Source organism: Pyrus communis, chromosome 9 (genome assembly GCF_041283825.1).
Source record: "Pyrus communis isolate YQ-2024b chromosome 9, ASM4128382v1, whole genome shotgun sequence".
Lineage (NCBI taxonomy): Eukaryota > Viridiplantae > Streptophyta > Magnoliopsida > Rosales > Rosaceae > Pyrus > Pyrus communis.
The window spans coordinates 23,698,482-23,770,045 of NC_142573.1; the positions used below are offsets into that span (position 1 = coordinate 23,698,482).

Below are 71,564 nucleotides of genomic sequence, written 5' to 3' on the forward strand. Positions count from 1 at the left end.
CTACAAGAAACACAAAAAACACAATGCTCACATTCTTTAGAAATCAATCGATACTACTACTAGATAACCAGATTTAGCTCTTATAGGAAATACAAAAAACACAAAGATAAGTATTCTTCTAAAAGTAAGCGATACTACTACTAAATGGCCAGATCTAGCTCCTAGAGGAAATTAAAAAAACACAAAGCAAATATTCTTAAAAAAAATCAAGCGATACTACTATTAAATTGCAAGATCTAGCTCCTACTAGACAAGGATCATGTGGATTATGATTCAATCCCTATGTGTTTCCAAAAGTTGGAATGTTTTAATCTAATTGCAGCACTTTATCAGAGCACATATCAAAACGGTCTCTGGGGATCAATTATTTATTCTATCATTTACTTGCGCAACTAGACCTTTATGAGTATTGATAACTTTCTAATGAATATGACAACCTGTCCAAATGATTGATAACTTGGCTTAAGAAGACTTTAAGAGACCATGTACATACTTGCATTTGGGTTGTTTTAATGGTTTGATTTATGATGTGGTATAAACTAACACACAAATTAAACCTCTTCTTGATAGTTGTAGTATGTGAAAATAGGGATCATTCTAGGCCAAGGATTAGGAGGGATGCTAGTCTACACTTATTTAACTCAAAAACAGAAAACTAGACTCAAACAACTCAAAACAAACTAAATTGACTCAAATAACATAAAAGCAAGTTAAATTGACTTAAATAAGCACTAGAAAGAAGTTTGGATGAAAATTAAACTAAAAAGACTCAGAATACTAAATGAGGGTTGTTTTGACAAATTTTAACTAAAACTAAGTAGGTTGCAGAAACAAACTAAAGTGTATGAAATTGGGTGAATTAAGGAGGTGAAAGGCTAGCTAAAGGGTCCTTCTCCACACATGACACATATGCATACAAATTGATTTCCAATTACTATTCCTATAAACCATGAATGACAATGCCCCAAGTTAACCGTGAACTGCACAAATTAACCATCAAATTTTCCTAAATTCATTGAATTGGACTCAGCGACGCAATCAAATTATTCTTATTAAGTTCCCTATATGAACTGCATGATATAGATACATATCAAAGATAATTAAGTTCTATGAAAATCATAAGCATTAACAAGGCATTCGTAACTATGAACTGCATTATACTTCTGCCATGAATTTACTTAACACAATCATGACTAGTGATTTCCACTACTTTTAAATATAAGTTCATAACTATTAGGTGAAATTCCCTTATATTTTAGCATCAGATTCATGCATGCAAACTAAGTGTGCACCCTTAATCAACATACAAGAATAAGTTATCAATCAAGCAGATAAGTAAATCACACTCATGTTTTACGAAACAATAATTGGATGTAATCAATTTATATAAAACATATGTCCATGGCTTCGAATTCACCTCTAGCTAAAAAGAGATTAGTTCGACATGTCCATCATAATTGAAAACCAAATTAAAACAAACATTGGACTAAAACTAAGGATCGAATACACCTAGAAACGCTCTAACACTCCAATGGCCTTGGATGGCAGGCACGGCTTTAAGCTTCTTCTTCTCCTTCCTTCCTTCCTTGCAAAGCTGCGGCACTCTTTGTATTTTTCTCTCTTAAATTCTCTCTAAAAACTCTTTATCTTCTGCGGTAGATATGTTATGTATTTATAGGCTAAGGTTTCATGGCAGAAATCCTTGGAGAACAAGGATAGGGTAAGGCAGATTTGTATTGGAAAAAGGATTAGTTACATGGTAGAAACCAGGGAGAATAAGGAGAGGGTGCGGCATATTCTAGGGCTTCTAGAAAGGGAATATTGTGATAGGTTTCTAGAAGGACAAGAGATAGGATATGCGGCACCAATCTAGGGCAAGGGATAGGATTTCTAGAACCAGATATTTAGGAGATTTAATGTGGAATTGAGTCTTCTTTGTAGCTGGAATTAAGATAGGATAAGATAAGATAAGATAAGGTTTGGATAATGTTCCTTCCTTTTAGTTGATTCCTTATCTTCAATGTCCTGAATCAATTCTTCCAGATGTTAAGCACATTCCTAGACTCTTTTGATCTTCAAAAACATCCATCCACCTTGCTCCATGCATGTGTTATCCATTCCAAGTGTAAAACTACTCTAAAATGCTTCAAATTGCCTTTTCTTGCCAACTTTACCATTTGGACCAACAAACACACAAAATGGCTTAAAACACTCTAATAAATAGAAACTAACTGAGTAAATGCAAGGAAATAGGCTAACAAAGTCGCATAAATATGCTTCTATCAATTTACCTTCACCGTGCATATTTTAATCAAATTGCTTTATGAAATTCCTCCATTCAAAGGTTCAAAATGGTTCCCCGAAGTAGTTCCTCAAAGGCAGATATGGATAATGTGTTGCAACAGTTGCCATTATGCTATGATACTGATAATGATGATTATAAATTTGTGACATTTTCAAAATTATTAGATGTTTTACTTATGAAGTCCTGTGTTGACAACTTTCTATGTATAGTTTGAAATCAAATTCTTGGAAAATGATGGATGACTTACCTTGTAATGGTTTTTATCTGTATACAAGATGTCAATTTGCATTGTTTGAGTGTGTTGATGTTTTATGTGGTATTCTTTGTTGGCTGATGCACAAAAGATTAGGGTGATGGGGAATGAAAACTTTGATCGTTGTTACACTTTATTCGACCATTGAGACATATCAATCGTTTCTAGCTCTGGTAAAATGAATATCTAGATTTATCAACTCATGGGTTGGTGGTTTTGAGATGATCTTTGTGTTTTTGTGTTAATAATATCAACGTCGTTCATCATGTGTGGATTATGAAGGAATGTGGATTAGAACCTTCTTGGAATATGCTTTATTACATTAAGTTGTACGAGATCTTATGTGAGTTTAAACATTTCCAACCTTTTTTGCTATCATATGTTGGTAAAATTGTTTTTGAGGTGGATTGTTGTGCAACCAGGTCAACTTCATTTTAGTATGATTTGAAAAGGAAGATAGTCAAACATCTCAAGATTTTTGGGGTGCAACAGGGATAACTTCATTTTTGTTTGCTCATTAATGGAAATGGTGTTTATTTGATGTAACCCTAATTTAAATGATCGCTACACTTGAATTTTATTTCACACAAGCAAGAAACAACAAAAATTGGAGTGCATGCAAAACAAGAAAGACTAGAAAATGGATTCCACAAAATAATAATTGTTGATGATCAATGTTTGGGCAAAGATACCGAAAGGAGTAGAGCGGACAATGTTTTACATCTATGAACAAGAGGGGCTTGACATGTGATGAGGAGGGCAAATGATAAAAAATCTGTAATTGAAAAGACATGCATGAATGGGCACATGAGATGCCTAATTAATGGAACAAAATACCTAAAAAAATAAAAAAATTAGATTCTAAGACAAATTCTTAGATGCAAAAAATGTCATGCATGTTCAAACATTCAATGAAGATCTTGAGAAAGGGGTTAGGAGATCAAGAAGATGCACATCATTGTGTGGCAAACTTTACTAAAGATTAACATGTATGCAACTTAATTAATTTGTATGACAGAGGAATAACCATCGTGCTCTGTCTATGGTGCATTCAAAGTAGACTGACTAATGCTCTATATGCATATTTTGTTTGGAACTGTTTTGCTTCTATGCCATGGTTTATCATTTGTGAGTTGTTTCAAGATTGGCTCAAGGAGCACGAATGATGAGTTGGTGTGTTACAAAGTGTAGCATGAAGGCCTTAGTAGATGTACATGAAATGTTAGTGTTTTGTACTTCTAATTAAGTGTAGCTTGATAATTATAATTGTAATTTTGCAAGTGTACGCCTTCTATATTATTATGTAAATACCTTTTATGACTGTTTCCGTTATAAAATCATATTTATTATTTGGAAACCATTAGAGGATATTGTTTGGTTAATTTGCTCAGTGGAGGTAAATGTCCTTCACATTTACAATGTGGTCAACCTCACAAATCAGAAAATGTACAAACTTAATTTCACTAAATCATCCTTATCATGGCAACTATTAAACGTAGTTTACAATATTTTTCTAATCACATGCCTTTAACAAGAGAGTATTTGTTCATATTTAAACCGTTCATATTTGACACATTTATGTTCGGCTCTTTGTCATATTGCAATCCAGTAATCAAAGCAAAGTCTTAGTCGGTGAATTTTGCAACATTGTCATTGCTAATAGCGTAACTATGTCCAATGTTGTCACTTACACCCTTCTTTGCTACTCGGTGCTATGTCATACTATAGACAATTTGACCACTAAAATTTATATGACTCAGATCTGCTAAAATTTGACCACTAGTATTTAATCATCTATCCTTCGTTGCCATCAAACCTCTTATGTAAGTCCTTCAGGCATGTATCAACCTTTGAATTGTTGTTAATTCATACCTTATATGTCTTAGATTCAAGCTATATGAGCTCTTTTTTTAATGCCATATCTTAATATAATTGTAAAAATCCCTAAACTCAGATTTCTTCAAGTACGATGAACCCTTAATTTCACATTCAAGCAACATAGGTAGAAAGGTTAACAACTCACATACCCAGATTTTTCTGATTTTTAAACCCCAACTTGAGCATAAAGATAGTGTGAAGGGAGATGACTACCTTTGTTCACAAGGGAATAACTTCGATATTGCTTGGTAAACCCAAGGGTAGATGTCGCGTATGATTATAAACTCGAAGTTTAAGTATCGTATTCCTCAGAGCATTAAAAAAGAAAGTATAATTTATCGAAACTGAAACGAAGAACAATATCGAATGATATATAACTTAAAAAAAAATTCAATAATTAAAAACATTAAAGCATCAAGTTCCACCCACATACAACTATACAATTTCACTATTTGTGTAGTGATGGTTGGACATATGCTCAAAGGAGATCGCTAACTAATATATTTGGCAACTTGTGAAAGTAGGCCTATGTTCTTGAGGGCAAATAATTGCAAATGTGGATATGAAGACAAGCATTGTATTGCCAATTTCCTTGTAGAAGCCATTAAAGAAATTGATTATGAAAATGTAGTTCTAGTGATCACTGACAATGCCCCCGTTAGTAGAGCTGCTAGATTACTTATTAAGGCTCACTATGCTAACATCTTTTGGACACCATGTGTTGTTCAAACCATTAATCTTGCTTTGAGATGTTTGGTATGATGAATGCAATTGGATTTAAACCATTGTTAGTGATGCTTGGTCCATAAATTTTTTTAAACCATAGCATGAGATTGTCTATGTTTAATGAAGACTGCAAACTAAAGTTGCTCTCCATCTGAAACAAGGTTTGTTTACTCTACTTTTTTTTTTTTTTAAATTCAATTATGAGATGTACTAATTTTTTTTTTTAATTTTTACATTTTCGTCCATACTTGTGATGCTTAAATGATTTAAGAAAATAAACGGAGATTTACTATAAATGATGATTAGTCCAAATTGGTCATTGTACAAAGAAGAATATTTGGTTAAAGCAAACATGGTGAAGCAAAAGATATTGGATGAGTATTTTTTGGAGAAGATTAATTATATTCTTTTCTTTACAATTGCTGAAACAAATAAACCTTGTCTCTAATTGGTGAATGAATGATGGGATGCTATGATAGAAAAGGTGAAAGTTGTTATCTATAGGTATGAATGCAAGGCACAACATAAAAAAGCAACTTTTTTATTGGAGAGATGGACTAAAAATAGCACTACACTTCATTGTTTGACGCATTTTTTAAATTCAAGGTAATGATTGTTTGCTAATTTTCTTGAACATTTTTTTTTAATTTAACTTTAGCTCTATACTTATATTCTTAAAGTGCTATTTCTTTTGTTTTAGGTATTATAGTTCAAAATGGATTGGAACTATTGATGCCATGAATGATATGTTGCATTTGGAACCAGTGATGTGGTGGATTGTCCATGAAGCTTCTACACCTAGTCTGCAAACCATAACATTGAAGCTACTTGGACAACCTTGTGCCTCCTCGTGTTGTGTATTTGTAAATCCTCATTACCTGGTGAAATACAAATACAAACACAACCCTAGTGGACGTAACCAAATTGGTGAACCACTTAAATCTCCGCGTTCGTTTGTCTAATTGAAATAAATTTCAGTTAAGCAAACCATTTATTAATAAAACACTGAGTTTTAAATGAGAAACATAATGGAAAATGAGGATCAACAAAAGGACAAATGGTAATATATTGCTTATCATTTATATTAAAGATTATTGCTTTGTTGTTAATATTATGATTATATTACTCTTGTTACTAACCAATTTGATTTATGGTGAAGCTTGCAGGCTTGTTAGAGAAAATGTTATTATTCATATCTATGTGAGCATAACATATACATATATATGCATTGCAAAGCAAGAAAAATAGTGTTGTGTCAAGCACTCACTTGTGTAAAGTGTTTGAGTTGTGAAGATATTCATGGGCTGGGGAATGCCTTGAATCTAAAATAATGAACCTTGTCTATGTCAGGTGTCGGGGGAAGGGCTTGAGTATACAATTGGATGATTATAAAATAATGAAATCTTGTATATGTCAAGCATTGGGGAAGGGGTTGAATATACAATTGGGTGTTGGGAGAAGTTCCTATATAAATAAAGTGGAAATTGAGAATTTAATTCTAAAAATTGGACTTAAAGAATGAACGGGAGTTAACTCATATGCTATGGTATTCGGAGCCAAGTGATATAAGCATGGTATGGGACGTGCAGGCTTAGATGCCTTAGGTATGTGTTAGCGAGATTAGAAGGGAGTGAGTACATTCATGCATCTTAGCATACATTTTATTTCAGTTATTATTTTGTTGTTACCTTCATTTGTAAAGTAATTTGTGCACTAATGCTATTTCCGCTGCATATTAAATGAATTTTATATAGTAAACTCAAGCGTTTATTATGTAAAATTTTGTTGTATGATGTATTGTGTTCTAGTTTTTTTTTTTTCATTTCTTCACCATGTCTTGGTTATAGAATTTATTTCTATAGCTAAGATATGGCTCACACCCTAACTTATGAATAGTCCTTATTTGCTGGTTGGGGTGTGATAGAGATAGTAAAACTTGTCTACTTAGGTTAACACATCCTCAATAACCCATCTTGGAGTTTTAGTAGAACGATTAGCCAACTACAATTTTACATGTGTCGCCTTTAATTCACCAAGACCTAGCTGCAAATACACTGAGTAAGGCAGTAAATTCACATTAGCACCTAGTCAAGCAAAACATGATCAATAAAATTAATTCCAATGACAGAATAGATGGGAACCTACTTAATAGAATCTAACAGAGGAATATTTATCTTTATTTGCTTAAAAAGCTAAAGAATATTAGACTTATAAATGACTTTCTTTACAGAAGCTTTCAAAAAAGGTACAAGTGCATGATATTCATTGTCATTTTCAAATTCTTTGAGCTTGTCAAGTTTGTCATTACTCTTAATTTTCTCAACTGCCTTGTAAAGGCTATTTTACCACTCTTAAGAGTAACCACAAACTTAGCATGCTCAAATTCGGTCTTAGTTAAATTAACATTTTTAGGATTAGCTTGAGTGTTTGCTAGGAACCATCCTTTTTTATTAACCAACATAAAATTAATTATTTGGAAAGTGGACTCTTGATTTATTTATTTCCTCAACAAGTTGACCGAACAATGAATCTACTTTTTGACCTAATGCTTGAACATGATTTTCATATGATTGTTTATGTTGAAAGGAACTAGGAGCATAAAATTTGTGGTTAGGGCACTTAAGGTTATGAATCATTCCTCCGAAGTAAATTTAGATGATTTCTAGTTGTCAAATTGTATGTCTTCGAAAAAGGAGAATACTGATTCTGATAGCTTCCAGTGGCAACATATTGTTCTTCATGAACTCATTTCATTTTCTGCTACATTTGACAATTTTTAGTGGAGTGATCAATCTCACAATAAACATCACAAACTTGATCAGCATCAGATTGATAAACTTGTTGAAATGTATTATATTTTTCAATTTTTTAATGCAACTACCTCTTTGGCAAGATTATTGTATTTTACTATTAATTCATCTTCTTCCCTTCATTGATAAATTCCTTCACTACTAGAAGATATGGAAGGCTTAGAGCCAATCAACGCTCTCAAGTGGGTTAAGACCTTCCCATTGATGGGTTTTCTTAGCAATCTGATCTAAGAATTTTAAAGGATCATCAGGTTCCTTTGACATAAAATTCCCATCACATAGACTCAAGAAATTGACGATCTCGAGAGAGAAGACTGTCGTATATGAAACTAGCAAGGCGCCAATTTTCAAAATCATGATATGGGCACAAACTCAAGAGATTCTTACATATTTGCTACGTTTGGTACAATGATTCACTCTTTTTGATAATAGTAGAAATTTGTTGCTTTAGATGTAGTCTTATGATTCGGAAAAAAAGTTTTGAAAAAATTCATCAGTCATTTCAAACCACAAATAAATAGACCTAGCCTTTAATTCATACAATCAACTTTTTGCTTTGTCTTTCAAGGAGAAGGGAAAAAATTTAATCTCACTCCATTCAGTTGATCAGGTTTAATATTATAAAAAGTGCTAACGACATCTTCATATTCCCTAACATGCACATAAGGATCTTTATTCTCCAAACCATGAAAAATAAGGAAAAAGATGAATCATTCCATATTTAAATTCATAATTTGGCATATTAGCAAGAAAGACATGCAACACGAGTTGGATGCAAATAGTCTTTGAATGTTCTGGAGGGGGGATTGGGGAAGGGTTTCCCTCGCTTCCATGACTTTACGATCACCCATGTTGACAAACTCACATCATTATAAAAAAGATCTCCAAACAAAGTTTTAGCTTAAGGTTTGGATGCTTAACAAATCTGCCTCGATATATCACATGAAAATTGAAGAAACAAAGAGTACAATAAGCTAAAAACAATACAAAACAAACAAATAAAAAAGAAACAAAAAATACAAATAAATGGAAATAATGTACCAGCCTACCGAGTGGAGAAAAATCATGCGCTCTTTGCCAAGTTAATGTCTTAGCAACAATGCCAAAAATTGCTTGCTAAACCCAAGTGCAAGTGTTGCATAGCAGTATAAATTTGAAGTCTGAGTGTCGTATTCCTCAAAGAGCATTGAAAAAGAATGCCAAATTTATCAAAACTGAAGCAAAGTACAAGACCGAATGAGATATAACTTGTAGAAGAAAAATTCAACAATGAAAAACACTAAAGCATCATGGTTCCTCTCACATACAACTATGCAATTTTACTATTCCTATTCCTTTTTATAATTCAAATGAGATAAAAAGAATGAGTGCTCTCAATTGGAAGATATAGCAATTGAGTTTTATCCATATAAAACAACTTGAAAAGTGATTTTCATTAGATATATTCAAAACAAAATGTCCATTCAATTCCTTATAGAAATAATCTCAAATATAATTTGTACCTACAACATCAAATTATTAAGAAATTACTCTGTCGAAATCGTACCATTATGTTCACTAAAAACATGAATGTGAAACAAAAGTACAAGAAACACATGATTAAACTTTTGAATCATAACTAGCATTCACAAATTCAAATATAGAATAAATTAGATGTTGAATAAATTAGATGTTGTAGGTACAAATTATATTTGTTTCACATTCATGTTTTTACTCTGTCACAAAAATGAGGGCCATAGAGCCAAACATAATTTATTATTTCAAAACTACAACTTAAATTCAAATTCAACAACTAAGTTTTATGTTGTTAAATGTTTTTAAAAATGTTGTTTAAGTTCATTGTTAAATGTTTTATTTTTATGTTGTATAATTTTTATGTTGTTTAATGTTGTTTAATGTTGTTTAAAATTGTTCAATGTTGTTTCATATTATTTAATGTTATGTAATGTTTAATGGTTTAGGAAGTTATAGGGAAAAAAAAAGAATTTTTAAAACAGATTTTGAAAAAAAAAACTGTAAAAAAAAAAAAAAATTTAAAATAACGATTAGTTGACGTTAACAGCTAGCCATTGCAAATTTGAATTTCAGCCCGGCTCGGGGCCAGCTGGCTGGCTGGTTTAAGCTGGCCGGTTGGCCCTTTTACCATTTTTTGTCCAATGGGGCCCACAAGCTCTTTCGCTTGGCCTTCGGTTGGAGACAATTTTAGAGTTATTGTCGATCATCTGACCCTCTGGACCCTTAGGTTGGAGATGGCCTTAGTTCACCATGAAAAAAAACACACTGTAAAAAGTTTAAGGGTAAAATACAAAAAACTACCTCAATTATTGGTGTCACGACACTTTCATACCTTATCTTTTCAAATTGACAATGTCATACCTCATCTTTAGAATTTGGTCCAATGTTATACCTTCCGTTATTTGGCCATTTACTTTTCAATTAAATGCTGACGTGGCTTGATTCGGGGCCCACTTTGTATTAAAAAATCATTAAAATATTATTAAAAACTAAAAAAAATATATTAAATATTAAAATAATAATAAAAAGTCAAAAAAAAAAAAAAAAAAAAAAAAACCCTCATTTCATCCCTCCCCTCCCGCTCCCCCCTCCTCTCTCTTCTCCCTATCTTCATCTTCATCTTCCTCCCCCATCTGCAAAACCAAAAAAAAAAAAAAAAAAAAAAAAAATTTCCAGTTTGTCTTCTCCCCCACACCCACACTCAGTTTCCCCCTCCCCACCCCCTATTCTCCCTCCTGCAACCCAAAAAAATAAATAAATAAATAAAAAATAAGCCCCCAGATCCCGTCGGCGAGAAAATGGGTGTGTAGAGAAGGTGGAGGATGGGTGCACAGAGAAGGTGGATTTGGGGTTTAATGGGTTTTCAAAATTTTTTTTTTTTTCTTCCTCCTCTTTTTTTTTCCTCTTATTCTTCTTCTTCCTCCTTCGCCTTCTTCTTCTTCCTCCTTATCCTTCTCCTTCTCCTTCTTCTTCTTCCGTGGGGGGGTTGATGGGTTTTCAATTTTTTTTTTCTTCCTCATCTTCTTCTTCCTCTTTCTCCTTTTCTTCCTCTTCTTCTTCTTGAAGGAAGATTTGTGAAAAATAAGTTCATTTGAACAACATCAACAACATGCAATTAACAATTAAAAGGCGGAATCATGTTTATATGCACTCAAAAACAAAACTTAACCCATGAACTTCAAAGCCTAGTAGATAGGTGAACCAAGACTCAACTCAAAACAAAGTGAGTTGAGAAATCAATACCTTTGTAGATTCCTCTTTGCATAAGCAAAGGCTAATCACCCAAAGAGAGGGCCTTCATTCCTTGCATCTTAGATCCATGGATTTGGATGGATGAAAAAGGTTTCTCCAAGTTCCCAAAATTGAGAACCTCTAAGTCTCCACACCAAGGCATATTGTAGAAGAAATGAGTGACCTAGAGGAAGTAAGATTGCTAGCTTTTCCCCTCTAGATTGGCCGGCCTCTTTGAGAGCAAAGGGAGGTTTGTGTTCTCATCTTTACTCCTAAGAAAACCCTAAGGATGAAATGGCTATAAAGATGTCTTTATACCACCTCACAATGGAGTGGCAAACTTGCAATTAAGCCAAGTTCACTACCCTCCTCTAAATGGCCGGCCTAAGGGGATTTATTGGGCTATTTGGGCCTTTGTGAATCATTATTCATTAAGTTGTCATACAACTTAAGTCAATGGACTTGGCGTTCGAAGCCCATTGGGCCTTAAGGTCCAAAACTATCCCGAGGTCTTTAACGAACTTATTCGTTTGATCAATTAACATATTAATTAATCCTTGCCATAAATAATTAAACCATTTAATTATTCTTACTCATCTCCGTTGAATCTTCAATCTCTACCTTACACGGTGTACGATCCATTAGGTTCCTTTTAGCGAGGCAGTGGGCGATTCAAACTCTTTCAAATCGATTGTGAATTGAAACTTACTTTCAATTCTCCCGTTAGTGATAATACACTTTTAGGGCTTCCACAAACCATGGTTGACGCCTAGCAGCATGTCATGGTTACCCAAGCTAATCAGAAGAGGTGGAGAACCTATTCAGTTTTAGGATTACAAATGCAATACGGTCTTTCTCTAATACAATACTCTTGACCACATTGTTTGGTTTGATAGTTTATTCAGGTCTACTATCCAATGTGAGTCTTGTGCTTATATGATTACCTTGAATGTGATTTGGAACACATTCCTAAATCTCATTCATACTTTGGCCAAAGATTCTTAATCATATCATAGAGTATTCTCCCTCAAACAGTTTGAAGGTTAGAGATCCCTTGTTGCGCATTCACTTGCCTCCATGGCTAAGTGGCTTAACCCCAACGATGTCGTGGACACCCTCCTGATGGAGTGACTTTCACATAATCAAAGATTAAGGACCTAACCACAAGACAACTGTGATGCCTCAGGTCAAAAGACTAATTTGCATTATCCCAACCATGAGTTCTCATGTGACATGAATATGAGAACTCTTCGTTGATCGTGTTCAGTGAACTCATTCTCTATTGAGCACCTACATACTTGTCTTGATGTCACACACACCAATGACTCGAGACTAGTCACTCTCCCTGAGAGAAGACATAGCACGTACTGATCTTAACGGACTGTCAATGCCCAATTGACAATCCTATGATCAGGAACGTTTAGGATGTGTCAACGAAAGAATGGTCTCATGAATCTAACTTCTTTAGATCGCATTCTTCCAATCACATATTCCTTGGACTTATCGTTCAAGCATATAACATTTATATGAGACGGCTCAAACAATAATCTTTGCCCTTTACATTTAAACTACATTAGTTTAACTTTGTGAAATGTCCGTAAAGTATCATCATATGATTGGTTTTAGGGCACATTTCCAACACTTCTCCCTCTTTCTCCTTCTCCTTCTCTTTCTTCTTCTTCCGCGCCCACGCGCACCGGAGGGGGGCGGAATGTTTTTTTTTTCCTTCCTCCTTCTCCTTCTCCTTCTCCTTCTTCCGCAGGGGGGGTTGATGGGTTTTCAAAATTTTTTTTTTTTTTTTTTGGGGTTTGCAGGTGGGGGGAAGAAGATGAAGATGGGGAGAAGAGAAAGGAGAGGGGAGGGGGAGGGGAGTGATGAACTGAGGGTTTTTTTTACTTTTTATTATTATTTTAATATTTAAAAAATATTAAATAATTTTTTTTTAGTTTTTAATAATATTTTAATGATTTTTTAATAGAAAGTAGGTCCCGAATCAAGCCACATTAGCATTTAACTGAAAAGCAAACGGTCATGTAACGGAAGGTATAACATTGGACCAAATTCTAAAAATGAGGTATGACATTGTCAATTTTAAAAGATAAGGTATGAAAGTGTCGTGACACCAATAGTTGAGGTAGTTTTTTGTACTTTACCTAAAGTTTAAAGTAAAATTGATAGAAAATGGGCGAGAGAGCAGAAGCTTCATCAACCTTTTCATTTTATATCCTTTTTGCCGTTGTGGCCTGGTAAACGTCACATCTCCTTTTAATTTGAGAAATCACTCTTCTTTCATGGGCTAGGTCAATAGGTAATAAAGCTACTCTTGAACATAAAACCCAATTCTTTCTTGTCTTTGCCGAGACCTCACAAAACAATTTCTTCATCTTTTAATTTCTTTGCACCACACTTATGTTCATGGACATAAAGATCCATAACATCTACGTCAAAGCTAAATAAAGGGTAAATTACACAAAACTACCTCAACTATGGGTATAATCACAATCGCATACCTTATGTTTTTAAAATTACAATGTCATACCTCATTTTACGAATTTATTGCAATGTTAGACCCTTATCAGTTTTCTGTTAATTTCTCTATTAAATGTTAACATGGCTTAAAACGAAGCCTACTCCCTAACTCAATTGGATTAAACAATAATTAAATACTTAAAAACAAAAATAAAATTATTTAAATATATTTTTTAAATGTGGGACCCATGCACCCCAAAAAATCCATCACCCTTCTTCCCCATCCATCCGTGTTCCCCAACCTACCTTCCTTCACTCCAAAACTAGAGCCCCGCTGCCGCCCTCTCATTCTCTATCTCCATCTCCCTCCCATGGTGCTTTTCCCCTCCTTTTCCACCACATTCCACTCTAATCCTATGCACCCTCATAGCCCTCTTAAAGGGCAATATCGCCCACTTCAAAATCCTGGAAATCATAGTTCGATCTGCCATGAACGGTGGCCAAACAACAAAACTATGAGTGGTTCATGTTCGTGGCACTGAAAGCAGTGGAACGGTGGTGGTGGCAACGGTGCTTGTTGTCGGAGTTCACCATAAACTCACATAGGAAGCTCGCCTAGAAAACGGGTCGGGATGTCAATCTGGACTCACTTCCCGCACTAACAATTCATAAAAACCCAAAACAAAATTTACATTCTTTTTCCCATTAAATGGAAAGAGATAGAGAGAGAAAGTGAGTCAGTGAGTGGTGGATGTAGAGAAAAAGAGAATGTATGGGCAGGGTGACGTCATCCATGGTGGCCAAGTGCACCTCTCTCTTCCAAGTCTGCCATTTTTTGCTACTCTGTCATTTTTGGAATCTTAGGGTTTTTTTCTTTATATTTTATTTTATTTTATTTTTAGATTTAAGCTTTGTGTCATTAATTACTTGCTAGTGTTGGCAATTGGGTTTTTCTAAATTCAGAGTTTTTTGTTATGGATTTTGAGTCTTTGACGCATTTAGAAAGGACGATGAGGGTGTAACGATAGAGATTAGAACAGAATGTGGTGGAGGAGATGGAGGTAGAGGAGGAGAAGGCAGCGGTGGGTTTTTGGTTTTGGTTTGGGGGCACACGGGTAGATGGTGAAAAAGGGTGATGGGTTTGTAAGGCTGGGGGCCATATTTAAAAAAAAATATTTAAATGATTTTATTTTTATTTTTAATATTTAATTAATTTTTTAATTCAGTTGGGCTAAAGAGTAGGCCCTGCCTCGAGCCACGTGTGACAGCCCGTTCCGAAATAATTTACCGATGGTGTGGGTATGACATTTTTGCCCTTACTCGTTAGTGGTTGTGTGTATGTGAATGGGCTACGTTTTGGGTTGGCTTTAGGGATTGGTTTAAACATACACACACATGTCCACACATGCACACGTGCACCTTTCTTCTTCCTTTCCTGGTTCTGTCTCTTTCATCCTTTTCGACACTTCTTCTATTTTCACCATATTTGTGCGGACATCATCACACCTCACAATTTTGGCACGGATCGAGATTCCAAATACCCTCTTTGTGTTCCTTGTGACCTAACCAACACACACATACCCTTAGTTTGGCTTGGAACCCTCGAAAACCCTTTGAATCCGTGGACTCCGTCGATGGTACTGTTCACATGCTCGTGATCATGGACGTTTTATCGAGTTTTAAGATCACTGGGAGTCTTAAAACCTTATCACGAAGCTCGGAGAGCAAGTTTGAAGGATTTTGGACGTTGGGATAACAAGTTCTAAAGTTGGCCGAATTTTGTGAGATTTCTCCGGCGAGATTCCGGCATTTTTGGTGCTTCAAAGTGGTATAAACTTCTTTCACTTGTCCTAAGCTTCATTTTGACATAAATTTTGTGAAGTTTGGTTGAGAAATGAGTAAGAAAAGTAGGTTTGAAGATTTTCCAGAATCCGGCGACGCAGCGCTGTCGACGCCGGATTTCGATGACCTGAGGTAGGAGACGACGGAATATTCCGTCAAAGTTGACGGAATATTCCTAACGAAGACTAGCGGTGTCAGGTTAAAGTTAACGGAATATTCTGGTTTTGACGGAATATTTCCTAACGACGTTAGGGATTCCGTCCGTGTGCCAGGCACGTCCCTGCGCGTGTGGCCGTGCCTTGGCCGGCACGTGGGGGCGCGTGAGGCTTCAAAAAAAAATTTCTAAAAATATGGGGGTGTTCGTGGGATTAAGTAGAGCATGTTGGTATATTCAAACACCCTAATTGAGCAATGTATGAGAAGTTATTACCTAAGGTTGGTTATGTGCATTAAATTGACGGTTTTATAGTTGTTTCACATATAGGTGAGGATTATCCTGAGGACGAGCGCAGCCACGCGAAGCTCGGGGCCTACGAATCTTCTACATATCAGTGAGTGGGCTTTTGTTTTCAGTATATATATATATATTATGATTGGTATTTTTCCAGAAATTACGATTTAAAGGTTTTATAATCGAAATGGTTTATAATTGAAATGCCATGTTGAATATCGTTGATATTATTATTGTGATTGTGTTGGTTATGTTTTGGTACCGCGGATGCTCAGGTAAGTCAAGTGAGTATGTTTGTTAGTGATAGTTATGATGATGACGAGATTGAGTTATAGCTCATATTCCTGCACCTCGGTGTTTGTGCTCCGCCAGAGTAAAGCCTAGCCTTTATGTGATTGTTCACCTCCCGCACCGTATGCTCACCTTGGATCCAAGGCAGGTGCCAGCCTGTCGTACATACCACGATAGGTGGTTCCAACTCATAGGTAACTTGCGATACATCGCACAACCTTCACATGATCGGAGCACTGAGCGTATTTATATACACCAGCCTATCGTATAGACCACTATAGGTGGTTCCGACTCGTGTGCAGGATAGTGGTTGACGTATTGATATTATTAGCATATTATGATTTGTTTTATCTCAATTGCTTGATGCTTATACTGTTTGATTGGATATTTTGACATGGCATATTCTGGCATGGCATATTTGAACTTTATCGTTTTTTTAGCATGATTTGATATACAAGTACGTATAGTATTTTCTGGGAAAGTATATGAGTTTTACAGAGAGGGGTTATTACTTGATATTGAAATGGTTTGGAAAAACTTTGTTTTTGCCCACTCACGTTTTCTGTTTTGCGCCCCTCCAGGTTTTAGGTAGCGGTGACGTTGGTTGCGAACGAGGCATTGGGGCAGTTTTGATTGAGTACCCTCCATGTAGGATTTTCTAGTCATCGCTTGTGTAGTACTTGTTTATTTGGAACTACACCAAGGATACTTGAACTTTTACTTTGCGTTTTTTTCCTTTTATTTTCGTCACTATCACTCACTGATCTTTTTATTGTAAATTATCTTGTTCGGCTTTATATTCTCATATTTTTCACTCTAGTACTTCCGCATTGCGCACTTGGCTACGTCATCCTCACGTGACGGCCAGCACGCCCCAATATTTGGATCGGGGTGTGTCACCACATCAGCACTTAAAAGAGAAATTGACAAAAAAACTGACGCATGTCTGACATTTCAACAAATTCATAAGATGAAGTATGACATTGTAATTTTTAAAACATGAAATATGAGATTATGGTTCAATACATAGTTGAGGTAGTTTTTTATAATTTACTCCTACATAAATGAATCAAATAAGCCATGTTGACCAAAAATACATAGTAAAACACAATTCAATAAATTACTAAAGAAAAATACTTAACGAGTATAATAAAAGCGCACTAAACATGCGCTTTTGAGAAATTGTCAAATATAAAGTTTAGTATAGATTTTTGTGACAAGAAGATTGTTTAGGGGAAGAAGATAATCATGTGTGAGCCAATGGCCCAATGAATAGCGTTTTTTGGTGTCACAAACTTCATAAAAAAAGAAAAGAAAAGGACAAAAATGCATCTCAAACAAAAAACTTCAAAAGCAACCCAAAATAATGTATCAAATGTGGTAGGAGTATTTTCGTCATTTTAACAATATTTTTTAATAATTTTTTTTTTTTTGTGTATAGTTTTTTTTAAATAATTTGTACCTCACAATAGGCTTCAATCGGTTATTCATTAAATATTATTTTTCTCTATTTTTAAACACGTTCAAATCATCTTAAGAGACATGTGATGCCGGTTATAAAAAAAAAATTTTGCATGTGGATAATAATGTGATTAAATTAGTTGTCAAATAAATTTTTTTTTTTTAACAAATGATATTATCTATATACTAAGGGGGAGAGAGTGGACTTAGCCTCACAATGAACTAGCAATAATGTGATTCAATTAGTTGTTTATTAAATATTATTTTCTCTATTCTTAATATAAATTCAATAGATATCGATTTTATTATGTGGATTCAGCTGTTTTAATTAGGTTATGAGGAGGTTCTTTTAGCATGCTCTAAGATTATTCATTTACTTTAAATATTTGAATTTTTTTTTTTATCAATTTACGCATATAAATATATTTTAAACGTGTAAATCGTGCATAACACTCTATGATTCGAAAAATGTCATGCGCACATCAAGTGAAGGCTAGTGTTTAAGAAAGCAGACAATGAGCTTGGTACAATGAATTATGAGGGTGCGTATAGCGGACAATGAGACTAATTTTAATCAACACTCATTTGCGCGGGTCGCGTAAGAGTGTGCCCAACTGCCCATACCCAAGCAGCCCAGGACCTGATGGTTCCAACGGGCCCCCAGTGGGTTAACAACTTAACGCAGGTTCGATTCCTGACAGCAGAAAAAAGTTACATTTTTCGTTTAGTGCTTTCTGCCGCGTCGTCAACAGAAGGAAAAGAAATACAGTCAAAAGTGTGATCTGAAGACGAACAAGTCCGCGTCGGATTTAGGTGCCCTAGCTTTCTGAATTCTGAATTCTGAATTCGCTAGGGTTTTCTGATCTTTCATGCCGACCTGTGTTGAATGGTAGTTGGGTAGGGATGCTTGACGGGCTCAGAGTACCTGAATAACGCGCCAGAGGTGACTCAACTCTGCCTCCTCTTTTCGACATAATATTGATTTCTTAGTGTCATTTGCTGGGTTAGTGGATTAGATTGCCATCTTAATTTGTGTTATTTAGATTTTGCTTCGTTTGGAATTTACAACTCTAATTGGGGTTGGGTTTTCGGGATGTCTTCCGTCTCCCTTTTTTCGTGTTCAATTTCGTGAATTTAAAGTGAAATTTATGAACTTCCTTCAAAATTTCGGAAATTTCCATTTATTCATTCGTTTCTTTGTTTTGATAGGGTCATTTATACGGTGATAATTAGCCGATTTCCTGAAATTTTGGTGATTCGGGGTGGAAGTCCGGTTTCATTCCCCTTTCGAGGTCGCTTGTTTTAAAGTCCAATACTTTCGAATCCTTGTTTGTACTTAAATTTTTGAACAGCATGGTTCAGCTATTTGTTAGTGTTTACTTGAGGTTAGCAACTTTGAAGTTTGTAAGATGAAACATCGGCATTGTGTGAATTTCGGTGTTCTTGGAAATATTACTGCATTAGGTTGCCTAAATCATGTCATGTTGGGTTACCTTGTTTTGTGTCTTACTTAGATTCAGCCATGGTATTTGTTCCTTGTATAATGTATTTCTTGTTCTAGTTCACCGTCTGATTCATTAATTTTTTTTTTTCTTTTCAGCCTCTTGTGTCTTGTATGAAGGTTCTACATGCTGCTGATCACTGTGGGTAACTTGGAAATAACATTTGAACCTCGTCATATGCTTGTAGTTCAACAATGAAGCGCTACATCTACATCAATGACGATGAGTCATCCCAGTATCTTTACTGTGACAATCGCATATCAAATAGAAAGTATACTCTGTTGAACTTTCTCCCAAAGAATTTATGGGAACAATTCAGGTGATTCAGGAATTGATAATTTTGTTTTTATATTCATTCAATAAGCTTCTGATTGGGTATATGTTTAAACATTTTAATTGGAATATGATGTTCGGTGGACTTCAGTCACTTCATGTCCATTGCGTTGAGATTCAGACAGATAAAACCTCCATTCTATTAACATACATACTCTCTCTCAATTTGTTAGATTCTACTATATTTAAGTTTTTCTTGAATCCATCATAACATTCATGAAGATTATTGGGATAATGTGATGTTTCTTTTATTTAAAAAAAAAAAGTGATGTTTTCTATTTTGCCACTGTTAATTTGTACTTTTGTGGAGCATTAATTAGTCTCGTGTTATAGAGACTGCATAAATCTGTCTAATTTGCCGCCTTGATTTAAATTGTTGTGGTTCAACAAATAGCTTTTTTGCTTACAATTTCTTCAGCTAATTTGTTTTGTTTTATCTTATGTTTTGAACACTCCTTTTTTGTCCCCCAGCCATCCTTTTCTCTAACAAATTTTATCTCTATTTTCAGCCGCTTCATGAATCAGTATTTTCTGCTGATTGCTTGCCTTCAGCTGTGGTCACTTATTACTCCAGTGAATCCTGCTAGTACATGGGGTCCACTTGTCTTCATTTTTGCAGTCTCTGCAACAAAAGAGGCATGGGATGATTACAATCGATACCTCTCAGACAAGAAGGCAAATGGGAAAGAAGTTTGGGTTGTTAGGCAGGGCATCAAGAAACATGTATTAGACCTTCTTCTTGATTTTGTTTACCTTTTGAAGTTAAATAGAATAACAAAGTTAATTTACAAGTTGTTGTCAATCAATAAAATGGGTTAACTAGCTTGGCATCAACCAGCATTCTTTAATCTGCTTCATGCATTAGCTATTACCAAATGGTGGTTGGCTGGTTTATGAGATTTTTGAACGAACATTTTGTTATAGTTAACTTGATGGATGGTTCTGACATAAAGGATGATAGATAGAATCATGTCTGATTATATCTAAACAATTGTCTTCTTTCATGTGTGCATGGACCTCCTGTTTATATGATTGCCTTATTGTATGTATATCTTGTTTTTCTTTTTCTTTGGTTGAATACGTGCATCTACATGCACTAAAACTTGTGCACATGCTATATTGGTGAGACCATTTAAACTGGTTCATGAACTTAATTGATTGATGAATTGTTTTGTAGCGTGTATCTCTTTTGGGTGTTAAAAGTGGGAACAACCAACAATAACTCTTATGGACAATAAAGGGAAAAGGGGAAGTTATACTAATGCCACTATAACAACAGGCATTGTTGCAAATTGCCACCTGCCTCAACTTTTTCGTCCAAAAATTGCACAACCTATTTTGACATTGCACACTTCTTTAAAGGGTCACATGCAAAGCGAGTGAAACTTGTTGGAGATAAAAATGGAGGGAGTTAGTAGTAGGTGAGACATTGCAACAAATTGAGGTGGAAATGTTCTTCATTTTTTGTTTCGAGGTAGCAATTTGCAGCAGGGGTTCTACTCCATTTGGTATTGGTACAATTTTCCAAAACAAGAATAAATGAATGAAAATGAAAGTGCTGTTATCTATATTTTTTTTATATTACCTTCTGATGCCTGATTTTACAATTTTTTTTTTTTGTGGTTTTGGGTGGTGGTGGTGGTGGGTGGGGGGGGGGGGGGGGGCTGGCCAGTGTCTCTTTCAATGTCTTCTTGGATGGATATTTGTCATCTTCCTTTCCTCAGGCTTTACTGGACTAACATCTTTATATTTTTGTGCATTGGTTTCCCTATTCTTAGATAAAAGCACAAGATATTCATGTTGGTAACATAGTCTGGCTCCGAGAGAATGATGAGGTGCCATGTGATCTTGTTTTGATTGGTACCTCTGAAGCACAAGGCCTGTGTTATGTAGAGGTAATATTTCAATCTCTTCTTTGATTTTGATTCCGAATAGACGACTCTCTCTCTCTCTCTCTCTCTCTATATATTATGTATTTATGTATGTAATTGTAGCCTTACAGGATCCTTCTATACCCTAAATGATCAACTTTGTCAATAATTGGGATCAAAGTTGAAGAAAATTGAGTAGGAGGTTTTCTCATCTCAAGTTGCCCTTAGAAATGACAGGTTTTTCTGCGCAGAGAATCTCTTATATATAATTATTTGTGTGTGGGTACACAGAGAGATAGAGAGAGTAATGTTTTTCTGGGCAGATTTTTGTGCACATGTTTTCAGACTGAATCTGGAATCCTGGATCGCACAACTGGCAAAATGCAACTTGATTGGTCCACATTTAGAACATGTTCCTATATATATAGATGAAATTATGTTAAACGCTATAGTAAAAAGCCAAGATGACACAATATTTCATAAAGATACCAAACATTCAATGCATGAAAAACATGATTGGAAGAAATTTTAAAAGACCTGATGTTGCACTCTATTTGTTTAGACTTTTGCTGCATTACGATTTAAGTCTACGTGTGGTAGCAATTCTACAGTTTCGGTTATTAACTTGTTTTCATTTTCTTTTTCTATGTTATGGATATGATGCCCTTAAGAATTTCAAGGACCTAATAAGGTGACACGTTTTTGCAGACTTCAGCCCTAGATGGCGAAACTGATCTGAAGACAAGGGTTATACCCCCAACTTGCATGGGGATAGATCTTGAATTGTTGCACAAAATTAAGGCAAGAATTTTCATTGCTAAGCAGGATCAAAAGTTCAACATTTCTTGGCAAGATTAAAAGAAAATTTTTCTGTTGGTATATCATATCATATTATCATTTTTGTGATTATTTATTTGTTAAAACTTTTGCTCTGCAGGGTTTAATTGAGTGTCCCAATCCCGATAAGGACATCAGAAGATTTGATGCAAATCTGCGGTTGTTTCCCCCGTTTATTGATAATGACATGTGCCCATTAACGATAAAAAACACACTACTTCAGTCTTGTTACTTGCGGAATACAGAGTGGGCCTGTGGAGTAGCAGTGTACACTGGTAAGTAGACAAAATGCCAAGTTGTAGCTAATGATACACTAATTTGTTTTATTTGTGTCCTTTATATTGTTTTTTCTTCTTGTAAAATTTACTCAAAAATTGAAGTTGGTGAAGCCATTGACAAGCATTTCATTCATTCTTGACATTTAAGTATTTCATTTCTTGGTTGTGGGAATATTCATTCTTGGTGTTGATTTTTCTGTTATTGGGCCAATTTTTCTATTCTTGACCTTTTTGAGGTGATATAAGTTTCCGTGGTTACAAGTTGTCTAATGTTTTGTTGGTTGGCACCGTGAAATAAAAAATGGGATTTAGGTTGCATGTTGATCCTGTTGGATTTGAAGTTATTTAACAATTTAGTGGGAAAGTTGTGAGCAGTATGCAATAGAGTTTAATCACAGGACCTAGTTTTTCCACAATATTATGATGAATCTTTGATTGGATTTTCAAAAAAAGAGAAGAAATGTTATAAAACTAGTTTTGTAACATTTTCAGCCAAAATACCATAATTTAATAGTTCAAGAATTTCTTTCCTGAAAACTAAGTGCTAATTTTTTTTGGGTGCACTTTCTTTTTCTCTCTTGGGAGAAGTTTGGATCTATATTCTTGATGTAGGTAAACTGTAGGTACACCACAGTTATGTACGGTTTATGCCTGTGATGATATTGCCATCAGTAAAAAGTAATTGTTCATTTTTGTCTCTTCTATAATTCCTTTTTTACTTTTTAGGCAATGAAACCAAGCTAGGTATGAGCAGGGGCATACCTGAGCCAAAGCTTACAGCTGTTGATGCCATGATTGACAAGTTGACTGGAGCTATATTTGTTTTCCAAATAGTGGTGGTGATAGTTCTAGGCGTTGCTGGTAATGTGTGGAAGGATACAGAAGCAAGGAAGGTATGTCAAAGTGTGAAAGCTTGCATTTTTCAACTGTTCATCTATTCAAATTGTTTTTGACATTGGTATTGAGTTTACAGTTTTCCTGAGGTACATAATATCATGCTAATAAAGACTATAATGATAGTGAGGACTTTAAGGCCACTGAAAGCAACTTAACCATTGGGATTATGAAAGTGGAGGATAATGGGAAGTTTGTTTCGGGGCATCTTTGTCAGGTCATTTTGTTCACACGGATTGGAGGGCTTTGGTATTTTAAGATTAATAGTCCTTTTAGCTATTTGGTTTTAGTTTTCAGATTAATTAAACTGGTTTTGATGCTCTTGGAAGCTGTCACATTATCAGCGTTTTCTTTTTTAATACAAGCAAGGGTGGGGGAAGGGGGGGGGGGGGGGAAGATTGAACATAGGACCTTGGTTGCAGCGGTAAATGCTCGTAACCACTTGAGCTACAATCCCCTTTCCAGGTTGTGGATGTTGTATGTATTTCATCAGTTGACATCTTGTCCGCATTTTGCTGTACTCTTGTCAGTAGCTTTCAACTAAATATTTGTTTCTAATAAAAAACTAGTATTTGCATATTTTCAAAATGAAAAATTACTTCAAACTTGTGAGATAGTTATAGTGGCAGTTAAACAGTGAACATATGACTTATCTGTGTGCATTGGTTTCTTAAGCTGATGTCTATCTTTTCCATAGTTTTTTTTTCCATCTATTTGACAGTTTGACTCTACTCAGATTTTATAATTTTTCTTGGCCTCTTAAAGCACATTGCTCTTCTCATACTTGTAATGTAAATGTGAATTTGTTTTTAAAAAGTTTCGTTTGCCTTTTTAATTATTGAACCTTATTATCAAGCATCCCAATTTATTTTATCTTTTTGTTCTTTTTGCAGCAATGGTATGTTCTATATCCAGAGGAAGGTCCGTGGTACGAACTATTAGTAATCCCTCTTCGATTTGAACTACTTTGTTCCATCATGATACCCATATCAATTAAGGTATGCTTGTGAATATTATGCTGATAGTTTTTGTTGACTACATTGTCTTCCCATGGTACTATTAGTAATCCCTCTTCGATTTGAACTACTTTGTTCCATCATGATACCCATATCAATTAAGGTATGCTTGTGAATATTATGCTGATAGTTTTTGTTGACTACAGTGTCGTCCCATGGTTTTGCACCATTCTCATTTTTTGTTTTTTGAAATTCAGCCAAGGCCTATTTTGGAAGAGAATGTTTTTTAAGATCTTGAGGTTTTCTTTCATCATTAAAAAAGATCTTAAGAATTTCATAATGTGTACCACTAGAGATCTGCTCTAAAGGGACTCTGGATCGTAATTATTTCTTAGGAAAGAGTTTCGTTACCATAGCTCTGCTCTCTTATTGCTAAAAATGCTTTTTAACTTGGACTCAGATCCTCTCTGTGAGTCTGCCTGTTTTTTTTCCTCAACCTTACAAGTAACTATCTTTAGAATCATCATGTTATGATATATTAAAAATGGTCTCTTCTCTCATGTTTGGAAATAAAGTCTTCATAAGAGTAGATAAAGTACCATCAATTTCACACATGATATTGGCGAAGAGGAACTGTTGTTAGAAGAATTTTGTCAACTCCAACCTTTAACACACAAAATGAAGGAAGTAAATGATTTTGTAAAGATACGCTTTCTCTGCACTTTTATCCAGGTAGTACTGTTAATTGTTAACGATTAATGATTTTTTTTTATTTTTTATTATTTTTTGGGACAAACCGGTCAGAATTACAATTCCTGTGGACATCCCTGTCTTTATGAAATTTGCGAAATTCAAATCCCACATATTACATAGGAAATGCCCGCACTGCTTATAAGAATGGCTGCTATGACACCCAAGATCAATTTCTTGTCCAACAAATATTTATATGAATTTTTTTTTTTTTTGTCATTTTAAATATAGAGATCCAATCTTTTAAGAGTTTATTTTGATCAAATGTAACTTAATTTTTTAAATAATCGGAGCATATCAGAACTGAAAAATATATCAACTCTAGAGAGCTGTTAGTTTGAATTTATTACGGCAAAAACAGAGTTAATTGAATTCCTGCATTAAGTTTGAAGAAGAGGCGGGCTGCCTGTTATGTCTTAGGATGCATTACCCATTAAGGTGATCATGATACTATTGTGGCACTGGCAGCATTTAAATCTTTGTTCCTTATAGGAACTCCAAATTAGTCATGTATTTGTTGTCTTATCAGTTTTGAGGACTGCATTCTAATGTTTAAAATAATGAAATGGCATTTTTTTCTTTCTCAAAGGTATCTCTGGACCTTGTGAAGAGCTTGTATGCGAAGTTTATTGATTGGGATAATGAAATGATTGACAGAGAAACGAGTACTCCAGCCCATGCAACAAAGTAAGTTCAAGTGGTATTAAAAGAAGGAATGACATCCATTTTTTCCTGAAAGAATCGTGTAAGATTGATTATTGTATATAAGATGTCTATATGCTGTATGTGGCAGCACAGCAATAAGTGAAGACCTGGGACAAGTAGAGTACATTTTGACTGACAAAACTGGTACCTTAACCGAAAATAGAATGATATTTAGAAGATGCTGTATCAATGGAATTTTCTATGGCAATGAAAATGGGAATGCCTTAAAAGGTTTGGTTCTTTCTACTTATGCAACTTTTGCTGTATATTCTTTTATGCCTGGTTTTTTGTATTTTAACCCTCTACACTGCACATGATATTGACAAAAAATAACTAAGATTAATACTGGTTCCCCTAAAATTATCGTATATATAAATCGTTCTTTTTTCCATCGCGAGACAGGTAAATGATTACACAAATGTCTTTCAAATATGGACCACTTGTATATGCCTTGACAGATGAATCAGCTGAAGGGGTTTCTGCCTTTAAGTGTTAAGTTCTGGTGTATGAGGAAATATTTGTATATGGATGGCATGAGTTGCTGCCAATACTTAATATTAAAATTACAGCTTTCCATGTGCCATCTTTGAGTCACTGGTAATAGAATCTGAGATAAAATAGTGGACAAAGCTGTCTAAAGAAGATGGCTCCTTCATTATAATTATAATTCTACCCGACCATTGCTATGCAATCTAGTGGAGCAGCCTTTTGATATTGTTAGAGTTCTAATACTGTTATATAAAGATTAGTTCCACTATCTTCTTTCCTTTTGGTTGAAGTGTTCTTGTAGCTGGATTTTGAAATTGTTGCTTTGATAGGCCAGTATCAACCAATTTAAACAAACATTAAGTGCAATCAAGCACATTCTGTTACAAATATGGGAGATTTTATTGCTGATTTATGGTTATGTTAGGCGTGAGCTTATTGGTAGAGATGTACTTGTTTTTGTGACAGACTTTTACTATCTCTTTGGGATTTGCGGACATTTTATGAACTTCAGTTTCTGATGTATTCAATCCTTTGAAATGCAGATGAGGAGCTCATAAATGCTGTTGCTGGTGGCTCTTCTGATGTTATTCGTTTCCTTACAGTTATGGCAATATGTAATACAGTGATACCTATTCAAAGGTAACCTTCCCATAAGGAGATCTTTATGCCTGAAGCAAAAGCATCAGATAATTATAAAAAATGCACTTAAGTGTGCACCCTGCGAGAGCCTGAAAATCTTTCTTGTCTGTTTTTTCTGTTGTTTGTAGCAAAAGTGGAAGTATCTTGTACAAGGCACAATCTCAAGATGAAGATGCTCTTGTTCATGCTGCTGCTCAGCTACATATGGTTTTTGTCAATAAAAATTCAAATATTCTTGGTAAATTGCTTTGGCTATTATAGAATAGATTGGTCCTAATTGCAGAAAAGATGATATATTTTCCTCTAATAAATTGCAGAGATCAAATTTAATGCTTCTACAATTCAATATGAAGCTTTGGAAATTCTGGAGTTCACTTCTGATAGGAAAAGAATGTCAGTAGTGGTGAAGGATTGCCAAAATGGAAGGATTATCCTTTTGTCAAAAGGGGCAGATGAAGCAATTCTCCCTTATGCATGTGCTGGTAATAGTTTTTTTTTTTTTTTTTTTTTTTTTTTTTTTTTTTTTAATAGTATAACTATGTATATATAAGAAAACCCTGCTTACTGCTGCTGCTGATTGCTTTTCCAAAAAGGGTGCAATAGATAAAAATGTGTAGGATGCCATTCAAGACTCAGGTTTCAGATTTGAAAACTGATACGTCCTTCACATTAGGTGTTGATTCTTATAATTGGACTTGCCCTCTGCCAGACTATATGTGGATTATATGTTTTCCAATTGTCAGGGTTTTCATGGTGGTGTTTAAATGTCTTTTGTTGGGAATAGTGCTTAGAATAGTCTGCTATTGTGGTTGGTAAAGGAGAAGGATATGTCTGAAGTCTACGCATCAATTTTAAGTTGCTGCTAGTTTGTAATGGGTAATGGTGAAAGGGTAAAAGTTTCAGAGTTGTTGGCTGGAAGAAGTTTTTATGCTGATGCTATCTATAAAACACAATGAGAGTGTTTCAGTTTAGATACTATTTGTTTTCCTTACAATTGGAATTTCAGCTTTAGGAGGAATGTCAGTGATTTGGAGGTTGGAAGGGGCTCCTTTCCTTTGTTTCCTTCAAGGGCAAATTTTTGGAGTTGGAAGTTAGATGGGTGAGCGAGGTTCCTGATAATATAAGCAACAGCATGCCTTAGAAGGCTATCCGCCACAAACTAAAGGTGGTTCTAGGTCTCGTGCCATAATTTGGCACATGTTGGATGATATTGGACCTATGTTATGGTACTACGTACTTTTGCTATCTAGGGTTTCTGTTATGTTTTCTGTGGGACTCTTTTGTTATGTTTTCTGTTGGACTCTTCTCAATAGTTAAAATTACACTGGAAGAGCACTTTAAATGAATTAGTCAAGCACTAGAAAACTAGTACTCAAACACTACAAATGTACTACAAAGACTCTGAACATAGGGCTTTCAAATGACACATTTGAAGGTGTCATTGGAAAGTCCTCTCAAATGTATTGCATCTAGTCCTTTTTTGCAGTGCGTTCGTAACAAATTTGGCTTATGTTCCATGGAACTTTTAAGTCCCTCATCCAAACGCACCATTAATGATATATAAGTTGGGGGTAATTTCGGCCATTAGCACTGTGGGCTAGTGGTATTTTTCTCCACTCGTAAGTGGAAGGTCTCAAGTTCGACTCACATCCATGTGAGTTTGATACGTAATAATTATGGGTGGCCTGTTGTGTGGCTTAGCCCCCTCCTTTTAGAGTAGAATATTGTTGTACCAAAATAAAAAGTTGGGGGTTGGAGAAGCTTTGCTTCTCTCTGGGTTTGTGTGCTACATCCTAGCCTTAGGTGTGATTCAGAACCCTACTGGTGTGATGTTTGTAGTCTTATCCTTTTGGCTAAAAAGTACAAAACTCCTCTAGCAACTTTTTAGGACCATTAATTGAATTACTATTTTACCCCCTTGTCCCCAACCACATCCACAAGTGATCCAACTTTGATACGATACGGTTATGAGCTATACAATTACTAAAACTAAGCCACAAAGAAAGCACATTATATAGTATCTGCATCACGATTGCTGCTTTACAAGTACACAAGAACCTGGATCCATTACACTCAATCCGTGTCCAAAAAGGAATGCAAAAGTTAGACACCGTTGAACTAAAAGTGGTGCCTATGGGCTATTTGGTTTTTATCTCATCATTCCATAAAATTTCCCGATTGGTCTTCCTCAATGTTGGAAAATTGAAGAAAATGCATTGTTCTTTGTTAGTATTCTTCTCCATCCTGTAAGAATAATAAATATATACAAGAAATGTAAAGCTGACTTGGGAGAGAACATAGGGAATAAAACGTAACACCCAAATTTACTCCTATTTTTTATAAATAAGTGATAAAATAATTAATCAGAAGGCTAATTGATTCATAATCCCATAACCTACTAAATACCTGGATCAAATATCAACTCTAGAATTATTTAGTCCACACTCTCCTACTTCACAACCTCTCCACAAGCTTATAGCTGTAAAAATAATAACAATTCTTATTATTTTAAGAAACATCAATAAGTTTTACATGTTATCCCTTTTGTCCTACATCAGTTTGCTTTAAAATCGCACACTAGTTTCTTATGTTTCATCTCCTTTCCACCTTATAGTCAGCTTTGGAAATCAAAATGTTCCCTTGAAACTCTGGCTTTGTGGGAATGTGAACACCTGCTGTATCATGTCCAGAAGCGAAGGCCTTACATTTCTCTATCGTCACGGGTACACCTTTCGTAAAAAGGGCAAGGAGAGTGCAGATCAAGTGTTTGTTCACTGGCTCATTATTCATTTTTAGTTTTTATCGAAGCTGTTTAAGGGAATTTATGAGTTCTAGGTCATTCCAAATTGGTGTTCAAATAGTTGAGCATTCTGTTAAAGGCTTTGGGGAAAGAAAGGAAGTGGGGTTGTTTGGTGTATGCAATCTCTGGATAAATTTGATGGAGGGAATATGATAGTTTTGAGGATTACAATAGGGCAGGTGTGGAATATGTTTGGGATCATGTCTGATTTTCGTCAGCATTGTGGTCATTGATTTTGGGGGATTCCTTATTCATCTATTACGCTGGGTTTGCTAGCTGCGGTGACATGATATTTCTTGTAATTTGTTTATTGTGGTTTAGTTGTTTCTTTGATAATGTGTAATCTGTTGTCGGTTTAGAATTTTACGGTGTTATTTTGTTGTATTGAAAGTGGTCCGCAGTTGTCGCATGACTCTCATGATCCATGATTATGAACGTCGCTTTTGCTTTACTAAAGTTTGTCTCTTCTCAATAAACAAAAGAGAATAGTCTAACATTGCATCTACTTGAAATTTTTCTGTTAGCGTTTGTCATATACCAGTTACATTGTCATTCAATAATCCCAATTATATACCTCAGGACAGCAAACAAGGATATTTGTTGAAGCGGTTGACCAATATGCTCAATTGGGACTACGTACTCTGTGTCTAGCATGGCGTGAACTAAAAGAAGAGGAATATCAAGAATGGTCTTTGATGTTCAAAGAGGCTAGCAGCACATTAGTTGATAGGGAGGTAAAGAAAATGTCTGAAATTTTTTCCTAACATTGATTGCTCAGATATACATACGTCCATTACATTGGTAATCGGTATGTACATACACTGATACGCAGACATGGAAATTATGTGCATCTATACTATACATTTGCTTACTTAATTTAACTATTTTTGCAGTGGAGAATTGCTGAGGTCTGCCAAAGATTAGAGCATGACTTTGAAGTTCTTGGAGTTACTGCAATAGAGGATCGCCTGCAGGTGAATCTCTCCGTAGACCTTTGAAAGTTATTTCTTAGATGTAGGTTTTGTTAATTTCTACTTAATGTCTAATTTTCTGGAGTGTTGAATTCCGGTTAGTTTCTGGATACCTAACTTGTCATGTTGTCGTTGGTATGTAAATTTCAGGATGGTGTACCAGAGACGATTGAGGCGTTGAGAAAAGCTGGCATAAATTTTTGGATGCTGACTGGGGACAAGCAGAACACTGCCATACAGATTGCTCTTTCGTGCAATTTCATTTCCCCTGGTAGTTACAATCACATCTCTTGTATCAGTTTTTCGTATATGTTTTGTGCACTTTGTCCAGCTTAGTTACATACATGTGACAAACCTGCCCTGTATGAGCAAGGCTATTTTTAGCTGAGTTAGAGCAGTAAGAGAGGTATAACTATCTTGTTTTACTGCTTTGCCTGTGACTCATATTTAATATCTCGATTATTTCGCATCTAATTTGTCACATGGACAAGAAAATTTGTGCACCCTCAGTAATATTCTCTTTTTGCTTGTCTATAAAGACTGATTGTACTTACATGATAAAACTCAGGTTGTCACTGACAAGAAAATACCACATGTATGAGTTCTTAATTTGTATGAATAAATAATTGAGAAAATATATGTATATATATATAGTTTAATGGACTTTCATTATATTGCTTCTTAATAAATGTGGTTTTCTGTTTCTCCATATTCTTTACACCATTAATCTCTCCCTCCCTCTCTCTCTCAATTGACAGAACCGAAAGGTCAGCTTTTGTTAATTGATGGCAAAACTGAAGATGAAGTTCGTAGAAGTCTAGAGAGAGTTTTACTTACAATGAGGATAACAACTTCAGAACCTAAGGTACAGCTTGTACACTTATCACAAACTCAATTTATTCCTGCTTTGTGATTTTCTAATGCAACTTTATATCAAAGTATTGAGAAAGGTTTGTGGTCATATTAAACTATTATAATCAAGTACGTAGTTATTCTCTGTTGTTTTAGGGTCTGATAGACTGCCTGTCATGTTTCTTGTAGCTCCTTTTGTGGTTTCTTAATAAAACATTTTCTCCTTTATATCAAAGTATTGAGAAAGGTTTGTGGTCATATTAAACTATTATAATCGAGTACGTAGTTATTCTCTGTTGTTTTAGGGTCTGATAGACTGCCTGTCATGTTTCTTGTAGATCCTTTTGTGGTTTCTTAATAAAACATTTTCTCCCAGGTGGTCCTGTTTTTTCAAATACATTGTTATGTATTCTCAAAAGTGTTTTGTTTTCCCGTTTCTTTGGCTTAGTATGTAATTAGTTTGACCATACTAGATTTGTGGTGATTATTCTGCTCTTCTGCTCTCTTACTTGTAACTCTTTACATTTTCCTTCAACAGGACGTGGCATTTGCCATCGATGGCTGGTCCCTTGAAATTGCACTTAAGCATTATCGGAAAGCTTTTACTGAATTAGCAATATTGTCAAGGACTGCTATATGTTGTCGTGTGACGCCATCACAAAAAGCACAGGTGTTCTTTAGATTTATTTAATTTTATAATTAATTTCAGTTTTTCTTGTACCAATTTTTCTTTCAAGCTTGGTCCCTCCTGTCTAAATGCGGAATTTTAAGAGTGTTCATTGGTTATGCTTTGCTTAGTTAGTTACGTGCTTTTTCCTCAGTTATGACAGGGAAGGCTCCCATGCAAGAAAAATATGCAATAAGCCCTGGATTATCCAATTTTCATTATAGTGAGCTAGTAAACTTCTCTTTGTTAAAAAAAAAAAAAAACAATACGTGCATGTGCTTCCGAATGCTCTATGCAGTAACAACCATAGGTGATACCATATGCTTCCTTCTAACTAATGTCTAAAGTAAGTTGCTGCAAATCAACTGTAACATACATTGCAATGACCAGTTTTTATGATGAATTCTATGATTTATTTGCCATCATGCTTTGATTTTCTTTATATAGCATCAGCAGTACACATCCATTTCTTTAAATGGTCTTAACGGGCTTCTATTGTGCCGGTTTCATACATTTCTACTTGGTAGAGATGCTAACTGAATGAATAATTTTTTTGAAATTATCATGGTTTTTCCACATTTGTAGAGGCTGTGTGTTTAATATGGAGCAATATGTGTCACTTGAGTAATTCATGTTCTTTAATCATATGATATGACTGTCTGGCATATCATATATATCTGGGCGGTTCTGTGCCATGGCAGGAAATATTGGAAGACAATTTGATTTATGTGATGCTATATATTGCAGCTTGTACGGATTCTAAAATCATGTGACTATAGAACATTGGCTATTGGGGATGGTGGAAATGACGTGAGGATGATACAACAAGCTGACATTGGGGTTGGCATCAGTGGTAGAGAAGGACTGCAAGCAGCTAGGGCAGCTGATTATAGTATTGGAAGTAAGTTAATGATAGCTCTGTGTGTGTGGTTGCTGGTGTCAGTGTGCATGTGTCTCTGCAGTCTAAAAATTATCAGATGTATTTTGTGATGCTTATATTGCTAGAATATGATTTATCTTATTTTATTTGGCCAACTTTTCCATGACGTTAAATATTTATGCACCTAGAAATAACTTCTTGTAACCCTGTTGTCCTGTGTTAGTGGTCCACTCTTGTTTTCTGATCATAGGAGATGTTGGGTTGTTCAAGGTGTTTTCTTGCAAGTCTTTTTGTTTCCCTGGTTGAAAATTCTAGCCTCTTTGTCTGGTCTTTAGAAGTTAATTTGGAAAGTGAGGGTGCCCACCAAAGTACAGTTTCTTTGCTGTCTTGTTAATTGGGGTTGTATGGGATGAAAGCAGAAAAATCTTCAAGGGTATCTCTGTGGGACAGGAAGAGATTTCTGGCTTCTCTTTTAGCTTCCTTGACAAAGCACTTTAAGGACGTTCCATTTAGTTTGGTTCATTTGGATTGTTCTGCTGTTACTAAGTGGTTTAGTTTGCATTTAATTTGGCTTGAGTGTTTGGGTTATCTTTAGTTGTATGATTCTGATGGACTCTTGGCCATTTTGTTATGTACTTCTCTTTTCATCTTCAATAATTTTCTTGTTTCTTACAAAAGAAATGCAGAGGTACATGCATGCCTGGTTAGTTCTAGGATGAGCATAACCTACAAAGGAGATCATATTCTTGTCCTTTTTGAATGCATTTATTAATGTTGTAATTGTATGTATCTTGCTTCAATACATATATATGTATGTATTTTCAACTCCCTGACTGTATGACTGCTTCTCCTGGCTTGCAGAGTTTAGGTTTCTGAAAAGACTAATACTTGTGCATGGGCGTTACTCATACAATCGTACAGCATTTTTGTCCCAGTACTCCTTTTATAAATCCCTGGTGATATGTTTCATCCAAATTTTGTGAGTTTCCAATTCCATGGGCAACGTTTCTCATTTTCTAGCTGATTCTTAGTTTCAGTTATTTCTGATAGCATTTGTTGTTTGATCTTTTCTTGATACCTTTTCTTCGCCATCAGCATCATCACTATTTTCTGTTATTCTGACATTGGAACGCTGCCAGTTTCTCTTTTGTTTCAGGGGTCTCTGGAACCAGTCTTTTCAATTCAGTTAGCTTGATGGCTTATAATGTTTTCTACACGAGTGTCCCAGTTTTAGTCAGTGTTCTTGATAAAGATCTCAGTGAGGATACCGTGATGCAGCATCCACAAATTTTGTTTTACTGCCAAGCGGGGAGGTTTGGTTTTAAGCTGCATTATCCTTGTTCTGTTTTACAGTCCATATGTGCAAGACTTTTTCACTTTAAACTGCAGTGGGCATCTGCTGTCTGAGCTAAGTTATACTTTCCATTGGTCATTTAAAATGAACTTTTTGATGTTCTTGAAACAGGCTTCTGAATCCTAGCACATTTGCTGGATGGTTTGGACGATCCCTTTTTCATGTGAGTGCTCATCCTTTCAATCTCTTTAGTAATCTAAACAAAGCGCCCATTTGGGTCTGCTTTTCTAGAAAGCACTTCTTCTCATAATCAGTTCAGCTGGAAATGCCTTTTATTAGGAACACGTTGAGTTGTTTTGAAAATCAAAGTGCTTCCTGCAAAAGCACCTGGAAATTTCTTTGATGACCCAAAAGCATTTTTAAGTTTTTCTGCCAAACATAGTCAGAAGCGCTTTTGGTTCTCAAAATACACTTTAAGCCCTTCATGAAGGAGTCCCAAACAGGCCCTAAATGTGGGTGTTAGTAATAGATATTTGAAGCTTGCTGTTACTTGTTAACGCTCATTGAAAACCATCAGATTTTAACGGTTTCCTTGTTTAATGCGGGAAAAAATTTGTTGGACCACTCAAAACTGTTAGATGTACCATTTAGACTCCCAAGCGAATTTATCGTCTGAGAAGTGAATCTCAAGAGATTTTTCTATAGAACTGGTCGCAGTCCCTTTTGGCCTGAATAGTTTTGTTGGCAATCACTTTTTAGATTTTCCATCTTGATGATCTGCGTGCATGTGGTAAGTGATGGTGGCGATGCACTGGTTAAGATGCATTTTCTAATTGGTTATTCAAGTTATCTCTAAGATTACGGGGGCTAGTCAATGAAAGGGCTTTTTATTTCTCAAAACAACTTTAGTTCTGCTCTGGTTTAGATTTTCTCCCTGTTACTTCTCTCCATCAATTCTAATACCAGGTTTGGTTTCCAGGCAATTATTGTGTTTGTGATTAGCATACATGCCTATGCCTATGAAAAAAGTGAAATGGAGGAGATTTCAATGGTTGCTCTCTCCGGATGTATTTGGTTGCAAGCTTTTGTTATGGCATTAGAGACAAAGTAAGTGTTATCATACCTGGCTTTCGTATAGCTTTTACTGTTTCCAAGTAATTACTAGAGAAAAATATACACATCCTTTGCAATCACGGTGTGACTTGCTTGGTAATTATTATATAATTGTTTGAATCATCCCTTGTTTAATAGAATTAAATAAAACTCAAGAGAAAAAATGTTTTTGATTTTTTTCTGACTACCTGTTTTTGTTTGCTTTGTGCAGTTCCTTTACACTATTGCAACATCTTGCTATATGGGGAAATTTAGCTGCCTTCTATATCATCAACTGGATCTTCAGTGCCATTCCATCATCAGGAATGTATACAATAATGTTTCGCTTGTGTAGACAGCCATCTTATTGGATGACAATATTGGTAAATTTCCGTTCCCCTTTCTTTGCAGTTATTTTTTCAGTGTGGCTTCCTTCTAAATATCATCATCATTGATTTCTCGGTAGGGAAATCATGTTGAATAGGTGTTTCCAGGAAGGGCACCGCTATGAACCACCAAATGGTTCGCAGAACAGTACACGATGTTGTATTAGTTTAGTGGTTTCTTTTGGGTTATACAGAATCACCAAATGGTCTACTGAGAGATGAAACATTCATCGCTCAGTAATCTTGTATTATCCAACAGATGATTTAATTTATTCGTTCATGTTCTTTTTTAAATCAAGAATGGAGGGCCAGAATATGGCACTGGAGAGGAACGAGACTATATGTACACTTGGTGATACTGATGGAAACTTTTTGTGCATTGCAGCTCATAGTTGGAGCCGGGATGGGTCCGATTCTTGCTCTGAAGTACTTCAGGTATACGTACAGGCCAAGCAAAATCAATACGCTTCAGCAGGCGGAACGATTGGGTGGTCCTATCCTGTCTATTGGGAGCATTGAGCCACAACCCAGAACCATTGAAAAAGATGTTTCTCCATTATCAATAACTCAACCCAAGAACAGAAATCCAATTTTTGAGCCTCTACTATCAGATACACCAAATTCAACTAGAAGGTCCTTCGGTTCAAGCGCACCTTTCGATTTCTTTCAGTCCCAGTCGAGATTGTCTACGTCGAATTACGCAAGAAATTGTAAGGACAACTGAGTTGTACAATTCTTTAGCAGCATTTAACCAACTGAACTCATTATACTTGCCGACGGTGGTTGAACTGTCATTGTATGTAGCAGGTATAGTCTGTCAATATACATGGCTTAAATTCAAGCATTGTATGCGTTTTCCTTTTTAATGGTAAAGAAAATGATAATTCAATTACTGCAAATCATGGGTGCCAAAAATTCCAAGTGAATAAATATAATTGCAGATGCAAGAAGTGTTTGGTACTTTGAGCTAGGATTGTTTTTGTGTTAACTTTGTCGGCAAGGCAAACGCATTTCCTTGTATTTGAAAAATATATATATATATATATATTTTTAAAATTTACTATTATTAAAGGGATGAGAGAGTTTGAAACTATCACATTAATTTAGGGAAAGCGGAGAATTTCGAATCGGGGATGTATGAATAGAAACTCAACATCTTATCCATTAAAATATTGGACCATATGCAATTGGAAGGATGTTAATGGAAAAGGATCCTCGTCAAATCCTTTTCCTAGGGATCATGTGATCTCACCCGTTCATCGTACATTGTGTGGTCAGAAGTTATTTTAAAATTAAATATGAATAGTACTTAACAAAAATTGACCGCATAATATACGATGAATGGATAAGATCATGGGATTCCTAGGAAAAAGATCCAGTGAGGATCCTTTTCCGATATTAACAATGTTGTTACAATGGACGAAGCCACCTTGGGCTCATAGGGGATGGATGCCCCCACTATTTTGTTTTTATTTTTTTGTTTTTTTGTTTTTTTGTGGTTGTGAAAAATGTACTCTTTTTGTTTTTTGTAATAGTAGCATTAACTCTTCCATATGCTACTTCTATTGTTGAAAAACCATTTTCGGCCAAGAAATTTATAAAGATAGATTGTGAAATTGTAAGGAAGATCAATGGATGAATGATAACATGGTTACTATTATAGAGAGAGCGATATTTGATGGTATTGGTAATAAGATTATCGTTCAACACTTGAAACATAAAAACACATCAATTGATATTGTAATATGTTGTATGAAAAACCTTATGAATTAAGTTTGTTGTTTAGTACATTCTTGAGCTTTTTAATTTGTGACTTTGTTGTTTGAGGATGCTCTCATCCATGCAAATCTCTGGCTTCGTCTCTGGTTGTAACTGCAACAATTTTATGAATTTCTATAGAAACAAAGAAAATTCATAAAAATTTATCCTTCGACCAAAAATTAGAGAAGACACATTTGTTAATGACATTTATATTTAAAAGTGGATGGAGCAATAATACAATGAGATGAGTTTAGCACCACTCAAAAAATACAAGGTGAAAGAAGATCTACAATCATTCACGTATTTGTTTTAATAATTTTCTAGATGTTATGTTATTTTAGAAACTACTGATGATCTCCTTTGTAATGTTTTCTCAGTTTGAAAGAAGAAGGAAAAAAATAAAAAATAAAAAACACATCCTTATTTACTTGCAAAATGCAATGCATGAGTTCACAAAGTTTGATCTGTCCATATTATCTGCATGAACGTCAGAAGAGTCACCATAAAAGTTTCTGCCTCTGCAGACAAATTGATCGATAAACACGGATTTGGATTATCTCCTGAGCTAATGGAGAGGATCCTCTTGACCTATCATTATGGGTCGTTAAATTTTTATTCAACTGTTATAATTATTGTAACTTTAAAAAGATCTTCCTTTTTGTAACCGTTGGATAAAAATCCAACAACCCACGATGATGGGTCAGAAAGATCCTTTGCATTAGCTCATTTACAGGTGTCAGCCATACATATTACCTAATTCGATAAACACCACAAGGGGCCTATACAAAAATGTACCCATTTACAGGTGTCAGCCATACATATTACCTAATAAATTCTGTCACGAGCATTACTCATGTCTGATGAGCATGGCACGGGCTTTTGTCCCCAAACCTAAATTTAACAAACAAACAAACAAACAAACATAAAAAAATAAAAAAATAAAAAAAAATAAAAAAATAAAAAAATTGATGAAGAAACTATCCTCTTTCCAATTGTATGACAATTTGCTCCTTCACTTGCAATTTTTATTCTTTTTGTTTTTGTTCTGAAATAATTTTTTTATTTAAAATAAATAAAGAAGAAAAATGATAGTTTTGCTGTGATAGTTTATTTTTTTTGTTTTTAAATAGAATTTGTTTTATTTTAAAATCCTAATTAGAAATGAGTATTTTTAGAATTATGAATAATTCACTTTCTTGTCTTCTGGCTTTATCTATATATATATATATATATATATAGATAGATCAAATGAAAATTGAGATTGGGGCATCAACACACGTAAAAAACTTAGATGAAACGACATCATTTTATCATGTAATGTTGACTTTCAACTCAATCATATAACGTTATGTCAAAAAAAATTTACACATTACATTGCATATGAAACTAGACCAAAGTAATACAATAACGATGAATTCGTTTTATATAATGCAGATATCGTCATTGGATTTCAGCATGGGCTGCTCCCCCTCCCGCCCCACACCATTTGTATTATTTTTAAGTGGTATCTGACAAATCATCACCTAAATCAATCACTAGGGACCATTGCGCATTGCATAATTTGCATTGCACCTATAGCCAGTACGCAGCCAACAACAAACCAACCCTACAAGAAAAGGGCGTTGCATTTGTTTTCTTTTGAATTTCGTTTTCTCTTAGGTACAGACTACAGAGACTCATGGGGTATTTCCCTACCATTACCATATATCCCAGCTGTCCTTCAGATAAGTATCCCTCCTAGGGAGCATATAGAATAGAGTGTTCTAGTACATCCATCGTTCCCTTGATCTACTTTTGATGAATACGTTATTAAGATTCTCATGCTCTAAGTGACCATTTTTTTTTTTTTTTTTTTTTTTTGCAAATAATAGCGTCACTAAGTTAAATAGTTAGTTGTTAGAAAGAAGGAGAATCGATGAGGATTGAACTCAATCGCGCCATAGTGCATAAGCATGATTACTTTCTGCCACAACAATAAAGCTTTATATGCTCTACATGACGATTTAGTAATTGAATTCCATGCTACTCACAATATTCATGGCCGTTTCGGTGTGATATGTGATCCATTGAATGAATGCACAATAGAAACTATAAATCTTATCCCAAAAAAGTTGTAGTTAATTTTGTTTTACTTTCATTTGTTAATTGTTCTTCTTTTTAGTGTGTAAATGGTGGTATAATTCAAACTTTGTGAAACACTTGTAAAATAAATAATATTAACGTGGAAAATTTCACTAGTGTTGGATATATGTCAACAATCTATGATATAATTAAATATGCTATTAAATAAAAAATGCAAATAGAAAATTAACAGAGTATGAACAATGAAATAATATTGAACAGAAATATTGAAGATTAAGGCTTGCATACCGCAATGTCCTTGAAACAGAAATTTCGTCCCTACTCAGTGCTTGTAGTTCTACGGACATCTGCTTCATTAGGATTCAACGATCAAGTCAGAATTCCAGCACCGAAAAACTTAACTTCTGGCGAATTTCTATGTGATTCTCTCAATAAGGAGTTTTGGATTATAAAAGAAGAATTGTATTTTCTGTGTTCTAAATGCCATACAGATGGATGGATGTATTTATAATATGATTATGCCTGTTTGCAATAGGTATGAGGAAGGGATGCATCCGTTGGGAGATCTTCTCAGAGGGGTGATGTGCTCTCTGCGTTTTTTTTCATTGGCTTCAGACTTCATCTGAAAAAATGTGTCTGTTCAAAAATAATTTAATTAAATTCGAAATTAATTAAAAATAATTAATTAAAGAATTTAATTTTCAGAGCCCCAAGGCCCATCTTTTGATAATTAATTAATATATTAATTAATTATCAATTAATTAGTACACTTCAAAACCCAACCCCAAGGATGAGCCCAATTTTATGCTCCAATGCTTATTGCTCCAATCACTTTCTATAAGGGACAAAGCCTTATAAAGTGAGGAAACCTTTTGGGAATGACCAATGTAGGACAATGAAATTTCTACTCAAAATTTCCAACAACTAGTAGAAGGGATCATATGTATTCACATATCGAAGGACAACATTTGTTTCAAAGTATGCTTATTTAAATGACATTTAAAGCCACGTAATACTTCATAAGTAAGAGGTCTTAAGTTCAATTCTCGCTAAAAAGGAATTTGAACCACATTTTGCTAGCCCATGATGAGACTAAGCCCATCCTCATCTCTCTTAGTGTAGATAACATCGTTTGTTCCAAAAAAAAAAAAAAAATGACTCTTGTAAGACACTACAGATAGGATTGCAATCCAGCCGTAAATTTTAGATCTTTCCTTGATGATCATCTCAACAAAAGTCATTCAAATAAAAAAAAACACGTGATGGTTATATTAAATGGTCATCTTATTGTGTTCGGCTATTTTTTCTTTACCAATAATTGGATGTCTTAATGAAGAAGAATTTGTCCCATTTTTTTAAAGGATGACTTATATATGCATGATGGTAAAATATAGATAATTTGAATCATTAAAAGAAGTTACGTAGAACCCTACGAAGTGTTCCTCAAATTAGTTTATTTGAAGGACTCACCAAGAAAAGAAAGAGATGGTATAGATATCAGAATTGTTAATTTGGTACAAAGAAGTTCAATTTGGAAAAAAATTTCATTATGACCGGAACATAGGTGGTACATCACGTATTTTTATATAAGTGGTGAGAAATTTTATTTTTTAAGTTATTAACTTTTTAACACACATTCCTCCCATTTGTATAGTGACACGTAGTATATCACTCTATTTTCCGATCACATTAAAAAATCTCTCTTCAGTTTGAATGTTGAGAGTATATTGAGAAATACAGGACCCTGCATGTGCTTATAATAAGTAATCATATTGCTTCTCGTATTTCCAATTATAATAAGTAATCATATTGCTCTCAAACTTCAACTTCTTTGGATACCATAAAATAAATCACTATTTTATTAACTTGTTGACTTTGAGAATATTCAACTTCTTTGGATACCAAAAAATAAATCACTATTTTATTAACTTCTTGACTTTGAGAATATACATGCAAGTCGTAGTTGGTTGGTATGAGTAGTGCGTAGTTTTGGATCAAAAGGGAAATTAAGGGTGTATGCCTTGTGCTGTGCTTGCAACCCCTTGTTCCCATCAATGTTATCTTATCAGGTGACTAACAAATCAAGGTGTTTGTAGTATTTGGATAAATGAAAATCCAAAATCAAGCCAGAAACGAACACTGCTGCATGTCTACCACGTAGCTAATCAAGATTTTCCATGCCACCTATGCATAGAAAGTTCTCACGAGAAAATAGTATCACAAACATGATTCTCAAACCCTATCGTCTTGGCTGATTAGGTTTGACACGCAAATATCAATTGTAGGCAGAAGATTAAAGAAACCAAATTTAATTAAAGAGAGCTTGTGAAATAGAAACTGCATAATATATATATATATATATATATATATATGAATATTATTGATTGATAATTCCTCTCCAAAGCATTTCAATATCAAATAGATACATGAAATTAACATCATCAACTCATCAGCTAATTATAAATACACTCGGCCTCCGACTTCAGAAAAGAAAAAAGCATCTCCAAGAAAGAAATTAACAACAATTAATACTTAATTGAAACAAATAAACAGAAAATAATGGCAACAATTAATAATGTACGGCTCAATTCCGTATGCATACGCGTACGTACGTACGGCTGGTGAAGCATGCAATATATACAGTTGGCCTGGGAATGGGATGGACAGATACGATCGCCATCCATCCATCCATCTTTTATTAAGTTGGATCTCGTCCGTCCGTCCGTCCTTCACATCACACGATGATGATCAACTGGCTCCCAAATCATGGCAGTCAGAGAGTTACCAAAGTCCTTTACATCAAGAGGTCATTAACCCAGCCAAGATCCGGGTCCGAGTCACCGGCTGAGGTAAACCCTCCTCCGTTAATGATCTCCTTATTGTTAATGGGAATATTGGTATCACGATCAAAACCCAATAAGCTTCCATTTCTTGATGAGCAATTTTCATCCCAGTCAAAAAAATTGATTCCGCGTCCTCCTCCGCCTCCAAATGGTCGGCTTGGGCTCGGAGTGGACGGCGAAAGAATAAACTGTTGTTGCTGCTGCTGCAGATCGTCATCAGCAGCAGCATAATTCATATTCATATCAAATGAAATGTCGACCCACCTCTTCTGAGAAGCTGCAGCAGAGGCAGCGACAGCTTCATGGAATTTCATGGCCTCCAAGGAGCTCATGAGCTCAGCAACCACTTCGTTGTAGCTCATCAACCCACATGTGCTTGCATGCACCTGATCCAAACCCCCCAACCCTAACCCACCACAGGGAGACATAACTGGCGAATTATGAACCTCGTCCACCGACGAGTAGTGTTTAGCTGCTGGCGAAACAGGCGGCGACAAATGATGAGACATACCGCCCAACAGAGTCGAAGTTGGAGACGACGTCGCCGCTGCTGAATGACAGAACAAACAGCAGTACTGTTTATTGTTGTTCGAACAGGAACGGGGCGATCCCACCGATGAGTTGTTCAGGTGGTACTTCTTCTTGGAACCAGCCATGGGGGAAAGCACCTGATCCGCCGGCAAAACCCTAAGCTGACGTGGCGTGTGCGCAAAGAAGCACACCTTCCTCTTGCAGTTCTTCCCGTCTTTGCAAGCCTCAGTTCTATACCTCGCCGGGTGTAGCCAGCACTCAAAGACTCCGTGCGAAAACTCACAGCTGTCGCCGCGGCTGCATGATCCACGCCGATAGTCCGCGCACACGGTGCCTGAGTAGTTATGACGGCGCGGGTCCCTCCGGCGAGCCTTCTCTCCAGGGTGGGCAAAAGGGCAGTCAGTCCAGTCGTGGCTGCGGCTGCGGCTGCAGCGGCGGACCTTGAACTCAAACATGCGGAAGTGGTCGGAGGAGTAGGGATCGACCTCGTCGTCATCAGAGTCATCAGAGCGATCAGAGCCATCAGAGCCGGTGTTGTAGGGGAGGAATTTACGGAGGAGGGCCTCGTCAACGGAGGAGAAGCGCGGGGATCCGCAGTCAGCTGCGGCGTACATGTCAGAAGAGGGAAATTCTTGGGGGCTGCGGCTGGTGAGGAGCTTCCTCGGTGGGATGTCAATGTTGGTGTCCCTGAGGAGGGTTTTCTTGAATGATAGGAGCTGGTGGGAGGGGTGGAACTTGTGCTGCTCGGCGCAAACACTACTCATCTCTGATTGATATGATGGATGCAAACCCTAATTAACAATAATAACAATAACGTGGGTGTATAAACCAAATTGATTCCCTAGCTAGAGAGAGAGTGGTGGTGGTGTTTATGAGAGGGGAACAAGAGGGTGGATTATATAGGTGGTTGAGGGAGAGAAGCTTAGTGAGAGAGAGAGAGATGGATGATCGATGACGAGGACAGAGATAGGGGGATGGGCAGAGAGATGCGTGGCTGCATAGCATTAGGGTTGAGCATGCGAAAAGGGTATGTGGCAGCTTCACAATTCACTTGTCACGCAATAGCTTGGCTATGTGTTTGCTTATTGGAGCATCTCCGTTTTCTCACAACATGTTTTTGGATTTGGTTTCAGAAGCCTACACCTATTACATTACATGCACATAAAGAGGTGTTAAAGTTGTATATTATTTCTTAAAAGCACAAGAGGAATGAATACGAGATTCAATCCTTAATCTTTTACAAAATTTAATATGAAGAATCTATTTCGTATGTGTTGTAGTAAGACATTAAGGTCAGAAATTAGGATATGATAATGTTAGAAAAACTACATTGGAAGACTTTGTGAATTTTAATGCTAGCCTTTTGAATTTGTCTTTACTTTTGGTTAGCTACTATCACAAGCAACATAAAAAGGTTAACACACTACCAGGTTCAAGGTTCTAAAAAATGCTAGGCACTAGTTGGGCGACGGATAGGGGCCTAGCACCTAGACGGCCTAGGCGGATTTATGTAAATTTATTATATATCTTGTAAATAAGTGCATATTTACACTTAAAAAAAACTATATTTGTATGGATAATAGAAGAATGATAAAATGCAAAAATAGAAGTAGAAGAATACACAGAATACATCCATCCAACAAGTTCAATATTTAAAAAACAGTAAACATATAATCATAATGAGGTATTCTTGGATGAACTAAATTCTTCTTGTTCATGATCCTTGCATTGGATTGGACATAAACTAAATTATTTAACGTTGTTGTATTTAGTTATTTCTTCTTATTTATTTTTTTTATTTTTTATTTTTTTTGTATGTATCCCCTCAAAAGTTCTCCAATTCATTTCACAATTGGATGAACTTCTAGTCAATCCTTCCCTTGCAAATCAGGTACACCATTTCCATAAGTATACCACCATGAAACTAAAAAATAAAAAAGCACACAATTAATTAAAAAAAAAAATTCAAAGCCGTGTAGGTGAGGCCTAGCCCGCGGCCTAGGCGGCCGCCTAACTTGTAACATCCAAAATTCTTCTTGTTCATGATCCTTGCATTGGATTGGACATAAACTAAATTATTTAACGTTGTTGTATTTAGTTATTTCTTCTTATTTATTTTTTTTATTTTTTATTTTTTTTGTATGTATCCCCTCAAAAGTTCTCCAATTCATTTCACAATTGGATGAACTTCTAGTCAATCCTTCCCTTGCAAATCAGGTACACCATTTCCATAAGTATACCACCATGAAACTAAAAAATAAAAAAGCACACAATTAATTAAAAAAAAAAATTCAAAGCCGTGTAGGTGAGGCCTAGCCCGCGGCCTAGGCGGCCGCCTAACTTGATGTGATTTTGGGCAATGATTGGTTGCACTTCTATCGTGCCAAAATTGATTGTTACGGGAAAGTAGTTACTTTTCACCGTCCTGGATTACCTGAGGTTACTTTTGTGGGTGAGCAGAGTGGGGTAAGACATGGTGTTATTTCGGCTTTACGAGCGAAGAAGTTGTTGACTAAAGGTTGTCAGGGGTATCTAGCTCATGTGGTACTAGAGGAGGCCGTTCCAAGCAGAATTGAGGATGTGAGAGTGGTTAGACACTTCCCTGATGTTTTTCCTGAAGATTTACCTGGTTTACCCCCAGATCGAGATGTGGATTTCACTGTTGAGTTGCTTCCAGGTACCAATCCTATTTCATTAACTCCTTATCGTATGGCTCCCGCTGAGTTAAGGGAATTGAAAGTGCAATTACAGGAATTAGTGGATAAGGGATTCATTCAGCCTAGTATTTCACCTTGGGGCGCTCCAGTGTTGTTTGTGAAAAAGAAAGATGGGACTTTGAGGCTGTGTATCGACTACAGACAATTGAATCGGGTGACGATTAAAAACCGTTATCCATTGCCTCGTATCGACGATTTGTTTGATCAGCTGAGAAGTGCTTGTGTATTTTCTAAGATAGACTTGAGGTCTGGGTACTATCAGCTGAAGATTAGTAGGGATGATGTTCCTAAGACGGCGTTCAGGACTCGTTACGGTCATTACGAGTTTCTGGTTATGCCATTTGGGTTGACGAATGCACCAGCAGCTTTTATGGATTTAATGAACCGGGTATTTCAGCCTTACCTGGATAGATTTGTCATTGTCTTCATTGACGATATTCTGGTGTATTCTAAGTCCAAAGCGGAACATGTCCGACATCTTACTTTGGTGTTGAAAAGGTTGAGAGAACACCAATTGTATGCTAAGTTTAGTAAGTGCCAGTTCTGGTTAGATCAAGTCGCGTTTTTGGGGCACATCATTTCTGCTCAAGGTATTCTGGTTGATACTCAGAAGGTTGCAGCTGTGGAGAGTTGGGAGCAACCACGAACCGTCACTGAGGTGAGAAGTTTCATTGGTTTGGCGGGATATTATCGGAGATTCGTTAAGGATTTTTCGGTAATTGCTTTGCCACTGACGAGGTTAACAAGGAAAGATGTTAAGTTTGAGTGGAATGATAAGTGTGAGCAAAGTTTCCAGCAGTTGAAGCATTGTCTTACTAATGCACCTGTTTTGGCACTTCCAGACGATAGTGGTGATTTCGAGGTTTATAGCGATGCTTCCTTGAATGGTCTGGGATGTGTATTGATGCAGCATGGTAGGGTGATTGCTTATGCTTCGCGGCAGTTGAAAACCCATGAAATGAATTACCCTACACATGATTTGGAGTTGGCTGCTATTATCTTTGCGTTGAAGTTGTGGAGACACTATCTTTATGGAGAAAAGTGTAGGATCTTCACAGATCACAAGAGTCTTCAGTATCTCTTTACCCAGAAGGAACTTAATCTTCGTCAACGGAGGTGGTTGGAGTTGCTCAGCGATTACGATTGCACGATTGATTATCACCCTGGTCGTGCGAACGTAGTAGCCGATGCACTTAGCAGGAAGTCACATGGCCGTATCAATGCGTTGTACGCTAGTCGTATTCCTCTTTTGGTGGACTTGCGTGCTACGGGAGTAAGGTTAGAAGCAGAAGATCGAGAAGTGGCATTACTTGCTAATTTTCAAGTTAGGCCAATCTTAGTTGATCGGGTGCTTGAAGCTCAGGTAGCTGATGAACAGATTCAAGAACTAATTCAAGCTCGAGGTCAAGGAAGGTGGCGAGATCTCAGAGTTCGTGATTCTGATGGCATGTTGATGTTAGAGGGTAGAATGTTCGTGCCTAGTAATGTGGACTTGAAGAAGGAAATTCTTGATGAAGCACATATCTCGGCTTATGCCATGCACCCAGGGGCAACCAAAATGTATCATACCATTCGACCATTTTACTATTGGCCGGGTATGAAAAGGGAGATAGCTGAGTATGTGAGCAGTTGTGCTGTTTGTCAGCAGGTTAAAGCAGAAAGAAAGAAGCCGTTTGGATTGTTACAGCCGCTTCCCGTTCCAGAGTGGAAGTGGGAAAATATCACTATGGATTTTGTGTACAAGTTGCCGCGTACACATAATGGCTTTGATGGCATTTGGGTGATCGTTGATCGGCTCACTAAGTCGGCACATTTCATTCCAGTAAGAGAGAAGTACTCTTTGAGCCGGTTAGCAGAGCTGTTTATTTCAAAGGTTGTGAAGTACCATGGTGTCCCTGTAAGTATTGTCTCGGATCGTGATCCACGATTCACATCAAAGTTTTGGGTAGCCTTTCAGGAAGCTTTGGGTACGAGACTACTTTACAGTACGGCATATCATCCACAAACGGACGGACAGTCTGAGAGAACTATTCAGACCTTGGAAGATATGCTGCGAGCATCAGTGTTACAGTTCAGTGATGCTTGGCACCAGCGATTAGATTTAATGGAATTTGCTTACAACAACAGTTTCCATTCGAGCATTGGCATGGCGCCATTTGAAGCTTTGTATGGTAGATCTTGTCGCACTCCGTTATGTTGGTCGGAGGTTGGCGAAAGAGTCTTGGTAGGTCCGGAGATTGTCGAGGAGACTACTCAAAATGTTCAGGTAATTAGGTCTAACCTGAAAGCAGCTCAGGACAGGCAGAAAAGTTTAGCAGATCGACATGCTACGGACAGAACGTATGAGGTCGGAGATTGGGTATTTCTAAAGCTTTCACCGTGGAGAGGTGTTGTGCGGTTTGGAAAGAAAGGGAAGTTGAGTCCCAGGTATATCGGACCGTACATAGTCACAGAAAAAGTTGGTGAGGTAGCTTATAGGTTGGAGTTGCCTCCGGAGTTGGCTAAAGTGCATAACGTTTTTCACGTGTCTATGCTCCGACATTACGTTGCTGATCCATTGCATGTGATACCTCCTCAACCGTTAGAGATAAATCCAGATTTGACGTACGACGAGGAACCGTTAACGATCTTAGATTGGAAAGAAAAGGTTCTGAGGAACAAGACGGTGAATTTGGTGAAAGTTTTGTGGAGGAGTCACTCGGTTGAAGAAGCTACATGGGAGACAGAAGAACGAATGAGGGATTTGTATCCTAGATTATTCTTTGACTATTAGGGGTGTATTGAGGTTGTTTTGAATTTCGGGACGAAATTCTATTAAGGAGGGTAGGTTGTAACATCCCGTCCCGAAACTAACGAGACGTACATTTAAAATGACAATTTTACCCTAATTTGTTTGTGTACGTTAAGTGTTGTGTAGTGTGGTGTTGTAGGACCACACACACACTCACACCTCACCCTCACTTTCCCGGGATTCCCTCCCTCATTCCCTCACTCTTTGTCTCTCTGTCTCTGTCTCAGTCTCTCTCTCTCTCTCTCCCCGAATCCATCTTCTTCTTCTTCCTTCAACACACACGGCCACACATACAAACATACTCAAACCTGCACCAATTAAGAAACCAAGACCACCCTCGTGCTCGTGAGGTTGTGAGGAGCACAACCATACCAATTCCAGGTAAGAATTCGAACGTTTTCACGTCGTTTCAACAATGGCCGAATTTTACACTGTTCATGCAAACCTAAACTAGCTTGTTTTTGGAATTTCTAAGCTTGTAGTTGTGCTTGTGAGGTCCCAAGGAGCCTCGGAGTAGTTCGTTGGGTGAATTTGGACGTCGGGATCGTCCTGTACGAAGTTGGCCGATTCTTGAAGTTGAAGACAGGTATGATCTAGCAATTTTTAGGCCTTAAAACTAGTCTAACGTGATTCTACTAGTCCTAAGCTTCATTTTGGTATAAAGAACGTGAAAAATGGTTGAAAAACGAAGGAGAAAACTTAGTTTGAAAATTACCCAGTTTTCCGGCGCCGTCGCCGGCGCCGGCGTCTCGCCGGAGAAGAAAGGAGAATATTCCGTTAAGTCTAACGGAATATTCCTAACGGCAGTGACAGAATCCGGTTAGATTTGACGGAATATTCCGTCAGTTAACGGAATATTCCTGACGGCGTCAACTGACGCCGTCAGTGTGCAGTGCACGTGGGCCGCGCGTGGGGGCGCGTAGGTCCGTGCGTGTTCAGGCGCGTGGGGGCGCGTGCGTGGTCCAAAAATTTTTCTAAAAATATGGGCGTGATCCTGAGGTTGTGTAGGTCACGTTGGTATATTCATTTGTCCATTTTGAGCAATGTATGAGAAGTTATTACGAGAAGTTGCTTAGGTGCTTTTAAATTAATGTTTTCGTAACTTTGTCGCGTATAGGTGATTCGTTTTCCGAGGACGAGCGTACGCACTTGAGGCAGGGGGGCTACGACCCTTCTAATTATCAGTGAGTGGGCTTTTGTTTTCCGTATATACCTATATACATATTAATTCCCAGAAATTAAATAGAAAAGGTTATATGTTTTATGCCATGCATCATTTGAATATTGTTTACGCATCATCACGTGCGTTGGTAGTTGGCATACATATATAAATGTGTATTTGGTGCTGTGGACGCACAGGTAAGTGCCAGGTAAGCGGTATTCATGTGGTTATGCATTCCTGTTTATTATGCAATAGTAGTTTGAAATGCTTAGAGAGCTCATAATCTGCACCCCCGGTGTTAGTGCTCCCGCCCAGGGCCAGGGCACAGTCCTTCACGTGATGTTCACCAGCACCACACGCTCGCCTTGGATCCAAGTTAGGTGCAAGCCTTGTCGTACAGACCACATTAGGTGGTTCCGACTCGTAGGTGACCCGCGATTATTCGCACAGTCTTCACGTGATCGTAGCACTAGAGCGTATATATTACACCCAGTCTTGTCGTACAGACCACGTTAGGTGGTTCCGACTCGTGTGCAGATTCAGATATTGAGTTGAGATTGAAGCTCTATATGCAGCCGTACAGGTCACGTTAGGTGACTCCCGGCTGCCAGATTATATGTTATTGATGTGAATTATGCTTGAACAATTACATTTGATTATGAGATTCTGTTGTGGCATATTCTCAAGCATGAATGGCATATTGTGAGCATGAATGGCATATGTGGAGCATTATTGACATACCTATACATACGTATATATGTTCATTTTCTGGGAAGTATACAGGTTTTACGGCGAGGGGTTAGAATGTATTTTTGTTAAAGAGTTTTAAAAGAGCTTTGTTTTTGCCCACTCACGCTTTTGTTTTTGCGCCCCTCCAGGTTCTAGTGGTCTAGCAAGTTCGGTGGTCCATCCCAGAGGGCGTCCCGGCATTTCTGACAGACACTCACCATTGTAGGGTCACCTTCGGGTGTACATATGTCGTAACTTTCCTTTTTTGACTGCTGTAGACTTGCTCTGAATTGTGTCTCACATACACTAGTACTTTGTATGCTATTAGGTTTTTAATTATTCGTACTTTTATATTACTATACCTTTAGCTTCCGCACGCGCACATGGCTACGTCACCTTCGCGTGACGGCCAGCATGCCCTGATCTCGGTCGGGGTGTGTCATAACTCCAGACCAATTTTTCGAAACAATTTGTCCTAAATTGTGGCGGGTCAAGAAGAAGTGGAAGAACGAGCTGCACAGTCGCTACAAGACTTTTGAAAGTCGTGAAGAAGTGGAAGTACGCGCCGCACAATTACTACATAACTGGTGTTTCTTACAAGAAGTACTTTAAGTATTTTTCTAAACTTTATTTTTCATTTTTACTAAAAATTGATTTCAAAAATATTTTCAACAAAAGAATTTTTTCAGCCATTTTAAACATACTTACAAACAAACCCTAAAATAGTACACACAAATTCGTTCAAGTCAGAATGCAAATGCAGGATTAAAACAATCTTATAACCATGAACTAACATTAAAAAAATAGCAACACACAGTGTACGACAATTTTCACCAGGTAAAACTAAACCTATCCTCTAGAGAAAATTTTCGGGCACTTTGCTAGTCACAAACAAATCCACTATAAGCCGAACAAATACAAAATATTAATTGTTGACAGAAATTAATCTTACTAGTACATCTACTAAAACATAGAATCATAGGCATGTCCTCCACGCCCATGCTACGCTTGTGAGTTAAACTAATGTTACCAGAAACTAAATTTTTTTTAAAATTTTTTTACGACGACTTATTTACAATACGGATAAGAAGAATAAATTGGTATTAAAGTCATCATCTACAAATCCGATTCAAAGACTTCTTAGTTACAAGAAAAAATAATATCACTCAATCATAATACTAAGTTGTAGCAACATCGTACTTATGAAGAGAGATAAATGACATTTTACAGTGTTCGAACATAAAAAACAAAAACTAAACCAATCTTGTGAATGAAATGCCCATCACAAGGCCCAATAAAGACAAATGAACACAACCCAAGCCCAAATTAGTTAACTTGAACAAGAAGGCGAAAAAAACATAACCAAGCAAGCAGCAAACTCAGAAATTGAAATTCACAATTATTCGCAACCAAACGAATATGAAATAAGAAAATAAAAAAAGAAGCCGAGTAAGGGCTGGTTTGGTATTGCTGTGCTTTGAGAAAAAATTGATTATGCTATGCTGTGAGAATAAGCAGCTGTGAAATAAAGCAGCAAAGTATTTGGTAAACTTTTTTGTAAAAGTGCTTTTGAAAAAAAAAAGCAGTATTATAGTGTTTGGTAAACTTTTATGTAAAACAAATGTGAAAAAAGCCAGTTTTCAAAGCTGGGTTTTGCAGCTTCTTATTTTTGGCTTTTTTTCACCCAAAACTGTGAAAAAAAGCTGAAACTGAATGCTTACCAAATAGAAAAATAACTCCCAACTTTTTTTGATACCTACTTTTTTTTCGGAATAACTTTACTACCAAACCAGGCTTAAACCGCATCAACAAGGCTTTTCCCATATATATTCCATTTCCCATCGCAAGAAACGATAGAGCTTGCATTGTTATTTGCTAAAAGGAAAGAGCAGGATGTACAAATCCAGGCTGCAGGAGCTCTGCCAGCAGAGGAAATGGCGGTTGCCGGAGTACAACTCCACCAAGGTTGGCCTCGACCATAACCCTCGCTTCTCCGCCACCGTCACAATCAACGGCCTCGACTTCCACACTGCCGATATCTTCAGGTCCTCCAAAGAAGCCCAAAACGACGCTGCTAAGCTTGCATTCGACCACCTCTCTGATAATCCCCAACCCAAACCCAGGAATCCCATTCCCAGCCCCTCCTCCTTCCCTCAACCATGTCCTCCCTCTTCCTCCTCCGCTTCCTCGTTCTCAGGTATACGCTAGATCCCAAAACGACGCCGTTATTTACTAGATAATTCTGCCTATGAAAGGAAATTTTTATTTACATGTATTTAGGATTTTTCTATTTTCCTAATCCTGTTTGCATATCCTCAATTGAATGCCGAAATTCGGAATGTTGAGTTTGATTATCTAGGAGATAATTTATGTCTAATTCGAAACTGAGTTCAATATATTACTTTGTTTTCACATATGGGTTCTGTTATTCCAGCGCTTCCTTCGACCCCGGCCACAGATTCCAATACTACACGAGAGATAGAGATAGTGGAACCGAAGACTCAAGAGATAGAGATAGTGGAACCAAAGATTCCTCAGCTGCCACTTCAGTTTGGTGGTAACGTATCAGGTGCTGCTTATCAGGCGAATGCCACCTTGTCGGGTAAGATCGGTATATTCTCAGGCGAATGCCACCTTTTCAATGAGCCTTAACGTTTTGAAGATTATTTTGCAAATAAAAAAAAGTTATCTTGCAGAAGCTTCTCCTTGAATTTAATTATTGGTGGCAACCGAGCCTAGAAATAGCATTTTTTATCTCAATTTTGGAGCTAGCTTTGCTAGAGACTGTTGAAAATTAAACGCTAATTTAAACGGATTTGCAAAACATAAATGGGACAAGCATATAATGCCTTAAATTCTTTAGCGTATGTGAATTGTCTGAACTTCGTCTTGATTATCATTAAGTCCATTTACAACTAATACTCTTCTAATATGGGGTATAGATTTGCAACATTTGTACAAGAATCAACTGCAAACTTATGCACAAAAGAGAAATCTGCTTCTACCTGTGTACTCTTGTGAGCGGGAAGGTCCACCACATAACTGTCGTTTCAAGTGTAGGGTAACTATTGATGGACAGACATATGAAGGTCAAGAGTTTCTTCCCACACTGAAGGATGCTGAGCATGCAGTTGCAAAAGCTGCTTTAATGTCCCTTCTTCCAAATGGAGTTCAAGAGGTGGAAAATTATGTATTATGTGCTCTTCGTGTTTTTGTTAAATATGATAGTTTAGAGCATCTCTAAATATCTTTTATCTTTGTGTGTTTTTCTCTTTTTCTTTCCGTAGGATGATTCTGGTTTATTCAAAAACCTTTTACAAGAACTGATTCAGAAGGAAGGTTTTTCTATACCAATCTATAGCTCAAGGATGTCTGGTGAACCTCACATTCCAGTTTTTGTTTCATCTGTGGAGATAGAAGGAGAAACTTTTATGGGTCAAGAAGCAAGAAGCAAAAAGCAGGCAGAGTTGAGTGCAGCAAAGGTCGCTTACCATACCTTGAGAGAGCGTAAGGGTATCTTTTTCACTTCAAATTAGTGTCAGCTGCTGGGTATTTATATTCTTTGTAATTTATTACGATGTTTCTCCATGGAAGTTGAGTGCTTAAAACAGTTATTTTACTTCTATTCTTTTATTTATTCAAGTTGTGTTTGTTTTTTTCAATGCATTTGTTACATCAAATTCCATGAAATATGTTTTTTTATAGGTTTTATGGACTTTATTCAGTTTCATATCTACAAGATGTGCTTTGCAATAATTCTTTTACAAGATGTGCTTTGCAAGACCTTTTCCATTAGAAATAATATCTGATGAGATGGAGAAGCAAAAGATTACGCATCCTCACACTTGCTGAAGAATAGATCTATTGTATGCTTCACAACATTCTGAACCTTACTCTTCAGGTAAATCAAGTCAGCTACCTTTGGTCCTGTCCTCTCAGAAAGGGCAAGAAGCTTCAGAGATCTTATCTTCAAGTTCCCAGTCAAATCCAGCTTCTGTTCAACATCAACAAGTCAGGCGTAATGCACATGCGATCTTGTCTCCGAATACGAATACTAAAGAGAAGAAAAAGGAGGATAATGGTATTGTTTGTCCCGAAAACTCTTTTCTATTTTTATACCCTACTGCTGTACTATCATTGCTTTCATATGTTTCATTTTTTTTTTTTTTTGTCGGGACAAAACAAGTACATCAAATTAGAGTGTGCTGGTTAGCTATAAAGGTCTGATTAAACAGTTATGATGTTTTTTTAACTAAACTCTCAGCTCTCTGAAAGGAGCTCTGGTTTTAAGGAGAGTAGCAGCAACTACTCTCTATTTGCCACGAATTGCATTTGTGTTGGACAGCTCAAATTCTTTTTATTTGTGAAAATATTAATAGTTACCTTAAGCTTAAAAAATAAATAAAATCACGACCGAGAACCAGATCCTTCAACCCGTTCAGAACCCAATAGGTTTTGTCGATGGAGGAGGCAGAGAACTTTCTGGCATCTTTTACTATTCAGATGAGGTATTAAGGCATGTTATATTTCTAGCCGCACGATTTCATTAAAACAGATCAGACGGCTGAGAGTGTAGTCCCATTTTTTGGCAAAAATGGGGATCCCTTCCCTCGAAGGGGTATTTGTTCATGTTTCTTCACTCAATCAATTGTTAGATTTTGGAGGGTTCTCTTAGAATTCTAGATGTCACTCAGTGGTTAGCTTTCAGAAAATCCCCATGATGTCTGGAACGAAACAAAGACCTTTCCAGTCTCTTTCTCTCTCTCTCTCTCTCTCTCTCTCTCTCTCTCTCTCTCTCTCATTCTTTTGAAATGTTGTTTTACCATTTATGTTTTTGTTAATACTAGAAGGAGTATGAAAGAATTGAGCTCTTGTGCCGAGATTCAATATTTGTGAGAGTACTCATGGTCTTGCATATGTGAATACTTCACAATTGCTGCATCTTGAAAGGCTCAGATGCAAATAAGCATATATTGGAAAGCTATTGAAGTATAATTCATTAGAAAAGCAAATTCTGTATTGAATTTATAACTTGTTTTTCCTGCATACATTAATTAACATGTACATGAAAGCTACTACGGAAACACTACAAATGTGCTACAAAGACATTTAACAAAGGACTTTCAAAATTTAAGTGTCATTTAAGAGTTCTCTCAAATTTAATATATCTAGTAATTTTGAAATTCCTCTATCTAATCTTTGTAGTGCATGCATTCTTAATGAATTAAGTGCATGCATCCTTGGAACTTAAGTTTCTCGTCCAAACATAGGGTAAAGAAACGTAACGTCATCTCAATCTGTAATTTAGATGTCTGATGAAGTACATACCCTCTGTTGACTTTGTAGTTGACTACTTCTAATAATTCAGTTTATTAATACAAACAATCGTGCTTACAACTCCGATTGATACAAAGGAGACGATAACAAGTAAAGAAAACAAACCCAGACCCCAAGTATCACAGAAATTCATGGCATTGCAGGATTAACTCAGAATTTAAATAGGGTATGAACTATGAAGGCGCATAAGAGATGTTGATATTGAAATATCCTTCTCTCTATTTGTTATATTTTTGTATGATTTTGTCTTCATATACTCCATAAATATCACAATCTTACATGTAACTGAAGTTTTCAAATCACTGGCCTTATCTTCTTTGATTACAGTAACTGCACAAGGAAAAAGTCAACACTCTGTATCTTCTGGACCTTTCACCCCTACATCAGGTGGGGAAGGATTCTCTTCCTCTTATGTTGTACATGGCCGTGCGCAGGAGATGAACAATGGTGCTGGCCCTGTGTCCCAAAATGGCTCCACTAATTGCATTATGGACTCTTCTCCTGACCCACCAGCTAGAAGGAGTATGTATAACAAGGTCTCCGTTTACCCACGCAAGTCAAATATGGAATATCCTGAAGGTACCACTGTGTTGCCCATGAGCGATCAAACGTGGGTTGCTTGCTCACACAGATGAAGGAAGAGGTTTATATAGGCCTGACTAAGTTCCTTGTTTAACTATGAGAGACACATAGGGTAAGCTTACATAGTTATGTGCTTAGAATGTGTTGTGTTGCTCCATGTATGAACCTACTGGACACGGTATGTCTATATACAATAGCCGTTGCCTTTCGTGACTAGTGTATAAATGTGCTTTTCTATCTAAGATGCATTTCCTCTAACATTAGACCAAGTTATGTTCATGTTTTGGGTAAATGTGCTTGCTATCAAAGGTGCATTTCCAATAAAATAGGTTTTGCTCATCTTATAATTGAAAAACTAGGTTACATGAAAGAACCAGATGAAAGCTGGAGATAATATTGGATGAAATTAAATCCATTTTGCAAATAGAAGCAGATGGAGATTGTTTCTGCCAATTCTTTCGTACAGCTTACGCACGTCGATTTTTTCATTGGTTTCTTGTTGAAATTTGGATATAAGGTAGACTGCAGCAAAAACTGGAGGTGAGGTATTGGAGGAATATAAACCGATAGACAAGTTTAGCGTGTGAAGTGGCAAAAGTACAACGGTTGTAGTTTGGCTGCGTAACACATCCAGTTAAACGGAGCAAAGCGACGGGGATTAATTTCATTTCCTCCAACCCTCACATGCAGCTTCTCCTAATTTTGCTTAATTCAGACTGCACACTGAGCAATAACGAGTGAGAAGTCATTTTTATAGCAAGAAAAGAACCGAAAGACAAGTTTAGCGTGAAGACGCAAAAGTACAACAGTTGCATGTTCTTCTATTCTTTCCCTTTCGTTTTTGTTTTCTTTAACTAGTAGCACGAGTTTTTTTTCCCTTAAAAAATAAAAAATAAAAAACTAATGAAAAGAGTTTGAAAACTTTGAGTTTTAATGATATAGATAAAATAAAAGGTAAAGTAAATAGTACCAAAATTGACTTTTTAATGTAAAAATATGGTTTTTCGTTAAAAGTGAACAGTACCAAGAGTTTTTCGTTAAAGTTTTCAAATAAAAAATCATACGAGTTATTTTTGTAAAACCTTGTCTTGTATCTGAATTTGGGCGGGTTTGGTTTTAAGGGTCCATTTGTGTTCAGTAATACGAATAAAAGAACTTGTGTAATTGGGTAATATAGTTGAAGATTACGGTGTTCGATTGATTTCAATGGGGTGAGCAGTTAATTTGTCCACTATTTATTCATGTTATTTTATGAATGCTTGCATAATCTGTATCTCATTTCACTAACTCTTTGGGTGTATTTTTGATAAATTGTCACTGTTTTTTTCTGTTAATTTTTAAGTCTCTATGTGTGTTGTTTACCCCAGACTTTGGACATCAATTTGTTTTGTTTTCTTGGTGGTTTGATGCGTTTTGTGTTGTGTTTTCGGTCAATTGACTCGGTTCATATGATTAATTCCCATAGTTTCCATGCCATATTGGTTGAATTTATTTTAACTATATTTATTTTTGTTGCAGCCATATCTCATATAAACAACAAGTGGAAGGTTTAAAGGACATTAACCAATTAGTTGGGCTATTAGTGCCTTTACTTTGTGATGTCCCAGGTGTGAGTAAAAAAATGTTCAGGTACTTTATAGTTAGGAAGATTTAACGATGCCTTTTCTATGTGCTTTACTTTATTATGTTTTGATAAACGGAGGTTCAACAACAGGTTATTGAAATTATCACTTATATATATAGCCTCCACCACAAAGTAATTTCCTAAGAAATGTGTAGTACTACTACTTCTTCTGGGTTAGTGTTCTCTAATTTAGATTAGACATTAGGGCTTTGATCTTGGTAAGGTTTCTTTTCTTGATGTACCTCAATTTTTTTATTCATTGTTTTTCTTTTTGGAGTTTTTGCTTTACAAATAAATTCTACATTTAAATTCTCTTTTTGTCATCTTGCAGATTTTGTCTCTGTAATCACATAGTTGATATCGCTGATTGATTCATTCTTCTTCACTTTCAAGAAGCACCAGTGTTTATTGAAGGTATATAATCCGTTTAGACATTTAGTTTTCAATGTATCAATTATTTTGTGTTGTTAGTTTTCTGTTATTTTTGTTGCTGCCTGCCTTTTTTTTTTTTTTTTCTATTTTTTTCGTTTTTATCCACTTCTCTTTCACTTTTATGCAACCCATTGTCCTCATTTTATAATCTTTCGTTGAATAATCTGATCGCCCAATCTATTCTCAAGCGATATCTTTGGTTTTAAACTGTTGTAACCAGTTTAATCTTTAAATTGTTCAATGTTAACCCCAACATTTTATTTTCATTCTATACGCATTGGAACCAAACTTAATTGGCACTAAAGACGTATAAAACCTTTAACTATACCATGAATGCAATGTTAGCCAGTAAATAATTATAAAAGTAACTTCATCATTGGCTATAATCATATCCAGCATCGTTCCATGATTGTGACCAACCTTTAAAATCAAATTTAGCATCAGTATGTTTTACCTCTTTGTTTCAATCTTAACCGCTAGCGGCTACAATTTTGTATTAATCACCATTATCGATTGTTCTTAACATATGATCATCAGATCCCAATATGTCGACCGTCTTTTTCCTTACCTTATCTTATGTGAAACGATTATATTTGCACTCACTTTTATTCATTGGAAACAGTATTTGTGTCTCTCCATATCCAATCCTTGGTGCAAAATGTTTACAATTTGATCTGTTTCAGTTTCCTACAGCCAAATTGGAATCAATCTGAAAGAACTGCGTCTATTTGTTGTCTTCAAGGTATAAAATTGATTACTCTCAACTTTTAATTTCTTTTTCAACATTTTTTCCTTTTGCATTTCTAAAAAAACCTTTATTAAATAGATACTGATATGGTCACTTACAGCATAAAAAAAACTTCATCTTTTTTTGTCAATATTTAAGTTTTTCTTATTTTTCTTCATGAACCAGGTCAGCCCATAACTCTGTAACCATCCATGTATATAACTTATCCATTTTTATCATTGTGGTATCAATACAAATTTACTCTTGTAACCATGCATGTATATAACTTATCCATTTTTATCATTGTGGTATCAATACAAATTTACTCTTATTTTTTGAGGTGGGATTGGTCTTAAAACACAAGAACCAAAATTTAATTGATCCTATTGTTCTGTACACAAATTCCATCGACCCAAAAACCTCACATGGAAACCAAACGTATTCACCTCTCTTTTTCTGCTTCTCTTTAGTTTTTACCTATTTTTTTCATTTTTTTTCACAGTTTCCTTCATGATTGGGTTTAGCACACAGTTTTTAAACCGGTTAAACCATATTTGTTTTAAGTGTTTTGCTTCATTATTTAACATTCATTTGGTTTTGTGATTGATATCAACTTGGTCAGGTTTTCATTATTTGCAAAGCATGTTTAATTGTTTAATTGAGTACAATTAAACGATTAAGCAATTCCATTTCCCAAACTTAGCCAAACTTGAGTACAATTAAACAATTAGCCAAACTTGGGCCATTAATTTTACATTTAGTTGATGCCCAACAGCAGACCAGATGGAAACCTGAACAAATTTGGCTTGCCTCAGTTACGAAATTAAATCTCAATATCATACTTAAATCAAATGAACCAAGTTTGGCTAACCTAGCATTCCAACTAACCAAAATAGTGGACTCTAAGCGCAGAAACACAATCTTCCTTGACATTCGAATGTGATATATTCAGCTGCAGATTGTAATGACCAAGGAAATGAAAATATAATTCAGCTGAAATCTAACCAAGTAGAGTCACCCCTAGAATGCGTATGGTCCCCTAATGCGGATTAACCAAATAAGACCATACCAAACAATAATAGATAGGCATCGACCCATTGCGAATTTACTAAGCATGATCACTCCTAAAATGTGTATGGTTCCCTAATACGGATTACCCAAGTAGAACCATTGGCATGCTTGTGATAGTATGATCACTCATTGCAGATTTACCAAGCATGATCACACTGCTACATGGTGAAGTTTCATTATCACACATCATACATCAACGCATCATGAATCACAATTGTAAGCACATAGACTACAATTCCACGTGACAAATGAATATCTAGTCACACCGATGTACAAGTTTTACAAAATAACTCTATATGATCCCCGGCTCATCTCCTCATACTAGCATTCACACATTAACATTACTCTCATCTAGATACCCAATAAACACGTAAATCTTGGTAAGGTGCTACTTGCATGCAAACAAAGGTGCTCATCCCCATGATGGCACGTTAACCAAGGTAGGCCCACTAGGCTTGGGCTTATAGTTATGCTAACTTCAGTACTTAAGAATGATTTTGGATATGTAGATCAAAAGTCAACCTTCAGTCAAGGTGATTTTCACTAAAGTTAGTTACCATAATTATTCTCATTCTAAATATCTGCACATCGAATTTCCAATCCAAAGTATCTAAGAACGTCACATTACTTACACAACAACATACTAAAGTTTCATAACAATCCAATGGTCAAATCTACCCATATCAAGGGTCAAGGGACAGTAATGGAATTTCTTCAAACGGATATCAAAAATAGATTAAGGGCATCGAAATTAGCTTAAGAAGAAAAACTAGGTCATCAACCATGTGCCCCGCCTCGGCATAATTCCAACCAACTCTAAACATCAACAAATTTCACAAACAAGACAAGGGAAATAATTCTTATACCTGAGCCGACTCCCAAAGGTGGTCGAAAGGTAGTGAAAATCACCTGAGAAGTCTTGGAAGGCCGTGAATGGCGCACCCACTGCACACTGCCGTCTGATGTCTGATGGGTAACTAGAGACTGGGATTTTGAAGCTGGGGTTGAGGCGAGTCCAAGCGAAATGGTGAAGACCAACGCTATTCAGTGGATTCGCCGAAAAGTACCTACAGCTACTAAAGTGAATTTGCGACCTGGAACTGCCGCGTAATGGTGGTCTAACCCATTAAAACTTAGGTCGGTTTTATTCATGGTGAGGTGAAGAGTTGTTTCCAGGTGGTGGCATTGCCTGAAGCCGTTGAAATGGTTTAAAAAAGGGTAAATTACATTTTACCCCCTCAGTTTCAATGCAATTACAACCTCTTACAACATCTTTATAATATTTCAATCTCCTACGTTTAGTATTATTTTGTTTTCAATTTCATACAATCGTTAAAAAATCTGTTAAGTTAACCATTAAGTGATGATGTGGCAAATATGAGGTCCTCTTTTGTGATGACGTGGCTGCTGCATTTGTGCCACGTGGCTAAACACTTAATAAAAAAAAAATTAAATATTAAAATAATGAACTGAAGAAAAGTATTAAAAAAAATAATAAATAAAAAAAACAGAAATTGTCTTCCCCACCCTTCACCTCACCTCTCTCCCATCCATCATCACCCACGCCTAAAAATCCCACCCGAGCACACCCCTTCTCCCATCCCCCATCACGCCTCCCAAAAATCCCCTTCTCAACCCTCTCCTCACTCACCATTTATGATAGCTTCTGAAGGGAAATCTATGAGATTCATGTGGGATTTCTAGTGACTAGCATGCATATACAATCCAAAATTTATATACGAAAGCAACGGAAGCATGTCATACATTTTATCAAAGCTATAGTCATGCAAATCCCCTTCAAGATGCATAGGTTTATATAAGATGCATCAAAACAAAATTTATAAGAAGAACAAACTATAGGTTTAGTTTTATACCTCTTGATCTAGATCTTAGACCAAGGATGGACCACCTCCAAGATCTTTGCTCCTCAAACTCCTTGAGCCTAGCCTCCCTCCTTGCTTCCTCCACTTTGTATAGTAAGTGCTCCTAGGTTCTCTTCAAGTTTCCAAAGATATGAAAACCTCTAAAGATCCTCACCCACTTTGTAATGAGAAAGATGAAGGAATAACCAAAAGGGTGTATAGATGATTAGTTAAATCACCCCCTTGGTGGCCGGCCCTTTGTGTTCAAGAGAGAGAGCTTTTCTTTTTCTCTTTTGTTATTTTAGAACACCTCAAAACCCTAATGAATCTTTCACTATAATGTTCCTTTTATTACATAAAGAAACAAGTCAACAATTGACCTTCTCTCTCCCTCTCTTTGGCCGGCCATATGTGTTTGGTTTGGGCTTTGGGCTTTTAATTATTTCAAGTCATCCAATGCTTGAATAAAAGCCCAATGGGTTTTGGCCCAATGGGCCTAATTAAACCCGAACGTTTCTATAAGCCCAAAACGATCTTTATCGCTTTTATGATTTCTTTAGACTTTCTAAATTAATCAAAACACTTAATTAATACAATTAATTATTTCCTTCATCCATTAGTTACTCACTACAAGAGTGTATTGGTGAACAATCTTTTAGGTTCTAATTAGCAAGGCAGTGAGGTGATTGGCACCAATCCAATTGATTATCCAATCACTTAGTGAATTAAAACTTACTTTTAATTCACCTTCCTTTTGATGACTACATTTAATTATCTAGAAGAACTCACAAGCCATGAGTGACATCTAACCATATATCATGGCTACCCAAGCTAATGTAGAAGTTTATTCGGAGAACCTATTCAGTTAGAATTACAATGTAATTCGATCCTTCTCTAAAACAATACTCTCAATCACATCACTAGGGTATGGATTTATAATGTCAAACCCCTAATGTGATTATTCCTTCTTATACGATTCAATTGAGACGTATAGGAACTCTTTCCTTTATTACGCTCGATACTTCGGCCGAAGATTCCCGAATCATATCTTAGAGTATTCATCCTTTCTTATCGAGGATTAGAGATTCCTTGTTGCGCATTCACTTGCCTTCATGGCTAAGTGGCTTAACCCCAACGATGCCTTGGACACTCGCGTATGGAATGACTTTAACATAATCAAAGATTAAGTACTTAACCACAAGACAACGACGATGCCTCAGGTCAAAGGATTACTTACATTATTCCAACCATTAGAGTTACTTGCTTGACATATGAGTAGACCTCCATGCAAGTACTCTCGTTCGATTGTGTTCAGTGAACTCATTCCCTTAATGAGCACCTACATGCTTGTCTTAGTGTCGCTACACGAATGGGATGAGACTTTCCATCCTTCCAATTGAAGCAGACATAGTATGTACCGGTCTATGGATTGTCAGTATCCCTCCGACAATCCTTATGACCAAGAACCTTTTTGGACATGATGGTTATGAGAAGAAGGTCTCTGTAATCTAACATCATTAGGTTACTTCTTCCATCGATCCATTGTCCATGGATTCACTATTTAGGACATATTTTGTTCATTGAGATAGTCCTAATTAGTATCTTTGCCTTCCGATGTATAAGAGTCATATATACATCAATTCATTGTCCTGAAAGGTTTCTTCCAAAGATTGACTTTCAGGGCATATTTCCAACAGCTTCTTCCTCTGCTCTTCTTCTTTTATCTTTCTCCTCTCTCTCTAGGAGATGAGCTTTTGCACAAAGCCTCAAACCATAACCCTAATCTCATGCACTCCTCTCTCTTCTTCTTCCTCTTCCTATCGCCGATCGATTCATAAAGACGCTCATTGGCGGTTTTCGCTCCCACAGAAAATGCAGAAGCTTGGATGGAGGGGGTGGGCTCGGGTGGGATTTTTTGGGGTGGGTGATGGGGGATTTTTGGGAGGGGTGATGGGGGATAGGAGTAGAGGGTGGGCTTGGGTGGGATTTTTGGGGGTGGGTAATGGTGGATGGGAGAAGGGGGTGGGTGATGAATGGGAAGACGAAGGGGATTTCTGTTTTTTTTTTTTTTTTTTTTTTAAACTTTTCTGTAGTTAATTATTTTATTCGGTAAATTACATTTTACCTACCCTCAGGTTTGGGGTTGATTTTAATTCCTTACAACATCTTTAAAACATTTCAATTTCTTACATTTACTTATCATTTTATTTCAATTTCATACATCCGTTAGAAATCTATTAAGTAAACCGTTAAGTGATGATGTGGCAAATATGGAATCCATATTTGTATTGATGTGGCTGCCACATTTGTGCCATGTGGCAAAAAAATAATTTTATATGCATTTAAAATATAATAATATTTACCCTATAAAAGATATTAAAAAAAAAAAACCAAACGAACCCAGAAACCCCCCTGCCCGACCCACTTCTCCATATCCTCCCTCTTCACCTCCCATCCCTTCTCTCCCCAGACCCACTCCTCATTCTTCACCCCCCGACCCACATTCAGCTTCGAGGCCCCAGCCGAGACCTTCCAAAAGATAACATGATCGGAGATCGCGAGATTGGGCGAATTACCGAATAGGCGTGTGGTCAATCAATGCTCTAGATGCTAGAGAAAGGTCGGGTTGACCGGATTCCAGTGCCGGTGCAGTGAGCTCTTCTACTCTGAGCACCGGTACTCCGACCGCCATGTGTGCAACTACAACTATTTGGGGTTTTGGGTGGGGTGGGGTGTAATTAACATCTAAATCCTAACTAATCATTAAAAAGGCACTAATCATCATTTTCTCGACGATTTGATCTTGATCTTGGCTTTGGAAGAACCATTAGTAGAACTACTCTTTTGCTTTTGGGAAGCCTTCAATGAATTTGGTTGAGATTTCTTCTTGGAAGATCTCCTCATCCCAAAAGAAGAAAGCTTTCTACTATTCTCCCAAGCCTCTCTGATGGGCTCAAGCCTCGGCTTCCACTACCATGCCCCAACAAGGTGTGTGTAGCCTTTTTGCAGCTGAGCAGTAGTACAAACCTCGCTTTTGGCCTCCACCGTCGTTGCGTCATCCTCAAGCTTCTTTTCCTCCAGCAATTGCAATATAAACTCGTCCAAAACGTGTATTCTCAAACACCTAGACGTCGTTTTTTGTATATCGAACGGCTCGCAGCTCATCGCTTTTCTAACAAACACATTTCTCGACGAGTCTTTACTGTTGAAGGAAGCCATGGTGACAAATGAAAGCACGGATTGGAAGGGATGAGAGGTGAAGAGGGACGAGATGGAGACGTGGGTCGGGGGGTCGGGGGGTTTTTGAGTTTTTTTTTTTTTTTTTTTTTTTTTTAATAGGGTAAATATTATTATATTTTAAATGCATAAAAAATTATTATTTTTGCCACATGGCACAAATGTGGCAACCACGTCGACATAAATGTGGATCCCATATTTGCCACGTCATTACTTAACGGTTTACTTAACAGATTTTCTAACAGATGTATGAAATTGAAATAAAATGATAAATAAATGTATGAAATTGAAATGTTTTAAAGATGTTGTATGGAATTGAAATCGATCCCAAACCTGAGGAGGTAAAATGTAATTTACCCATTATTTTAATATTTTAAATTTTTTATTAAGTGTTTAGCCACGTGGCACAAATGTGGTAGTCATCACAAATGGGGACCCCATATTTGCCACTTCATCACTTAATGGTTAACTTAACAAATTTTTTAACGGTTGCATGAAATTGAAGACAAAATAATACTAAATGCATGAGATTAAAATGTTTTAAAGATGTTGTATGAGGTTGTAATTGCATCGAAACTTGAAAGGATAAAATGTAATTTACCCTTGAAAAAACTATGGGAAAAACTACCGAGAAATCGGATCAGTTTGCACGAAACGGGCCATCAGGTGAGATGCGTGAGTCAACCATTCCAAAAATGGAAAGTCCCCCTTCTCAACAAACTGGGGCCTACTATTTATAGACGTCCAAATGACCATCTGCCTTTGTCTTTACTTGCTTATTTTTCTATCGTTACAAATCCATTTCACAAATAATTTTCACCTACTCGTTTGTGGGATCGAACTCTATCCAAAAATATTAAGATTGGTTAAAAAATGTCTACGAATTTTTAATGAATGTTTAAATATCAAATTTTGTAACAAACTAAACAAAAATCTAAAATTAACGAAAAAAAAGAATAATTTTCCTGAAAATACAAAATATGAAAAATTGAATGTTAAATTCGGGACAGGATTTCACAGCTGCTGTCAATTTGTATGAGAAAATAAATCGGGTTTTCCTCTCAAGATTAAAGCATTGAACTATTTGTCCTGGCCTTTGAGCTCTCCCAGATTCAATCACTGATTGAAAATGTTGGAATGAAGTTGCTGGAGACGTTGATGATTTTCAAATTATGAAGATTTAAAAACTGAACTTCGTGATTATAAAATTTATACAATAATGATACATTATTCGTAAAGAGATGGATCATTCTCCTCGGAGGCATTAATTTTCAATACACAAATATAATCGTAGAATATTGTTGGAATAAGTACTCGAGAAGAGGTCATTCGATATGGACAGTTGAACGTTTATGAAACATATGCCGGCTAGCGATGTATAAGTTATAACGTCGTTATTCTCTTGGGACCGGCCGAGTCAATCTGGAATCTGAATGCATACATGTGTTTATATATAAATATATATAAAGAGGGAGTCATCTCTTTCGTCATTAATTTTAAACGTATATATAATGATTTATATAGTCTTTTTAATTTAGAGCATATGATATGCATGTATAATATATTAATACACAGCTGAATATATAAAACATCGTCCGCAGCTGGCACTCTGGTTGTAGAAATCCTGAATTATACAGCAGCACTCTATCACACTTTAGTCCTTGATTATATACATACATACATACATACATATATATACATAGGAAGTTTTTAAGGGAAGGGATTTCCATTTTTTTTTTTTTTTATAAAAATAGGGATTAGTTGCGGGGGTCTACACCACATTGAACTTTAACGAACCGAGCGTCTATTTTTCAAGTTGTATCTCATAGATCATCCTTACAAAATATTAGCCAAATCGGAAATATTTAAGACATCTAATTGAGTTCAAAGAAATGAATGAATACTTTGTTATATAAGAAACAATGAAATTTGATCTTGATAATTAAATAGGCAAATGGTTTCGGATTGAATTGACTTTTGCAAGGATGATCTATGAATCGAGACTAACAAAATAGACGGTTCAGATTGTTGAAATTCGATGTGAAGTGGGTCTCACATCTAATCCCCATTTTTTTTTCAAAAAATTGGAATCCCCTTGCATAAAGGGCCTGCATATATATATAATACAGGGAATTGTTATTAGTATTCCAAAAATCTTATTCTATACTCCAAACTTTTTATATTAGGAAAGAAAAATACACTTGTGAGGAGAATAGAATGAGATTTTTAGAGTGCTAATAACACTTCCCTATATATATAATTACACATGTGAAATACATTGTAGATATAGTAGCTATTTTCTATTCATGAAGATAGAACGCGGATTGAATTAAGGAATTGGATCCGCTCCGGACCTTAGTGTGTAGAGCATAGGGATCAAATCATCTAGGCCGCTGATTGGTGTGTAAAAGAAATCAAAGCCGTTGCTTTTGTGTAGTGGGCCAAAAAAAAAAGTTAATGGAGACCGTTGGATTCAATTTGTGCGGTCCAGATAAATTGATCCCTAAACTTCAGACACTAAGGTCGGAAGCGGGTCCATAAGGTCGGAAGCGGGTCCAATTCCTTGAATGAATGCCAGTCATACGTCTTAGTTAGATGAAGGACTTCTTGGACCAAGAACACAATTCATACATGATGTTGTGATTAATTTATAATACCGCTATTTTGGCATCTCTATTTTATGTAAGTCATTCTTCTAAATTGAGCATATTTTAATCAAATATATATATTTACATACCTACCGGCTAGAATATACGTATTACTCAATCAATTAATTAATAGCTAGGTAGATATCTTAATTATATATTTGATGGAGAGTTTCATGTACAGAGACAGGTTAGATAATAAAAAGGGCATCTTCTGGTGGGAAACGATTCTGGCTCTAGCTGCCTTGTCCTTTACCAATTTAGAGTTTCAGAGACAGGTTAGACAATAGAAAGGGCATCTTCTGGTGAGAAACGATTAAGGGCATCTTCTGGTGAGAAACGATTCTGGCTCTAGCTACCTTGTCCTTTACCAAGTTATATTACGCATAAATAACCCTAGTTGAAAGCAAACGCATCATCATCAGTTGAGGAAGCAAGCGGCTGAGCTTGCTTACCTATATATTACATAAGATAGAAACGAAGAGAGAGAAGTTAAATAGAGATCGAGAGCATCGAATCGATCGATCATTCATCAAACTAATTAGTTAGAGTTTAGGGATGGCGATTGGGAAAGTTTGGCATGAATTAGAAGTGGAGGTGCCTGCAAGTGAAGCTTGGGAGCTCTTCAGCACGCTTGCACTGGCAAGATTCGTGGAACAACAACTTCCAGATATGATTGAAAAAGCTGAAGCCATTCATGGTGATGGAGGGGTTGGGACTATTGTCCATGTCAAATTTGTATCAGGTGTATACTTAATTAAATTAATTAAACGCATGCTGCATGCCCGCTAATCTTCTTGCTGATGATTAATTTGCTAGCTACCTTATAAAGAATCTCATTTACTTGTCCTTAATTACGAATTCTCAAATATTGACTGTAACCAGCAGGATTTTGGATTGAGAAATGGTTTACTTAGGCCCTCTCGCCTGCATGCGCCTCATATTTTTATTTTAGGCTAATTACTAATTTTCCTTGTTTATTACGTATATAATATAATTAACTTATTAAACGGAGCTTTCCCCCTTCTTGATCTTGTTCGATCTTTTGATTGTTCTTGTGTCCAATTTAATTTATAATGCTAAATGATTTGGTTAAATATATATAATTAATGTTAATTGATTATATATATATAGGTGCTGAACACAAGGAAAAGTTCACAAAGATAGACAATGAGACGCGAGTGAAAGAAGTGGAGGTGATTGAAGGTGGATTTCTGGATTTTGGACTGAGCTTATACCGGGTTCGGTTTGAAATCATAGAGAAATTAGGAGCTGCAGGTGATTCGGAACCTTCCTGCTGCTGCATCATCAAAACCACAGTTGAATATGATGTCAAGGAAGAGACGTCTGATGCTTCCAACGCCTCCTCACTTGTCTCTATCGAGCCATTCGTTACCATTGCAGAGGCAGCAAAGATCCATCTCATGAAAAAATAATTTGTACTCAATTAAACAGTTCCGTGAATATCATCAGTTGATGCAATGTCAAATTAATTTGGATCGATCTGTCCTAAGTCCTACCTCAAAATGTTATCTGCTTTAATAAGTGTTTCAAGTTGGATGAACTGCTCATCATTGAAGTTCTTGTTTGTTTCTTCAGATTCTGAAATTTTGAGAAGCAAATTTAGCAACTTGGAATTAATTTTGTTAATGGCTTATTGGAAAAGGTTTTCTCAGGTCAGGTATGACGCATGAAGCTGGGTTTCTTTTTCAGGTTAATACAGCTTCTTAGTCCGATGCTGCACTAAATATTTTACTAAATTAGTCCAATTTAGTTCCCAAAATTAGTTCAATCCGATATAGTACAATGTAACAAACGCACCCTTAATATATATTTGTATTATTTTTATACTTTTTTTAATAGAGTTTTGGTCACTGACATATAAGTTCTATCTTTATTAAATAAATGCTGCAAATATAAAGTAAAAATAGTATTTTTGCTGAGATAATTTACATTACATGGAGGTCCAGGAGGAAGTTTGTGGGTCTCAGCTCTTTTAAAACCCTAATGGACTACACCCCTATTTTAAATCTATTAGAATCTTATCAAATTTTAATTTGATTACACCGCTTAAATATAGAGCTGGCATTTTTTTTCACAAAAGTTGCTAAAATCGAAAATTACCAAACTTTTCGGTTCAGTTTTATCAAAAAGTATTATTATTATTATTATTATTATTATTATTATTATTATTATTATATTAGTGTACTTGGTTGAGATAATCTCAATCATTGATTCATAAAGACAAACTCATTCAGTTATTCTTTCTTCCCTCTCTGACTCATTCTCTCTTTTCCCTATGGACTCATTCTTGCTCTCATCCCTCTCGACTCAATCTTAGTCTCTCAAACCATTATCAACACTCATCAATGACTCGTCTAAGTCTTACTCTCAGTCCATCTCCTTTAGTTGCTTTCTATTTTAAGTTTCAATTCGAACTTATTTTTTTATGCCATATAAATTTTGAAGTTATATAAAATTTGGCACTCAAAGTCAAACCCATAAAAATAACATCAAACTTTGGCACTCAAAGTCACTTAAATATGGGCTAAAATTTGGAGAGCCCAAAAAACTTGGCCTAACAAACAAATCACAATCCAATTTTTCAGTTTACAAAATCTCCATTCAATTTCGTTTTAAGTTTTTAGTTAATCAAAATTTTGTTTCCCTTACAAAACCGAAACCATCCCTAATTAAATATACAATTAGAAAAAATAAGACATAAACGGTATTTTTTTTATTTTATTAAACACTGACAATTAATGTTCAAATTATAGTAAAATAATTAAAATTAAAATTAAATATATTTACAAAGCTTTCGAAAAATAAATGAAATAAAAATCTCCCCCACCCCTCCCCCAACATCCCAAATCTCCCGTCCCAGGCCTCCTCCCTCCCCCGCATCCCTCTGTCCTCTGTTTTTTTTTTTTTTTGCTCTTTTTTTTTGGGTATTACCCAAACCCAAACGACATCATTCCGCCAAACGACATCGTTCAGCCGCTTAAAAAATGCCAGTAAATATAGCCGTTAGAAACAGCGCACTGCCGAGTGCCGAGCAGTCACATAGTTGGCCGTTGGCTACCAAATTCAAAAAAATCAGACCGTTAGAGAGATCCTTCCCCTAACGTTATACTCCAATCCCCCAGACTCGCACCCACTCAGACGCTCTCTCTCCCTCTCTCTCTTTCATTTATTCATTATTCTCTATTCATTTCTTCATTAATCTTCCAGATCTTTCTAATTCCTCCTCTGGAATCCCCAACCCCAAACAAGTTTTCGAAAACGAGGAAATGGCCGACCAAGAACCCAACGCGCCGGCGCCGACAGCCACGGGGATGATCGTCGACGATACGTACGAGTTCTCGGCTCCGCGCTTCTTTGACTTCATAAAGGACGAGAGCGAAGATGACAGGCGCAAGGCCGAGCTCTGGTTTGACTGCGCTCTCGCTTATGCTCCTTCACGTACGTCTGCTTCCCTAATGCTTCTTTCTATCTTACTTTTC

General features: G+C 36.3%; 5 protein-coding genes, 1 long non-coding RNA gene and 1 pseudogene across 10 annotated transcripts in view; 5 read left to right on the plus strand and 2 right to left on the minus strand.

The window, feature by feature from the left end:
- LOC148694436 (uncharacterized) overlaps positions 1-3,915 on the plus strand; it is a 6,706-nt gene extending 2,791 nt beyond the window's left edge. Inside the window, exon 2 of the long non-coding RNA XR_015966381.1 lies at positions 1-3,915. This exon is cut by the window's left edge and continues 1,470 nt beyond it. This is a non-coding gene — a long non-coding RNA (uncharacterized LOC148694436).
- A 14,495-nt stretch (positions 3,916-18,410) lies between these two features.
- Positions 18,411-36,827, plus strand: LOC137739090 (phospholipid-transporting ATPase 2). 2 transcript variants are annotated; one of them, XM_088699423.1, is made up of 26 exons: positions 18,432-18,675; positions 18,942-19,024; positions 19,333-19,553; positions 20,077-20,290; positions 21,346-21,462; positions 22,147-22,239; positions 22,376-22,550; positions 23,280-23,446; positions 24,341-24,445; positions 25,743-25,840; positions 25,947-26,089; positions 26,890-26,986; positions 27,115-27,224; positions 27,304-27,468; positions 30,366-30,520; positions 30,680-30,760; positions 30,908-31,028; positions 31,516-31,622; positions 32,148-32,279; positions 33,024-33,177; positions 34,018-34,135; positions 34,296-34,469; positions 34,622-34,673; positions 35,430-35,557; positions 35,775-35,925; positions 36,314-36,827. In XM_088699423.1, exons 3-26 carry the CDS (start codon positions 19,429-19,431, stop codon positions 36,650-36,652), a joined length of 3,321 nt encoding a protein of 1,106 aa, XP_088555549.1. In that variant the 5' UTR covers positions 18,432-18,675; positions 18,942-19,024; positions 19,333-19,428; the 3' UTR covers positions 36,653-36,827. The 2 variants fall into 2 exon arrangements, with proteins under 2 accessions (XP_068334679.2, XP_088555549.1); XM_068478578.2 differs by lacking the exon at positions 18,942-19,024 and having other exon boundaries at positions 18,411-18,675.
- Positions 36,828-42,148: 5,321 nt separating this feature from the next.
- Positions 42,149-44,134, minus strand: LOC137741008 (zinc finger CCCH domain-containing protein 2). Its single transcript, XM_068480817.2, has one exon. The coding sequence runs from the start codon at positions 43,907-43,909 to the stop codon at positions 42,566-42,568; it is 1,344 nt and encodes a 447-aa protein (XP_068336918.2). The 5' UTR covers positions 43,910-44,134; the 3' UTR covers positions 42,149-42,565.
- An 8,190-nt stretch (positions 44,135-52,324) lies between these two features.
- LOC137739969 (double-stranded RNA-binding protein 1) lies at positions 52,325-56,721 on the plus strand. Of its 4 annotated transcripts, none has more exons than XM_088700281.1 (6): positions 52,325-52,741; positions 52,979-53,146; positions 53,487-53,722; positions 53,832-54,051; positions 54,446-54,625; positions 56,209-56,721. In XM_088700281.1, the coding sequence occupies exons 1-6, from the start codon at positions 52,438-52,440 to the stop codon at positions 56,514-56,516; spliced, it is 1,416 nt and encodes a 471-aa protein (XP_088556407.1). In that variant the 5' UTR covers positions 52,325-52,437; the 3' UTR covers positions 56,517-56,721. The 4 variants fall into 4 exon arrangements, with proteins under 4 accessions (XP_088556407.1, XP_068335833.2, XP_068335834.2 ...); XM_068479732.2 differs by having other exon boundaries at positions 52,347-52,741; positions 52,979-53,155; positions 53,832-54,057; XM_068479733.2 differs by having other exon boundaries at positions 52,347-52,741; positions 52,979-53,155.
- An 8,165-nt stretch (positions 56,722-64,886) lies between these two features.
- On the minus strand, positions 64,887-65,419 carry LOC148694437 (uncharacterized; annotated as a pseudogene).
- A 3,052-nt stretch (positions 65,420-68,471) lies between these two features.
- Positions 68,472-69,698, plus strand: LOC137741167 (norbelladine synthase-like). The gene is made up of 2 exons (XM_088699540.1): positions 68,472-68,806; positions 69,196-69,698. The coding sequence occupies exons 1-2, from the start codon at positions 68,620-68,622 to the stop codon at positions 69,495-69,497; spliced, it is 489 nt and encodes a 162-aa protein (XP_088555666.1). The 5' UTR covers positions 68,472-68,619; the 3' UTR covers positions 69,498-69,698.
- Positions 69,699-71,107: 1,409 nt separating this feature from the next.
- The window catches only part of TPX2 (targeting protein for XKLP2), a 4,998-nt gene continuing 4,541 nt past the window's right edge, over positions 71,108-71,564 (plus strand). Inside the window, exon 1 of the mRNA XM_068480812.2 lies at positions 71,108-71,523. Coding sequence (XP_068336913.2) covers positions 71,352-71,523 — 172 coding nt within the window. The 5' untranslated portion in view covers positions 71,108-71,351. The remainder of the gene's footprint in view (positions 71,524-71,564) is intronic.

What these genes read in the sequence shown, in the direction of transcription:
- LOC137739090 (XM_068478578.2), top strand. Translation starts at nt 19,429, where the DNA reads ATGAAGCGCTACATCTACATCAATGACGATGAGTCATCCCAGTATCTT. An exon ending in TGGAGTAGCAGTGTACACTG is followed by an intron (nt 22,551 to 23,279) that starts GTAAGTAGACAA and finishes TTTACTTTTTAG; the next exon opens with GCAATGAAACCAAGCTAGGT. An exon ending in TAACAACTTCAGAACCTAAG is followed by an intron (nt 31,623 to 32,147) that starts GTACAGCTTGTA and finishes TTCCTTCAACAG; the next exon opens with GACGTGGCATTTGCCATCGA.
- LOC137741008 (XM_068480817.2), bottom strand. Translation starts at nt 43,909, where the DNA reads ATGAGTAGTGTTTGCGCCGAGCAGCACAAGTTCCACCCCTCCCACCAG.
- LOC137739969 (XM_068479732.2), top strand. Translation starts at nt 52,438, where the DNA reads ATGTACAAATCCAGGCTGCAGGAGCTCTGCCAGCAGAGGAAATGGCGG. An exon ending in CACCTTGTCGGGTAAGATCG is followed by an intron (nt 53,156 to 53,486) that starts GTATATTCTCAG and finishes TATGGGGTATAG; the next exon opens with ATTTGCAACATTTGTACAAG. An exon ending in GAAGAAAAAGGAGGATAATG is followed by an intron (nt 54,626 to 56,208) that starts GTATTGTTTGTC and finishes CTTTGATTACAG; the next exon opens with TAACTGCACAAGGAAAAAGT.
- LOC137741167 (XM_088699540.1), top strand. Translation starts at nt 68,620, where the DNA reads ATGGCGATTGGGAAAGTTTGGCATGAATTAGAAGTGGAGGTGCCTGCA. An exon ending in CCATGTCAAATTTGTATCAG is followed by an intron (nt 68,807 to 69,195) that starts GTGTATACTTAA and finishes ATATATATATAG; the next exon opens with GTGCTGAACACAAGGAAAAG.